This window comes from Haliotis rubra, unplaced genomic scaffold (assembly GCF_003918875.1).
Source record: "Haliotis rubra isolate DU_JTF1 unplaced genomic scaffold, ASM391887v1 Scf1, whole genome shotgun sequence".
Taxonomy (NCBI): domain Eukaryota; kingdom Metazoa; phylum Mollusca; class Gastropoda; order Lepetellida; family Haliotidae; genus Haliotis; species Haliotis rubra.
The window spans coordinates 6,564,619-6,636,707 of record NW_025764891.1 but is presented as its reverse complement, the minus strand read 5'-3'; the positions used below and the strand labels follow the sequence as shown (position 1 = coordinate 6,636,707).

The window sequence follows — 72,089 nt, the reverse complement described above, 5'->3', positions numbered from 1 at the left end:
AGATGAAAAACCTACGACTACAATATTTGAGTGGAAATTGATTTTGGACATCTTTTTTCTGTTTTATCACAACCGGCCTCTCCTGTCTTGGGGTTCCATATTTACGTGCTTAAACAAACGTCCACACACTACAAAAAGGCTGAAATTGTACAACGGTTTAATAAAAAACTCTGTTTGAAAGAGATGTCTTGTGTTTGCATATCATCGATCAAGTTTGTCATTTTCGTATTGGCATGATTGAATTTTAAGTTCAGAACGACATAACTGTTTTTCTTCGTTTCTCCTTTGATATTAACATGGTTAAAGGGAGACTAGTTTCAGGCAAATCGGTTGGCCCAGACAGATTGATGATAGTGGTGTCCCATGTTTGGTTAACGCCGCACTCAGCAATATTCCAGCTATATGGCAGGGGTCTGTGAATAATCGGACCAGACAATCCAATGATCAATATCATGAGCATCGATCTACATAACTGGGACATGATGACATGTGTTCACGGTCAGCAAGCCTGGCTACCTGATCCCATTAGCTGCCTCTTACAACAAGCATGGATTGCTGAAGGTGAAGTTAAGCAGTTGGAGTGACTGTTCTGCAGCTTGTCTCCTGAGAGTTTCTAGGACTTTGGTCCTACTCTACACTGAAACACTGACATGTGTGGTGTCACTTTAGGCAAGTCACTTTGTTTTGAGTCACCCAGCAGTGAATGGGTACCAGGTACTATGAGATGGTATCATGAGACCATTAACCTTTATGTGTGAGTGAGTGAGTTTTATGCCGCTTTAACCAATAATCCAGTAATATCACGGAAGGTGAAATGGTCTTCACACATTGTACCCATGTGGGGCGTAGGTTCAAAACTGAATGGTCTGCAGAGTGCTACTCCAGATAACACCCACATATTCCCGGTGTAGCAGGCCATTTCTTCCCCGGTCCCCAGGAAGTTTTGTCCTAGGATATTCTTACACCGGGGAAAGTTTGGGCTAGGCTAAAGTTTCCCCCCCTAGGCCAAAGTTTTCCCCCTGCTTAAACTAGGATTTTTTGCTCTGTTTTCTATGGGGGCTGTTTTTAACAGCATTGTCAAAGCAAAAGATTGTTGTCAGCTGGGGTTTTGTGGACATGATGGCATGGAGGTATATCCACAAAAATGGAACTCAAAAGAGCAAACTAATTTACAGTAACATGTCAGCAAAAGTCAGTCTGTGACCTTTGTGGACCAACTTGAAAAACATAAAGTGATAAACTTGCAGATTGTTGCTTGGTGGCATAATATACTCAACTGACTCAAGGTATTTTAAACACTGCAATGTAATAGATTAACTTGGAATGTTTTATATATTGGCTTCTACAACACATGGTTGGGGCAGTGAGGCAATGTAATAGATTAACTTGGAATGTTTTATATATTGGCTTCTACAACACATGGATGGGGCAGTGAGGCAATGTAATAGATTAACTTGGAATGTTTATTATATTGGCTTCTACAACACATGGTTGGGGCAGTGAGGAAATGTAATAGATTAACTTGGAATGTTTTATATATTGGCTTCTACAACACATGGTTGGGGCAGTGAGGCAATGTAATAGATTAACTTGGAATGTTTTATATATTGGCTTCTACAACACATGGTTGGGGCAATGTGAGGCAATGTAATAGAATAACTTGGATTGTTTATTATATTGGCTTCTACAACACATGGTTGGGGCAGTGAAGGCAATGTAATAGGCTTCTAAATGTATGTATTATAAATTGGCTTCTACAACACATGGTTGGGGCAGTGAGGCAATGTAATAGAATCAACTTGGAATGTTTTATACAACACATGGTTGGGGCAGTGAGGCAATGTAATAGATTAACTTGGAATGTTTTATATATTGGCTTCTACAACACATGGTTGGGGCAGTGAGGCAATGTAATAGATTAACTTGGAATGTTTTATATATTGGCTTCTACAACACATGGTTGGGGCAGTGAGGCAATGTATTAGATTAACTTGGAATGTTTTATATATTGGCTTCTACAACACATGGTTTGGGGCAGTGAGGCAGTGAGGCAATGTAATAGATTAACTTGGAATGTTTTATATATTGGCTTCTACAACACATGGTTGGGGCAGTGAGGCAATGTAATAGATTAACTTGGAATGTTTTATATATTGGCTTCTACAACACATGGTTGGGGCAGTGAGGCAATGTAATAGATTAACTTGGAATGTTTTATATATTGGCTTCTACAACACATGGTTGGGGCAGTGAGGCAATGTAATAGATTTACTTGGAATGTATTATATATATTGCCTTCTACAACACATGGTTGGGGCAGTGAGGTAGCCTAGTGGTTAAAGCGTTTGCTCGTCACGCCGAAGGCCGTTTCAATTCCCCATATAGGTACAATGTGTGAAGCCATTTCTGGTGACTCTCGCATAGATATTGCAGGAATACTGCATAAGCAGCATAAAACTAAACTCACTCACTGACTACAACCAAACCACATGGTCATATAATGTTCAAAACTCACACAAAACAGTCAACAGCTTTATAACATTAGACTTGATAGGGGACTGTCATTTCAAGTGGGACTGGTCTTAGGCGCAACATATTTCAATCCCCCATCTTCACCCGCCATTTGATGCCTCAAATTTTATGCTTAACCAGTTCCTGAGAACTTGTAAAAACATTATCCCTTGTCCGTCCTCAAAACATATGACCACTTGGACCAGTCCCCAAAATATTGTTCCCCATATGGTCTTGATAAATTTGGTGCCCCCAAACATTTTTTCTGGTATGTCGGTTTTTCATACCGCTTCACAATCCCTATACCATTACATCATCATCCACCCCCCTCGTTCCTAATCTCAATGACCCACCCCAATCCATGTATATTTTAATAAATGACCAGTCCCTAGGCAATACATGATGACAGACAATTGAGATGGGAATAACCTTGTACACCTAGGTAGAAAAAATACCAACTAAAAGATCAAAGAGTTCTGATAAATCCCTGAAAGAAAAACCCATCTCTTATCCTGTCAAAATATACCATACTTGTATTTGTTACTCAGCCTGTCAGTAAGCATGTCGACACTTCAAACAAGGAACAACACAAATTAAGCAAAGTTGTTCACATCTATCAGCTGGAGACAATTTCTATGATTTCCTGCAAGTGTAATTGGTTTCAATTAGCTTAATAGATATACATCTCTACCTTTACAAAGAAAAGGTAAAATATTCCATGAATAAGTTTTCAAAGACATTTTTAAACATACTGACGCTTTTGTGTCCTTATAAACTGATTAAACAAGTAAAATCTCATCTCACATCTCAAGATCAAAGCTGGTGGATAAGAAAACTGCAGCAAATATCAGTTGATCATTACAGGAAAAATCTGTAGTTTTTGTTTAACAGATCAATCAACTGACAGCAGCAAAATACTTAAACAAAAAATAGATAATTTAAATCAACCTTCCCAAACTAATTTAAATCTTGAAATCATTAAAGAAATGTTTTAAAATGTGCAAAACGGAACAAGTATTTGTGATGCAGAGTCTGAAACTAGCAGTAATTGTACCTCCTGATTGGCATCCCTACAGTTTGGCTACTTTATAATTAGATGGGTTCGTAAGCAGAGCTTCAGGTACAGATGAGTGGGAGGTAACAGAGGGTTTCCTTGAGAACTACCAATAAAAGATGCTTACTTATACCAAGAGAGAGGCCCACCTGTTTCTTTGTTAGACTATTGGTGATGAAATTACATCTTCTTTACAAACACACCATTTTGAGAAAGTGGTGCTGAAAGTTTGAGTTATTAAACAAAAACAAGTTCATGGTACAATTATCAATATCTTTTCTTCTTTTTTCTCTTTTCCCTTGTCTTTTACAGGTGGAAATGTTCTAATTTGCTTCACAATGCTATTACATCCTTTGTTGCTCTAATGTACACACAAAAGGCGATGGACAAATTCATGATTGTATAATATTTTAAATCAAGAAATGTAAAGACAAATTCCAAACCATGACATTTTCCCTTTGTGAAATGCAAAGTACTATCCTGCAAAGGGGCATCCCAACATGGCTGACTGCTAAAAATAGACATAAAAATATAGTTTGCCACCAGATTCCACCTCAGCATGATACACATATTCACAACAACATGTCTGTGTAAGGATTATGGGAACCATTGCAACATGTGACATTTGTCAATTTGGAAAGAACAAATCACTATGCTGAAGTAGAGGAACAGCTTGCTTACAAATGAAAAAAGTGAGATTAAGTTGCACTTTGGTACCTTGGTAATGTTTTTGTAACAAATCTGGGCATTAGAGGATCCTCCCTTGAGATATGTCAACATTGAAGTACCAAGCCATAACAAATAGATCCATTTTACGTCTGAATATTTATCAAGTTTCTACTGAAACCCTGTCTGATATGTCTATATCGAGAAGCTATACTACTTGTGATCTTTGCTATCCCTTCAAAGCATTCAATCATATTGTTTCAAAAGAGGATCAGAATGGTTCATCATTTTCAAAACTTGGAGGGTGGTGGGGTAGCCTAGTGGTAAAAGCGTTCGCTTGTCATGCCGAAGAGCCGGTTCGATTCTCTACTCTGTTTTAAGCCCATTTCTGGTGTGATATTGTAGGGATATTGCTAAAAGCAGTGTAAAACCACATTCACTCACTCGATAACTTTATGAAACGGATTTTAGCTATGAAACATATTTTTTAAATATCCTTGCCTCCAAAATATGAAATTACTGGCATCTAAAGCTTGTCAAACTAATCAATGATTGGAAATGCGAGCTACAGTAGAAAACCCTAGGGAATGTTTACAGCCCAAGTGATGCTCATAACAGCATCCCAAAAAAGACCCAGCTTGCATTCTTGCATGAATAAAACTGACCATTTTCTGGCTTCCACCAGTTCCTAGAGACACAAACACTGTTCTGTGAGCAACAGTCACCCTGAGACATCGTTCCAAACAAATAAAGAAGTTGCCATCCATAAATGTTTCAGGGGCGGTGGGGTAGCCTAATTGTTAAAGCGTTGGCTCGTCACGCCGAAGACCCGGGTTCGAATCCCCACGTGGGCACAATGTGTGAAGCCCATTTCTGGTGTCCCCCGCCGTGATGTTGCTGGAATATTGCTAAAAGCGGCATAAACTAAACTAAACTCAGTCAGTCAGTCAGTCAGTCATAAATGTTTCATGCCCTCATTTTCTTCCAACCACTAAATGCCTTCCTAAGGCTCTACTTCCTGTAAGACGATCATGCAAATCTTGTGTATACTGATATCTAGGAAATACCAAGATCAATAAATGCTGGAATTGGAGATTAATTAATCCTGTTTGACACCTTAATCACCTTGCAATTACTCAGTGCATAATCAGTACATCCGACCCTGATTCATATTGCCTTTCAATAATTACTAAGCTATACAGGTGATCGACCAACACATGCGTTGTTTACCTGAGTTGGGGTCATTAACAGTAAAATCTCACTTTTCCTGTCTTTCACATGACTTTTATTGATTGGAAAAGGAACTTTTATTTATGTTAATAGGATATGTCCATTAATGTAATTAAATTGAAAATCATGTATGGGATACTAAATTGATTAAACTGTTACATCTGTTAAACAGGTTCAAGGATAGTACAAGTTCTTATGATATTTTGGTACCTTAATTCATGTGTTTGATCTAAGACGAGGTCTAAAATTAAACATTAATTCAACATGAATTGATTCCTGGGTATTTTTTTTTTCAATCCATGAAAGATACTTTTAAAAAATTTAGCAGCTCATATGTTGATAAAAAAGTAGCTTTTTTGTGTTTTTTTAATGATAAATTTTCACCGAATTTTCACCGAATGAACTGGTAATGGTGAATAATCAAATTACTCACAATCACATAAACATGTGCTTCAAATATCATCAAATAATTTCCCAATTGTCAATATAAATCAACACTCATGGAAAATTTTTAATTTCAACTTTTGAATCTATCGTGCTCAATGTTACAATTCATAATTGCAACAATAGATCATCAATCATCATCATCCCCACCATCAGCAGGAACAGCAGCAGCAGCACATTAAGACAATGATCATCCTTACCATCATCATCATCATCATCATCATCATCATCATCATCATCATCCCCACCATCAGCAGGAACAACAGCAGCAGCACATTAAGACAATGATCATCCTTACCATCATCATCATCATCATCATCCCCACCATCAGCAGGAACAACAGCAGCAGCACATTAAGACAATGATCATCCTTACCATCATCATCATCATCATCATCATCATCATCATCCCCACCATCAGCAGGAACAACAGCAGCAGCACATTAAGACAATGATCATCCTTACCATCATCATCATCATCATCATCATCCCACCATCAGCAGGAACAACAGCAGCAGCACATTAAGACAATGATCATCCTTACCATCATCATCATCATCATCATCATCATCATCATCATCATCATCATCATCATCTCAATGGTCACAATAAACCTTAGTGGTGTGGCAAGGTGATATAGGATTTGGTTGCTGATTACTGCACTATTATAGCAACATGCCTGTGTGCCTGCGTGCATACGTGCGTGTTTGTCTGACTTTACTAGTCAAGACAACTGCTGGTTTTCTAGTGCTAGCCCACAGATACCATGTGGCAGTTGAACAGGGACAACCCAACTAAGACACCATATACTGCTGTTGTCTCCATGTAAGTCCTTGTATTACCCAGAAATACCAAGCACAAGGCAGGGTAACAACAAGTACCAGCTTTAAATATCATTTGGTATGAGGCGGCTGAGCACTGAACTCTGACTTTCTACTCGCCAGGCAGATGCTGTATCCACTAGACCAATGAGGTTACCATTAAACCTTGGGTATTTTATTACTAACGAAACTAAAACAACAGATAATAAATGCAACATAAAATACACCTCTGGCAGAGTTTCTTATAATTATGGAATGAGAGAAGTTTTAGCTTTTAGCAATATTTCAGCAATATCACAGCAGGGGACACCAGAAATGGGCTTCACATTGTACCCTTGTACCCTTGTGGGGAATCGAACCAGGCTCTTCAGCATGACGAGTGGTGCTTTAACCACTAGGCTACCCCACCGCCCCCTTTACTTTTATGAAGGATTTGCCATGTTTATATATATATTTTAAACACTCCCTGATTTGTCAAGTACCTCACTGTTTTTGTACAGCTGATACCCCCTTTAAGACTGTCCATGGTTTAAGTTGTGATGAATTATTACTGATCAGTCATTAAACCTTCCATGTCAGGTCCCCATCGTATGCTGTCTAAAGAGCTGAAACTGATTGGCTGACATTCACGCTGTCCAGTAACAGCTCTCTGTAGGGCAATATTGTCCCGAAGCTGTTTCAATCATAGATCAAAGAGATAAATAATCAATTGCAACACTTCCAGGTGAGAACTGATACATAGTTACAGAGTCACAACATGGATTTACCTGCAGGGACGGCCATGTTTACTTGTAGGAATGACAATCAGAGATTTCCGATCAATCATTTATAATTAGTGTTAAATCTGGACATGAGAACATGACGTATTGTATGTACACAAATAAACAATCAGCAATTGTGTGGCATTTAACATTGTTCACCTCTGGGGAAACAATAATCAGGGATTTCTGTACAGTGACCTTCTCTTGTCTTGTTTGCTTGTTCTATAACTCTGTACTCGCAACATTCCAGCAATATGGCGGCAGTTGGTAAATAATCAAAACATTCTACATTCTACCAATCGCCCTAAAAGAAATAGAATCTGCTGATGCTTTCAAAACTGCCCTCAAAACTCATCTTTTCAAACTCTCTTTTCCATAGACATTGTCTACGATCATTTCTCTTTATAGTGCCATTGAGCAATATCATAGGCGCTCTATAAATCAATTATTATTATTATTATTAATCATGTCTGGACCAGATAATAAAGTCATCAACATCATGAGCATCGAGCTACACAATTGGGATATGATGACAACCAAGTGAGCAAGTCTGACCATCCGATCCCGTTATCGCCTTCTCTTACTACATTCTGAATCTTTCAGTCAGAAAAAACTTACTATATTACAACATGGGTAAAATCAACTGAGCAACGGTGGTATATCTGACATTGCTTATGTATACTATATGTACTCACCTTTCCACCAGCACCTTGTGTCATCAGAAATGGGCTTCACATATTGTACCCATGTGGGGAACAATGTCTTCGGTGTGATAAGCGATTATTTTAACCACCAGGGGCGTAGCTTCCATTATAAAAAAAAAGCCCAGGCTTACACATGATTGTTGCCAAAAAGGTTGGGCAAGCCCTCAATAATATCTTAACACAAAGTTTTGCAACCTATCAGGCTTACACGAAATTGGCTTGCTACGCTCCTGACCACTAGGCTTAGTAACCCCACCGCCTCTTCAACAGCAATAAGAAACATCTGCTAAAACGTTAGTCCATTGTATGACTCTCATAATATCATAATAATGTGTGTGTGTCAAATAGTGATGAAACTGAGAAACTGAGAAACAAAGAAGATATATGTAGCCGTAGGCCTTGGGGAACAAGCTTTAACTTCTTATTATATCATCAATATGTATCTTCTCTGTACTGAAGAAGTCCAAGAAATTAATAATTGTTTTTCATGGCTTAAACAACTACTTGACATCCCCACCTGTAATTCAATATTGTATGTGACTCTTGCAGATCTAGGTTAGAATTGGTCGTCAGTACACCATGCTTGTCGTAAGAGACGACTAACGGGATCGGGTCATCAGAAATGGGCTTCACATATTGTATGATAATTCCTTAGACCACCGATATCATCAAGACTTAATACATGATTAGGTCATTCTATAAATATGAATTGATAGTATCATATAATATGTATGTTTTGCTAAAAACATTTCTTTTATATATCAACATATCATTCCACTTCCAAGGTATTTCAATGTAAGTATTTACAAGTTATGTATTACTGAACAATTCAATGAAACTAATCCACCAAAAATTACATACAATGTCTTCATCTTTTTAACTTTAACTTTCTTTTCATTTATAAGAAATCCCTTTCCATCCAGGAGCTGTATATGATAGATATTCACAAGGTTTTTACACTACATATCATACAACTATATATACCAGTATATGTTTCAGGATGCTCAAGGTCATGGAGTCAAGGTCATTGCCAGATAACAGTAGCTACTCCGGTTCCAACTCTGGCTACAAACAGACATGTCTCTAATTGATCATGTACTGGTTTATCAAGGTACATGGCAAATTACTGATTGTTTTATTTTCAAACAATTGTCCAGAGGTCAAGGCAGGATCAGAATCATTAACCCTGTCAGTATGAAGAAGCCCAGGCAAGTAGACCCTCTGTGATCTTCTATCATGGAGTCAGCTTTATCTAGAACTTTGGGCCTATCAAAGAATGTGAGAGGTTCTTCTGTCAAAGATGGATGAACTCTACATGGCATTTTGGGCTGCACCTCCTTCTGAAAACTTCAGACATAATTAAGACAAAGGAAGACTTCAGATGCTTCTGAGTCAAGATCTGTTGATGGATTGGTCAATTACCTCCATGTTCCTTTTCTTACAAAGTCAAAATTTCAAAAGTGATTTATAGTTATGTTCAAAAAATGTTGACTTCAAAAGCATGTTGACACTTTATGTTGAAAATTCTGAATGAGTATATGATAAATAAAATATAGTTGATAATTGTAAAATATTGTATATAAAATGGTTATGAATGTCGAAATAGGCCTCTGACACTGGAAATGAACCTGCAAAGCAATGCAATGTTGTGCCTCCCCCAGGACATCAATGACTGGATGTTCAGGCACAAACAATACTAGAAAAATGTTTTTAAGAGTATCACTGAGGCCATTATGAGCAGTCTAATAGATATATTGCAGGAGAAATGCAGAAACAATCAATATTTTATGACTTTTTCTTTCAACTGGAGGGTTCAAAAGTTGTGCCTTGTACAGCATGTGACATCATATCAGTAAATGGTTCTTGTCATGAATAGCTCGAAAATTGCTGATGTGGCATAAAGTGATATCTATTCCTTTTTAAAACTGGTCAATCATGATCGCAATAAATGTGTCAAAGGACAGGCTTTAAAAATTCATCTCAATCTGTAACATTTCACAGAGGGTCAAATGTTCCCAAGACATTTTGACATGGAGACAAAATACACTGATGTCTTACATAAAAATGTCGTAACTGATCAATACACGCTATGTTTTATTTCAAAGGATGATTAAAAACTCATCTGTTTGAAGTTTGATATAGAAACATATTGGGAGAACTCTACATAGCTACTTCTTACTGTATGTTTTTCCAACCATAAATTGCAAAATATTATTTGGAAGGCTCATACAATATTGTTGTCGTTATTTGTTGTTTTACGCCGCACTCAGCAATATTCCAGCTATATGCCTAAATAATCGAATCTGAACCAGACAATCCAGTGATCATCATAAACATCGATCTACGCAACTGTTATACGATGACATGTGTCAACTAAGTCAGCGAGCCTGATGACCTGATCCCATTAGTCGCCTCTTACAACAAGCATGGGTTACTGACGACCAATTCTAACCCAGATCTTCAAGAGTCACATACAATATTGAATTACAGGTGGGGATGTCAAGTAGTTGTTAAAGCCATGAAAAACAATTATTAATTTCTTGGACTTCTTCAATACAGAGAAGATACATATTGATGATATAATAAGAAGTTAAAGCTTGTTCCCCGAGGCCTGTAGCTTACCTGCATCAACAAACAGCTACATATATCTTCTTTCTTTCTCATTTTCACGACTATTTTATTGAGGAAGCTAAAATGCCCAAAACATAAACAGAAGTTGGAATGGCAAGAGTCTATAGGAAATGATACTCAAAGTAGAAATATAAGCAACAAGACACTTTCCATAATCGTAAGCAATCTCTGCAAACAGAGATTATTGTACAGTTGAATATCAATAAAGTATATCCACTTGTGGCATACATTACAAACACATGCAAAGACAAGACAAGTATTCACTTAAACATGGGAACGTATGGTAGTCAAATAGGGAATTATATTGGTCATCGGTTTTGTAGATCACTGATGCATCAAATTTGGAAATGTCCACAGGTATATACATTTCTTGCGCCTATTGAAAAGATTTTGTCCGTTTTATTACAAGAGTCATAAAATGCTCTTCAAATCGTCATACAGTGTAAAATGTTGGCACAAAAGTCCGAAGCTGCCAGAATTCTCCTCTTCATAAATAAAGAGGTGATTATTTGAAAGTTAAAGTCAACCCTATTGTCTCAGTCTTGCAGTTATATTCTGTCACTTTGAAACGTGTGCACTAAGATCGGAATATGAAGCAGATGAAGCAGTTTCTACGGTCTCTTTATTTCTAGTTCAGGTGAGTAAGTCATTGACAGGGAAATGTCTATCTCACCATTATTGAAATAACTGCCCTAAATCACCTCACAACCTTGACAATCTCACCAGCGTCTTTTATTATCAAGTATATCAATATTGGTCGATTGAAGCAGGAAAACTTGCTAAAGAGGTTTTTCTACTTTTTTTGTATGAGTGTTTGTATATTTATATCGAAAGATGTGAGGGTGAGAGTATATTTATGATCCAAAATCAATTTTAAATAATTTATTGTAGATAAATATATCAATTTGTTGACCTTGTTGATATCAAGACTATCTTGAAATTTGAAAGTCATATCATCTTGCCAAACAACATCAAAATGCACTTTTGTAATATGTGACCTAAACATTTGTGATTTACTATCTGATGCTAGAGTATAATATCTCTCAATAATAAGTACTTCTTGTCTACTTATGTATGTTTATAAATCAAAAATGTCAGATCATGCAAAACATCATTTGGTGTGTAAAAAATGGTAAATTAATCAAGTGCTTATTTGTTGAGAAACATAAATTGGTATATGTGGTGATGTTTAATTATGATGCCACCATGATTAGTATATTATGACATAATACAGATTAACATCTCTGTTTAATGTTTAGATAGCTCATTTTACTGGTATTGTGTTGTATTGCTGGAATAAAGAAATGCATATATGAATTTAAGTAACAGATAAAACAGAATAACTTTTTAGATTCAAACAGTTTAACCTCAAACTGAAGCCTATGTCATCTATCCAATGGATCATTAGGAAAGCAGTATCTTGTTGAAGATGGGGCTTGATTTCTCACAAGTCAAATGGGCTATGGATGTAGTGTAGGATTATAAATGACAGTCTTCATCAAATTATCTGCCTGAAAGCCCAAAATGTTTTTCATCAATATTACTCCTAATAGAACCAAACTGAAATTTGTGGAACTCTTCAAATAAATCATTTTATATTTTACAACTGGCCTATTGAATAAAATTTGTGAATAATTCACTAGACTGTCATCCTGTCTACAACATAAGACCTTGATCTAAGAGGCTGACATGTAAATCTACAACATCAGACCTAGATTTACCAGACTGTCATCCTGACTACAACATAACACCTAGATTTACCACTGTCATCCTGACTACAACATAAGACCTAGATGTTCAGACTGTCATCCTGACTACAACATCAGACCTAGATGTTCAGACTGTCATCCTGACTACAACATCAGACCTAGTTGTTCAGACTGTCATCCTGACTACAACATCAGACCTAGATGTTCAGACTGTCATCCTGACTACAACATCAGACCTAGATGTTCAGACTGTCATCCTGACTACAACATCAGACCTAGATGTCAAGACTGTCATCCTGACTACAACATCAGACCTAGATGTTCAGACTGTCATCCTGACTACAACATCAGACCTAGATGTTCAGACTGTCATCCTGACTACAACATCAGACCTAGTTGTTCAGACTGTCATCCTGACTACAACATCAGACCTAGATGTTCAGACTGTCATCCTGACTACAACATCAGACCTAGTTGTTCAGACTGTCATCCTGACTACAACATCAGACCTAGATGTTCAGACTGTCATCCTGACTACAACATCAGACCTAGATGTTCAGACTGTCATCCTGACTACAACATCAGACCTAGATGTTCAGACTGTCATCCTGACTACAACATCAGACCTAGATGTTCAGACTGTCATCCTGACTACAACATCAGACCTAGATGTTCAGACTGTCATCCTGACTACAACATCAGACCTAGATGTTCAGACTGTCATCCTGACTCAACATCAGACTAGTTGTTCAGACTGTCATCCTGACTACAACATCAGACCTAGATGTTCAGACTGTCATCCTGACTACAACATCAGACCTAGTTGTTCAGACTGTCATCCTGACTACAACATCAGACCTAGATGTCAAGACTGTCATCCTGACTACAACATCAGACCTAGATGTTCAGACTGTCATCCTGACTACAACATCAGACCTAGATGTTCAGACTGTCATCCTGACTACAACATCAGACCTAGTTGTTCAGACTGTCATCCTGACTACAACATCAGACCTAGATGTTCAGACTGTCATCCTGACTACAACATCAGACCTAGATGTTCAGACTGTCATCCTGACTACAACATCAGACCTAGATGTCAAGACTGTCATCCTGACTACAACATCAGACCTAGATGTTCAGACTGTCATCCTGACTACAACATCAGACCTAGATGTTCAGACTGTCATCCTGACTACAACATCAGACCTAGTTGTTCAGACTGTCATCCTGACTACAACATCAGACCTAGATGTTCAGACTGTCATCCTGACTACAACATCAGACCTAGATGTTCAGACTGTCATCATCCTGACTACAACATCAGACCTAGATGTTCAGACTGTCATCCTGACTACAACATCAGACCTAGATGTTCAGACTGTCATCCTGACTACAACATCAGACCTAGATGTCAAGACTGTCATCCTGACTACAACATCAGACCTAGATGTTCAGACTGTCATCCTGACTACAACATCAGACCTAGATGTCAAGACTGTCATCCTGACTACAACATAAGTCCTAAACGTGGGGACAGGAAACGTGGGGACAGGAACACCAACAGCGTAAATACATAAGATCATTTTCAAAACCTATATGACCATACTCTGAGAGATCATATAAACATTAAAACCAGATTTGCATTTACTTGATTCATATCCACAATCCACAAGTAACATCAGTGATGCACAGCATGTTTCACATGACATCTTTCTCACATGTTACATACTGCAGCAGCAACATCATCTCATGTTATATATTTAGCCTCAACAGCTTGTAGGTGATCACTGCATGTCACTTCAAGGTACTCGTTCTAACCTTAGAACTCATCTTTGTCATATAATTCGTTTTCGCACAATTTATACTAACCTGACATGTGTTCTGAAGTCACGAAACCAGTTTTTTTTATAATTTTTTATCAAAGTTTTTCTACCTTTTCTTAATGTCACCTGATGATGGCCATGAGGCCTTGCGGGTGTCACTAACTAAAGGTGCATAGTATCACCTGTATACCAAATATGAAACACTAGTGAGTTTGGAAAATACTGGTACAACCTAGGGCTAGACCTTCATCCATGCTACAACCTAAGGCTAGACCTTCATCCATGCTACAACATAAGACCAGACCTTCACACATCCTGGCTACAACCTAAGGCTAGAACTTCATCCATGCTATAACATAAGACCAGACCTTCACACATCCTGGCTACAACATAAGGCTAGAACTTCATCCATGCTACAACATAAGACCAGACCTTTATCCAGGCTACAACATAAGACCAGACCTTCATCCAGGCTACAACATGGGACCAGACCTTCATCCAGGCTACAACATAAGACCAGACCTTTATCCAGGCTACAACATAAGACCAGACCTTCATCCAGGCTACAACATAAGACCAGACCTTCTTCCAGGCTACAACATAAGACCTGACCTTCATCCAGGCTACAACATAAGACCAGACTTTTCATCCAGGCTACAACATAAGACCAGACCTTCATCCAGGCTGACAACATAAGACATTCATCCAGGCTACAACATAAGACCTTTCATCCAGGCTACAACATAAGACCAGACCTTCATCCAGGCTACAACATAAGACCAGACCTTCATCCAGGCTAAAACATAAGACCAGACCTTCATCCAGGCTACAAAAGACATACTTCTCTAAGACCAGACCTTCATCCAGGCTACAACATAAGACCAGACCTTCACACATCCTGGCTACAACCTAAGGCTAGAACTTCATCCATGCTATAACATAAGACCAGACCTTCACACATCCTGGCTACAACATAAGGCTAGAATTTCATCCATGCTACAACATAAGACCAGACCTTTATCCAGGCTACAACATAAGACCAGACCTTCATCCAGGCTACAACATGGGACCAGACCTTCATCCAGGCTACAACATGGGACCAGACCTTCATCCAGGCTACAACATAAGACCAGACCTTCATCCAGGCTACAACATAAGACCACTTCATCCAGGCTACAACATAAGACCAGACCTTCATCCAGGCTACAACATAAGACCAGACCTACATCCATGCTACAACATAAGACCAGACCTACATCCATGCTACAACATAAGACCAGACCTTTATCCATGCTACAACATAAGACCAGACCTTCATCCATGCTACAACATAAGACCAGACCTTCATCCAGGCTACAACATAAGACCAGACCTTCATCCAGGCTACAACATAAGACCAGACCTTCATCCAGGCTACAACATAAGACCAGACCTTCACCCATGCTACAACATAAGACCAGACCTTCATCCAGGCTACAACATAAGACCAGTCCTTCATATAGGCTACAACATAAGACCAGACCTTCATCCAGGCTACAACATAAGACCAAACCTTCATCCAGGCTACAACATAAGACCACTTCAGCCAGGCTACAACATAAGACCAGACCTTCATCCAGGCTACAACATAAGACCAGACCTTCATCCAGGCTACAACGTAAGACCAGACCTTCATGCAGGCTACAACATAAGACCAGACCTTCATCCAGGCTACAACATAAGACCACTTCATCCAGGCTACAACATAAGACCACTTCATCCTGGCTACAACATAAGACAGGACTTTCATCCATGTTACAACATAAGACCTGACCTTCATCCAGGCTACAACATAAGACCACTTCGTCCAGGCTACAACATAAGACCAGACCTTCATCCAGGCTACAACATAAGACCAGACCTTCATCCAGGCTACAACATAAGACCACTTCATCCAGGCTACAACATAAGACCACTTCATCCAGGCTACAACATAAGACCAGACCTTCATCCAGGCTACAACATAAGACCAGACCTTCATCCAGGCTACAACATAAGACCAGACCTTCATCCAGGCTACAACATAAGACCAAACCTTCATCCATGCTACAACATAAGACCAGACCTTCATCCAGGCTACAACATAAGACCAGACCTTCATCCATGCTACAACATAAGACCAGACCTTCATCCAGGCTACAACATAAGACCACTTCATCCAGGCTACAACATAAGACCACTTCATCCTGGCTACAACATAAGACAGGACTTTCATCCATGTTACAATATAAAATCAAGATTTACCACACTGTCTAGTACCTTAACCCTATGCCTTGTTCATATACAATCATCAATGAAATATATTTAATACCTACAGATGTAATCAAAAGCTCCTAAATACCTCATTCAGTTCATTCCTTTGATATTCCTTGGAACATTGCAAAGGAAATTACAAGGGGAGCGTCTCTAAATTAGATGAATAATGTACTAATTGCTCTGTGCTCAGATCTTTATTAAAGCTTGTCTTTGTCAGGAGTGAGTGAGTGGTGTTTTGTGTGAGCTGCATCAGTGTCTAAAACCCTGTATAGAGAAATGGTAAAGCACCATCCATTTACATCCTGACCGATGTGATCAGTGAACTTACACGGAAATAATGGGAAAATGGATGGCTTCTCTAGTTACTTACGACAAAGGCAAAATAGCCACAAATAGAGAAAAAAACATCTCTCACAAGTCTACAGGTCTCCAGATAATTAATATTTCTTCCCACACGCAAGAAAACTATCAAACTCATTGAATAAAAAGAATGATAGTATTAGAAGATAAGGATCATGTACTCATAGAATCGAATAACTTATAACCAAATGACAAACACTGGCACTGTTTCCAATCAGCCTCCATGACACCATACTTTTGTGAGAAAAATCACAAAATACAAATGAAAATACGCAAATAACCGAAATTTGTTGTTTCCTCCCTAATCAAGCACCATTCCAGGTAATAAACATCCAGTGACAGACATCATTCCATTACTGCCGCCATATAGCTGGAATATTGCTGAGTGCATTAATCATTCACATTAATCACTGGTATATGACAGGCATCAACTAAGGCATCAGAGATCAATTCCAACCTGTAATCTTCATGTGACATATGGGGGCGGTGGGGTAACCTATTGGTTTAAGCGTTCGCTCATCACACCGAAGACACGGGTTCTATTCCACAAATGAGTACAATGTGTGAGGCCCTTTCTGGTGTCCCCCGCCATGATATTGCTAGAATATTGCTAAAAGCAGTGTAAAACCAAACTCACTCACTCACTCATTTTACATATTGCAAATGTATCTCTTCCTGTCATATGTCATGCTTGCCTTCAGTCACCATCAGACAAAATTGGCACCCATGAAAAAAATGATAAGATGAACATATTACTGACAATAAAAAAGTATAATTATCTTATCTTATGACCTGACATAGTTGGAATCTCTTCCATATTCAACACCCAAGCATTTTGTAATCTTAATTTATTTGACAATTTAATAGCATAATAATCATCTCATGACCCGACAAACTTGGCACTTGCGAAAATAACAGGTGACTCGATGAGAAAGACACATCATTTGACAATTTAACAGCATAATAATCATCTCATTACTGAACAATGTCGGCAATCGTGAAAATAACAGGTAACTTGACAAGATAGACATGTTATGTGACAAGTAAACAGCATAATAACCTTATCTGTGGACCTGACAAAAGTTAAAGTTAAAACGCAGGTCACAAATCATTTGACAAGTATATATTCTGTTTACAAAAAGATGTTTCCATATTGCCTTACAGAACCTTAAATGTTGTGTTTTGCATGGTGATAGCTATTCTAATATATAATATTCCAGATAAAAAAAAGCTCTGTTAGACATGAAAGTACTATGAATAATATGAATACTATGAATAATATGAAATTGTTTATTCTACTTCATCTCTAGTGAGAACGACTAGAATGGGTTTCACATATGGGAAAAGAAGCACATGACGTGACAAGCGAACACTTTAAGCACATGGCTACACACTTAACCATCCCATACAACGCTCATAACTAGGACAAGAGTGAGTAGTAGAGTTTACGCCACTTTCAGCAATATTTGATGGTGGACACTAGAATTTTGGCTTCACACATTGTACCCATGTGGGGAAACAAACCCGGGCTTCAGCATGACGAGCAAACGCTGTAACCACAAGGCTACCTCACCACCCCTTATACAACTCTGGGCAGTGGGGTAGCCTAATGGTTAAAGCGTTGGCTCGTCAGGCCGAAGACCCGGGTTCGAATCCCCACATGGGCACAATGTGTGAAGTCCATTTCTGTGTCCCCCGCCGTGATGTTGCTGCAATATTGCTAAAAGCGGCATAAAACCAAACTCAGTCAGTCAGTTATACAACTCTCGTTAACTGCGACGTGAAACAGTAGGTACTGATGTGATCAATGTCTTATGTAAATATTTCCAAAAGATAATAAAAATCTGGGATATATGAAAATATTACAGACCTGAAGATGAATTTCCTTCAAGGTTTATCTGGCTGCTAACAGAGATAAACATTATAAAAAGTGTACCATGTTCCTTTAAGCTTATCCGCCAGTCTGTATTAAGAGTATTAAACTTTTTCTAAGATGGGCTTTTCTAAAATCTTGATGATTTAATCAATCCGAAGGCGGTTAGTGTGCACACATATATCTCATTCCACTGACTTTAATTACTGCACCGTGCTCACCCTTTACAACAGAGGCATTTAAAGAATAATTCACCAAGTTAACAGTCTTGCTTAAAAGTATCATTGAAAGCATTTTAAAATTTCAGCAAAATATTGCAGAATGTATATCTACTCCCATGTCTTTGATGATTAGATTTTAATCTATGATTCCCATCTTAACTCCTGTACACAACAGGATGAGTTTCTCAGCGACGACAAAAGTATAAAAGTCGCCACATTTAAGGTGTTTAGTTTCTAGGTCCAGAACCTTGCTCAGCGGTAAATATCTTGTTCTATCATTCTCATATTGAAGTGATGAGTGGTATCACTGTTGTTGATGTTGATCTCTTTAACTGACTAGTTAAACCTGACGCTAGAACATGATTTAGTTCCAGAAATAAGAAATTATATTTTAAAATATATGCCAACAAAATCTAACAACACCAAACAAAATTGAGCTTAGAAAATGCGTACGTCAGGCTTAGAGTGAGTGAGTATGGTTTAACACCACTTTTAGCAATATTCCAGCAATATCACAGCAGGGGACACCAGAAATGGGCTTCACACATTGTACCCATTTGGAGAATCGAACCCGGGTCTTCAGCATGGTGAGTGAATGCTTTTACCACTAGGCTACCCCAATGCCTCAGTCCTAGAGCAATCTAGACTTGTTAAATCATTCCAGCATTTCAATTTATTTTCTTGGGTCTGGGAGACAGACACACAAGCCAACATTTACTTTTACCTGAATATTAACATGTTGTAGCAGAAACTATTAATTGAGGGAAATTCAGGAAAAATAAACTACAAATAAAATGAATGTAACAAGTTGATTCAAGTTTTGGAACAGATTTGAGTTGTTTCTCTGACTTAATCCATTCAATGGCTGAAACCTATTCTCTCCATAATTTAGCACAATGACCTATGGTTGTTCCAGATGAATTTCTTTCAATGCAACTTCAGAAAGGCCAGTGAATTCCTGGCTGAGAATCCAGGGCAAGAGTGAGTGAGTGAGTTTAGATTTACGCCACACTCAGCAATATTCCAGCTATATGTCGGCGGTCTGTAAACAATCGAGTCTGGACCAGACAATCCAGTGATCAACAGCATGAGCATCGATCTGCACAATTGGGAACCAATGACATGTGTCAAACAAGTCGGCAAGCCTGACCACCAGATCCCATCCAAGGCAAGAAGAACATCACATCACATCATCATATTAGCTTCACAAAGAACAGTCAATAAATATTTGTATGTTAATAGCAATCCTAACCTCCTGGGTCTAGATTTTCGAAGCTCTCTTAGCGCTAATATAGTCATTAGTGCCATACATTAACATTAACTTACGACTATCTTATCGCTAAGAGAGCTTCGAAAATCTAGGCCCAGGCTAGTAATGAGAATACCAAGTTAGATACAATTAATGGGCATTTCACTGTAGCTTATCAAACAGTTTTCACTTGACTATGGACAACTACAAAGACAAGGTATATTTGTCTAAAACCTATTGTCTGGCATACAGCATGTACAGTGAGTGAGCAAATGGTTTTACAATCCTTTCTGCAGTATTCAATCACTATCATGGCGGGGACACCAGAAATGGGTTTCACACATTTTACTCGTGTGGGGAATGAAACCCATGTCTTTGATTTGACCAAAGAATGCTTCAACCACTGGGCTACTCCACTGTATAGCATTACAGAAGTAGTTGTGTCACATATGGTATTGCCTAGACAAAACCTTATACAATGTTGATACAAATCGAAAACTCAATTGCATTAAAAACGTAAATGAGATGGCGGTTTCTGAAACCGGAATTTTGAAACTGTGGAATATAGGGATGCCAAATAGATACATCGATGCATCGATACTTTTTCTAAGACGATACAATTATCGATACATTCAAAACTGTATCGATATTTAGTTTTGAAAGTATGTTTATGTATCAATTGTATCATGTTTTTTGATGTTATGAGAGTTATAAATGATTATTTTTCATGAACAAAGATGGGAAATTAGAACTTTGAAATCTTTGAGAATAAAAAATGTTGATCTTTTATGGACAATTATAAATATGAAATATTAATGTTCATAATGTAACTAAATTCATGCAATAATGCCGCGAAAATAGGTATCATGATATGTATCGAATCGTGACATGGGTATCGTGATACATATGGATTCATAAAGGGACGGTGGGGTAGCCTAGTGGTTCAAGCGTTCGCTTGTTGTGCCGAAGGCCCGGGTTCGATTCCCCACATGGGTACAATTTGTGAAGCCCATTTCTGATGTTCCCAGCCGATATTGCTGGAATATTGTTAAAAGCGACATAAAACCCAACTTACTCACTCACGATTCATAAAACTGATGTATCATGACATCCCTATTGGAATACCTAAACTTGCATCATTTTGAGCTCCAGCATTACAACAAGGACTGGGAGGGAGAGGAAATAGTGTGGCGCAGGGACAGTGAGAGAGCCATTGTATTCTTGTCACTGATAAATGTGTTGCTTTATTTCAACACATGCTACAAGTGCATGTACGTCCACTGCTGTCCACGGAGGTGTTGCTCATGATGGATACGGAAGCAATCATCATCCGTTTCTGTCATCACCATGGTAATTGGTCATGTAAATTCAGATTTGGTTTATCATAAATCAAACAAGGCTCCTCTACTGAGAATTTATGTTATGAATTTTTGAATCAGCCCAAGTGTTGGGGACATTTTCCTCAATCAATGAACCAAAATACAACCATTACAAAACTATACTATAAAACCCGCATAGATACAGCATCATGGTAGACTAAGATAGTTTAAAATGTCAGTCTTTCTGTGACCCTCCTAAAGTGTAACATGTTATTGTGTATTCACCTCCTAATTATAAAGAGTTTGGGGGTGGGTTGTTATGGTGCTGACCCCATCCTCCTTCAAATCATGAACAGCATGTAATTTATTAATTGAATCTCATTACTCATCCCTGATTTCCAAATACTTCTCTACTCAAATCTCTAAATTACTGAAAATAGACTATATAAAAGGACATTTTCATGTTTAACATTATTGTTTTTTAATCTTAATCTTACCTAATACAGTTTCCTTTGCATCCTCCACAGTACCATTTCTGGTGTCCCACATGTGATATTGCTGGAATATTGATAAAAAGACCGTAAAACCATACTCACTCACCCACCTCCAAAATACCCTCTAAATAGACCCCAAACACTGCAGCTGCCTTGCAGAAGGGGGCTACACTCTTTTTGCGTAACTATCTTTGTTATTGTGAAAGGCTTGACATAGTGAACATATATTTACTAAGGAAACATAAAAAAATGTCCCGGTTTTAAAAAAATTCATGTCCATTTAAAATGACCTTTATGCTGAACTTTTCAATTTGTAAGGCATACCACATTTCACACTTAACTGACTCAGTTCACCATAAAATGATGTTGCTAGTTTTACCCTTCACCTATTGAACCAGTTCTTTACCATTGACTTGCTTCTGATAGATTCTCAAGGACATCGTGACTCATCCGTCCGATACTTCAAACTGCAAGCGTCTGTCGGGAAGTGTTGCGAGACGTCTTCAAGAGCTCCAAAATACCCCGCTCTTGTCTTGATTGGTTACTATGTAAACAGATGATGAGACGGGCACGTGCACCAATATTTGCTTGGTTGTAAAAGTAGGAACATGCTTGTTTCTGGAACGGACGTTTCTTGGAAGACTGAATAATAGTATTACATTTTAATTGTTTATTTTTTCTGAAAGGAAAACGATTGAAGCGTCGCATTATGATTACTCAACAAGCCAAAATATTTCTATGAATGTTTTGAATTAATATGACCTCAATATATGTAATACGTACATCTGTCGGTACAGTTTTCTAACTACATCAGTTTAATGGTAGCGGGTCGTGCACACTCCTCTTTTTGGCTTAACTCTATTTTTTCACGTTTACCGTAGCACAGTAGTGTTTCCGTGTATTTAGTTATCTTGTGGTTAAGCGACCGCTCGTGATGACGAATTCTAAGGCACGATTCTCCATTTGCGCAGATCAGGGAGACTATATAAGGTGTTGTAGAGTATCCCTGCGCAGATCGATGCTCATGATGTCAATCACTGAAATGTCTGGGTCAGTGTTGATTATTTTCTGACCGCCGTCATACACAGGGAATATTGAACAGTGCGGCGTTAAACGTCATACGAACAAACAATCAATCTCAATTTCCACCTTTAGAACATGTCAAGTCCGTTTCTCATTTCGCGACAAACTCGTGTATAAGCCGAATAACAGGTTACGGAGAGGGACGAGTGGTTACGAATGCCGCTTCTGTCACCTGACGTGATACTGGCGGAAAAATTGCTAAAAGGGGCGTAAAAAACACACACACAATAGATGAAAGTACCACTGTGTATTAACCATTCCAATAGCAAGTTATTATTATTACACCATTGCAGTGACACTTTAAAATATATTATATTAACGCACCTGCAATTTGTAAACAACCGAAAAACTAAAACGATAAACGAAACCTAAAACGAACATAACAAGACATGAACTAGCTGTTAGTGTGCAACCTAAACCTTTCTCTATTATCGCTACTCTTGCTGTACTTTAATATCCATTTTTAACATCACACTAAAAACGCTTAATCATCGTGACATTGAAGCCATACTGGAACCTGTAACGTTCTTCCAAGAGATAGAGATTATTCATAGATGGACGGGTTATCATATCCTAATGCTTATACAATGGCTTCGATATGCACGAGCAGCTATGCGTGTGATGGTGCCATAATCACTCATAAAAAGTACTGTTAGCACCTTGCTCCAGCAATGGAAAAGAAAATTCAATTATAATATTCCAAAGAAATCGCAACATTTCACGTGGTCTTCAGAAATGTGTTCTTTTCGTAAATTCCACCTTTTTCAATGCATGTTTCGCTTTAGTTGACGCCATTTAGCCTTGCAGCCGTGTCGGGTAGCGTTGTTTGATGGATGAGAGGCATACAGTGATGTACACAAACACGAAAAAAGACCAACCTGACTGAGACGAATTATAAAACTTTGGTAGTTTTTGAAACATAACAGTAGTACTGCGAGACATTATGTTTTTACGCCCTGTCCTTGACATTAAGTTTCATGAAATTTGACGTTTTTATGCGATGTGTATTAACACTGTTGGCGTAGACAACGCTGGAGAGCTCCACGCAGAAAAGAATGGATGGGAGAATGTATATCCTCGTTTGTATATGGTTGTTCAAACTCATTGGTGGGTGGTAGAAATTACATACAGATAGTTTTGAAAAATATATGTTTGTCTTACAGAGTATTCTGTTCCTGACCCGTGAAGGTCCGGGTTGGAATTGATCTTCAGCAACCCATGCTTGCCGTAAGAGGCGGCTCACCGGATCAGGTGGTCAGGCTCACTGACTTGGTTGACACGTCATCGTATCCAAAATGCGTAGATCGATGCTCATGATGTTGATCACTGAATTGTCTGATCCAGACCCGATTATTTATACGGATACGTGTATGATGCCAACAAATCTGGTTGAATATGGTATTAATTTTAAATCACAATCGTAGCTATGGGGTGTTGGCTTGCCCAAGGGACGCAAGTCTGGCAGTGATTTCCGGAGAATATCAACGAAAATGCCAGCTGTTCTCCATGTATAGAGTAAGAATTCCTATTCAGCTGGCTGCGTCCTTTTCCCCGTTTTCGGTCATTTTGAATTTGTCTTCAATACTTAAATCTACAGATATAAGAAAAAATAAAATTGATATTTTGCACATTTGTGCCTTGTTGAATCGGCCATATTTTTTATGGTCTGGGGTCGATACAACAACTCGCAAACCCATAGAATTGTAATCCACGTAATAAAACGACTAAATGTTTTCAAAATTAAAGTAAAAAGTGCACGAACACTGTCGTTCAAATCACTGTCACAACCATGTAAAGAGAATAGACAAACAGCAAATGGGACGTCATTGGGATAAAGGACTCTAAACACAAGGAAGATGTACATGTAAAACTTGTTCTTGACGAAATGGTTGAGGCTGAAGGTCAAGGTCACACTAGAACTAAACTTAGCATCATTTGACCGCCGAGGTAATACCATGATGATGATTCAAAGGGTGTCACGTGATAGACCGCGAGCTATATGGGTTAGAACTGGCCTCCACCAGACAGTGCTGGTCGTAGAGGTGACTGGATCTTGAGGTCAGGCGCAGTGACCTGTGAGTCATCTCGAGATCGATGTTCATGATACCAGTTACTGGTTTGTCTGGAGTGAGTGAGTGAAAATCTTTAGTCCAGACAATGCCAATCTGGAGTGGTCAGGCTCGGTATTTACAGGCCACCGTCATGCTGTTGAAGGATTGCTGCATGCAGCCTTATGATACTAACAAACCACCAAGACACTGACATATTGGGAAAACGCATCGACAAATAAGCATCTATGGGGCATCAGATTAAATTGGTACTTACAATGGAAATCAGGTAATCAGAAATGCCAAGGTTCTACCATAAACACCACAACGATCGCTTTGCCAATAGAGCAACGATGTTATTATCCAAAGACGAACAGAACGAAGATAACAGTTCAAGAATATCTAATTGTTACATGACATGTTCCCAGAGCATCAAAACCAGGAATGGTTGTGAGAGCAAAGTGCCACTATGTCCCTATTGGGCTATATTTCAGAACGGCATGTCGAAGACAAGGTTTCATACGAACCATTGCATGCCACTTAGCTACGAAATGCGAGTGGTAATTTGTACATTATTGGGACATTCGCGGCATTGTTTAAACGCTTTTGTGTTCAGTAATATCAGACAATATATACAAACTGACCAACTTTTGTAAGTATACAATATATGGCCCTCAGGGATAAAGATTAATTAAATTGAAAGTCATTTGCTTCTGTATTGGGTCATCAGGACCTTGGACAAGAGGCTTTGGCGGGTTGCCCACTACCGTTGCCAGCTTGAACGCCAATTGTACTGTTACTCTTGCACAATGTGACTTTATATGCCATGATGTGACTTGATATACCAAGAGGTGAATTGATATAGCATGATGTGACTTAATATGCCGTGATTTGACTTAATATGCCACGGTGTGACTTGATATACCATGAGGTGACTCGATATATAATGAGGTGACATGATATACAATGAGGTGACTAGATATACCATGATGTGACTTGATATACCATGATGTGACTTCATATACCATGAGGTGATTTCATTTACCATGACGTGACTCGATATACCACGATGTGACTTCATATACAATGATGTGACTTCATTTACCATGACGTGACTTGATATACCATGAGATGACTTGACAAATCATGAGGTGACTTGATATACCATGAGGTAAGTCTATATACCATGAGGTGAACAGGTGAATTCGATATATCATGAACTGACTTGATATACCATGATGTGACTGTATATACAATGAAGCGACTCGATATATCATGAGGTGACTCGATATACCATGACGTGACACGATGACTTGATGTATCATGATGTAAGTTAGTGGACCATGAGTTGCACTGACATGCCACGGTCTGGCTTGATGTGGCATCATGTGACCTGGCTGATTCGTGTCATTAGTATTCAAACTGCGTACACACTTAAAATGTCAATCACTGGATTGTTTGGTTCACCAAACCGAAACATGAGTCTCATTAACCTATTCAGACAATGACCTACTTTTCAGCCGATCCGAATTTTCTCGCGTGAAAGTGAAAAGAGACACCACAAACAACTATGGTTACAATGAAATCCAATTCCTTGTTTTATAACAAAATGGTATTTACAAGTTACTTTTATTGTAAACTTTAACAACATCGTATTTCTATATTTTATGGCGAGGTGTAGGCAGCATGACCTTAACTAAGAATTCACAGACTGCCCCTGTTTCATTAGGTCGTAAAATGATTCACAAGTCATCTGGCTCATTGGTTACACCTGTTATGTGTTTTTTGCGCTTATTCAGTATAGTTTTGTAACACATAATGTGATTGATATAATATCAAGTTCGTACCAGACCGCCAAACATTTCTAGTGGCAGAGCCTCGTTTTGAGATTTCCTCGATTTCCGTCTGTCAGAGCACGCTGTACGACAGAGCACGCTGCACGATGTGTTTGTAAGGATTAGAAGGAGCGTAGTGTTGCAAAATACAAGTGCTTAGATGCATCAAATAATACTGATTAATATTTATGTATCCAGTTGAATGAATTGGTCTCAAAATTCTGAACTGGTTATTGTACTATGTTGCGCAATAGGACGAAACCCAGTCAGCAGGAAACGAGACTGTTGTGTGATCAATGTTTCGACTTGACTAGTTTAATAAAACACCACCTGAAAAACTTGAGATTGCGGTGTTAAACAACAAACATTAACTTGATATATCATGATATGACGGTATGTACCATGATATGACGTGATCACAATGACATGACGTAATATTTACTGCACCAAATTGTGTATATGACACTGTTCTTTAGCCTCAATTACACTGAAGAACATTACATGTAAACAATGTGAAGCCCATTTCTGGTGTCCCCAGCCGTGATATTGATGGAATATTGCTAAAGGCAGCGTAAAACCCAACTCACTCACTCACTCACATTTAACCAAATCTGTCGGAATCACGGAGACTGTGTTATGCCTACATTTGACACCCTCTTCGTATTATATGTATAACATTAAAATTTAGAGAAAATACAATGTGATAAACAGTAGCACTATTTCTTTAATAGTTAAAAATATGTCTAATTTTCGTCTGAAGAAATTTATCATTCACTGTCGATTGCCATTGATCGTGACGTCACATTTATGTTCGCGTGTAACCGGAATTCCCCAAGTTCTGCACGGTAATACCGCGTTCATTACAGAGTGTCGTGCTCTGCCACAGCGCCGTCGCTAGAAGCCCGCATCTCATTGCCTTGACAACAGGGTGTCAAGTGACAGGACAGGGTCGCCACATATCTGCAGTGGAAGGAGTTTAGGAAAAATGGGTTACCCTCAGCCACGAAGCTCTTATATTTACAAAATACTGCCGAGCTGTACCCTCAATCCACGAAGCTGGGGTTTCTTATCGAGTTTGGACCAACAATACTGCCGAGCTGTACGATGACTGTCAACCACGAAACCTGACCACCCAATCCCATTAGCCGCCAGTCCGAACCATATATTTAAACTTTGTAGTTTATCATTAAGGAAATAATTCGCGCCTAGTCCATCTGGAGTTGCTCACTGGCTGAATCAGAATCTGATTATTATTACCCCGGGTAAACCAAGCTGCCTGTGAGGCGCTAGAAGGTTAATAGTCACATGACTTATCTCACCGGGTACCCATTTTCTGCTGGGTCTAAAGTAATGGCGGTCTCCGTAATACAATCAAGCCTGGACCAGACAATCCTTTGATCGACATCATGCGGATCCATCGACAGAACTGGGACACGAAGATGTGTATCAACAAATCAGCGAGCCTGACCGCCTGTCTGCTTTAGTCTCCTCTGACGAGAACCATGGTTTGCTAAAGACCAGTTCTAACGTGGATCTACACGGGCTATTGATGTATGAGTGAGTGAGTGTGGTTTGACGCCGTGTTGATCAGTGTTTCCGGTTTCATGGCCTGTCAACGTAATATAGCAGCATCGTGTGCGGGTGACGTGATGTAGGTCTTAAGCGTTAATCACTTGGGGGAAACCAACGAGCACTGGCTCATCTGAGGGAGCCGCTCTAAACTGCGAGGTTTCTTTTGATATCGCGATGTTTCAGTTGTTTGTTGTGTTTTGTTGATTTGGTTTTGTTTCGGTTTGTTGTTGTTTTTTATTTGTTTTTATGTTTGCTGGGTTTTTTGGGTTTTTTTCTTTTTTCTTTTTTTTTCTTTTTGGTGTGTGTGTGTGTTGTTGTTGTTGTTGTTGTTGTTTGTTTTGGGTTTTAAATTCAAAACACTCTCATTAAACTGGTAAACATCTAAGGTTTGCATTGCTTTCATCGACATTAAATATAATGGATAGTCTAGAGAATAGTAATCTGTAATACTATGCAGTGAGGTAGGAACCCGTGAACATCCGGGTTAGAATTGGTCTTCAACAACCCATGCTTGTCGTAAGAGGCGACTAACGGCATCGGGTGGTCAGTCTCGCTGATTTGGATGACACATGTCATCGGATCCCAATTGCGTAGATCGATGCTCGTGCTTTTGATCACTGGATTGTCTGGTCCAGACTCCATTATTTACTACCACCGCCATATAGCTGGAATATTGCTGAGTGTGGGGTAAAACTAAACTCACTCACTCACCCAACATGTGGATCACTTGAAGTCTTCCCTTGCTTACAGCACTGGTTTGTCTAGTCCAGACTCTTTAATTTACAGGCCAGTATCATATATCCGGAGATTGCGGCGGTGTACGGCATTCTTACACCCAAGCGATCTAGTTCAGTAATACCTATGTGCACAGACAATACGTTTCATCACACGCGGTATTTTAACAACGGCTAGACATTAGTTGGGAATTGACACCATCCCGTTGTGTCTAACACGTCTTTAAAATGTGCTCTACTCATGCCCTTCCGTCCTTAGGTTCTAGATATTCAACAGCCTACGTATTGTCTTACAGCGCCTGATAGTGTGCCACTGTCTGTAGAATATTTTAACTACAATAGTGACAGGAATGTGTCCCCATTGACACTGCTCTCAGACAGATACAACTCGCTCTCACTACTCATATCGAACAATACACCTACTCACAGAAACAGGATGTAAAGATGAATGTTAAAAATAGTCATGTTTTATTTTTCTTTAGGGTATTATGGCTGAAACATTTCCTTGGCACTTTGATATTTTCTCCACAGCAGCAAAATATATTTGTAACTTGAGATATATTTCTCTTCTTTGTATTTTGTTTGTATGATGCTAGACCTCGAAAAGTTAACATTTATTAGGAAACGAAGCGGCGGCATTGTGTACAAACTGTGATCAAAGGTAGATAACTCTTTTAACCGTTGTAACGTATAAAACGTTCATAAAATCTGTCGAGTGGGTGAGTGAGTTTAGTTTTACGCCACACTCAGCAATATCCCAGCTATATGATTGCGGTCTGTACATAATCGAGTCTGGACCATACAATCCAGTGATCAGCAGCATGAACATCGATCTACTCAATCGGGATACGATGACATGTGTCAACCAGTCTGACCACCTGATAACGTTAGTCGCCTCTTACTACAAGCATGGGTTGCTGAAGACCAATTTTAACTCGGATCATCACGGGTTAAAATCTGTAGATCAGTTTTATAAGCACACAATCGCGTTTAGAAAGTCTACAAATGTAACATGTTTGATTACACTTTCTCAGTAAAGTATCCATGTGTACCGTATTCAAACCTGCACTCTCAAACAACTAATCGCCAGCATACAACTGGCAGTCTAGGTCAGATCAGTACCTCCTGTTCTCTGACAAGTGTAAACTGTTAATATATACTATGGGATTAAGATCCGGCTTTGGCTGGCCATGGAATAGTGTCAATAGCATTGTTCCTCAAATGATCGACTACTGCTCTGGCACGATGAGGCCTGGCGTTATCATCCATGAACAGGGGACGACTGGCAAGTGTGTGATTGTCAAAATGGGGTATTACGGCAACATCCAAGATGTCACGTTGAAAACGTTGTCCGTTTAACGTTCCCGGTACTGTGATTAGGTCCAGCTTGCAGTCGTAGGACACACAACCCCACACCATCACTGAGCCACCTCCAAAGGGGACCGTTGGTTCTATCATTTCCGGGTTATAAGCTTCATTGCGGCGGCGCCAGACACGGCTGCGGCCGTCAGTGACGTGCAAAAGGTAACGACTTTCGTCCGGCCAGTGGACTCTGCGCCAGTATCGGAGATTGTGGTTTTGCCTTTAACCTGCACCACGCCAGGCGTTCTTGCATGTGTCTTCGTCAGTGCGAGAAATGGACGTCTGACTGGTCTACGTGCATGTTATACATGGTTTATATTTTCTCGGTAGACTACAAATGTTAGTACTTCCTTGGTTGAGTCCTATCAAGGTGTTGAACCCAGGCTCTCAGTGTGAGACATGCTATAAATGCTGCTCTTACTGTTATGCTTATCAACACTGGTCACTGAACCAGTTGTAACCCCCACCCCTTCCCCAAAAAATAAATCACGGTCATGTAGAGAATATATGTTCATCGGAATATTCAAGGAAAGGTGTCTTTATACGATCTGTAACAAATAATGGAGTGCCCAATGGTCAGGGTGTGGTGGGGTAGCCTAGTGGTTAAAGCCTGAAGGCCCGGGTTTGATTCTCCACATGGGTAGAATGTGTGAGACCCATTTCTTGTGTCCCCGCCGTGATATTGCTAAAAAAGCGCTAAAAACTAAACTCACTCTCACCCAATTGTCAGACCGTGGTGGATTGAGAGACTGATCAGCTCCATATACCTCCCTTCGAAAGTAGACCGCCTCCGTGGTGTAGTGGTTAGAGCGTCCGCCCGGAAGAGCGGAAGGTCGCGGGTTCGATCCCCGACAGCGTCAGACCAAAAGACGTTAAAATATGGTACTGGTTGGTCCCTGCCTGGCGCTCGGCATTAATGGGTACAATAAGGACTGGTCAGCTCGGAGTCAGTATAATGTGTCTGAGTGGGGTATTCATGCTTCACTGCGTCATGGTATCTCAGTGGGCTAGCACTATAAAACCAGCTTCAGTCTGGGCTAGTACAAGCAGCCGCACATACATACACACGCATGCACGTCGTCATATGAGCGAAATATTCTCAAGCACGATGTTAAACCCAATTTCACCTCACCTCTTCGAAGGTGGTAAATGGTTTGGTTTGTTGTTTAACGCTGCACTCAGCATTATTCCAGCTACATGGCGGCGGTCTGTAAATAATCCAGCCTGAACCAGACAATCCAGTGATCAACAGCATGAGCATCGATCTACATTAATGGGATACCATGACATGTGTCAACCAAGCCAACGAGCCTGACCATCCGATCCCGTTAGTCGGCTCTTGAGACAAAATTGGGTTACTGAAGTTCAATTCTAACCAGGATCTTCAGGGTCGGTGGTAAATATCCGACCCATGCACTGCTTTCGGTTTGCCTTCCACACTTTACTGATTTTCTGTGATAAAACTGGTATACTGTTTGTACCGTTATACATGAAAACAACATAAACACTCGTGGACAAAAAAGTAAATTTTGTCAAGTATTGCAGAGACCACAGCCGTATATGGCCTCGGAGTATTGATACATAAAACTTGTCCCTTGATGAGTGCAGCCGGTACATAGAGAATCTCACCAAAGTGTCTTCTGATATCAATTATATCAACACGAGTTGATAAAGTTACAAATATCCGAGGCTTGCCGAGGATATTTTTACTTTATCAACGAGTGTTGATATATTTGATATCAGAAGACACGAGGGTGAGATTCTATTTATCATCCAAAATCACTCTTCATTAATTTTCAATGAAAAATGTACATCTCTGAACATGGTACTGCCATTAGACTTGCAGTGCAGCGATGTCATAGCATTGTGACGTCATCAAGTACATGACGTCATAGCATTGTCAGGGCATTGTACAAAATCTACTGTCAAAACGATATCTCCTAGGAGATATCGTTTGATCTCACACAAGCGATATCTCCTTTGGAACACAGTTTTGGATGATAAATTTTGTGAGCAGGGTTTAGTGACATTTCGTACTGTATTTCAGGTGTCACTTAAATGTTGTAAGGAACTTCAAGTGAGGAAGGCATGTGCCATATTTTAAGATATACCACCAAAGGTCTTGATGCAATTAACTTGAATCCTTGAAATCGTTGTAAATGTTAGCCTTTCCTTTGGAATAAAGGTTGATATAATAATATTTTACAGGCGCTTCATTCAATATTCAGTTAGTTCTAAAAACAAAATATACAACCAACTTCAGTAACCTATCTAACAAACTCAAATTATTTACAAATTTTGAGTTTAATATCAATTTTAGCTTACTTCCGGTAATACATTTTGCTGTGTTTTCTCAAATCTAAGCCTTTACTCAAGTTTGTTTTTCTAGAAATCGTGGCCTGAAACAGGCATTCAAGTGACTTGAGCACCAACCTACACAGGTGGGATATGATAACATGATTCAATTAAAGAAGCAAGCCTAACACCTGATTCTGTTACTCACCTCTTACAACAACTATAATTGCCTCTTACCACAAGCATGTGTTTCTGAAGACCAATTCTAAAGGGATCTTCCAGTCCAGTTAATGTGTAGTGCTCAGTTAAACCCAGTTAAAAACTGAAGTGGGACATGTTGTTGAGTCATGCAGATGTGATGTCTTGTGTTCAGTTAAACTTCGGCTATATCTTATATGTGAAACACCAATACGAGCCTTGTAACATAATACAAACAAATCATTACTGGTACTTCTTTAATGATATTTTCTTAGAATTCCTTGTTCACTGCATAAATGTTTTGTTTTGTAATAAATAACAGTATAATTTACACAAATACATGCAGAAAAACACTTTGTACACTGATGGGTATACAGAATGTACACAATATAAACTTTTGATTATCAAGTCATTGCAGTAATGTACAGACATTTACAAATACATCTCTCAAACCAATAATGACAATGTCATGGACAGAGAAGGCGATATTCTATTATCAACAGAATGAAGCAGTCTGAATTACTGGACATCATTTGCTTCACTATCAAATAATAGCTTTATACACATACTGAGACATAGAGATGTGTACTTATTGAGAATTTCCATGTGCTGCAACAAGGACTATGATAAATAAAAGAACAATCTATGTTATTGGAAATCAGATTGGAACAAATGACAAGATTCTTTGCTTTGTTGGCTGTTTGAGACTGCAGTTAATCCAGCAATACAGCAGTGGTCTGTAATTCATTGCATCTGGACCAGACAATCCAGTGATTGATGTCATGAGCATCGATCTACACAACTGGTATATGACATGCATCAACCAAGGGATGACCGGTATCATTACTTTGTACATACCTCACTCATCATAAACAATGAGTATTAGAGAGAATAGTCCAATATATTACACAGACATTATACAGTCTATTTACAGGATTTGGACATCATTGCATACCCGAACAGCGGTCTTCAATACTATGAATTCTTCCTTGAGCCACTGACAGTCTGTGGATGCTGTTTTATGCCACAGTGACATTTTAAATTACCCTTGGACCCCCAAAATAGAGCAGGTAAATGTCAGCTGACCTCAAGACCTCACATATAAGCTGATACAGCAAACATGGGAAAGGGCCTGTTCAGCCCTGAAATCTACCCCGAAACATGAACATGTATGTTTTCAGCAAGGGATATTTATAACAACTGAAAACACAGATTCCCTTAGAACTATCTCTCTGTTGTCTTCACTGTGGCATTGAGATTGAACAACATAGACTTGAGATTCAGAGACAGGAAGGCGTTATCACCGCCAGAGTTTCTCAGCATCTCCTGAACAATGCTCACAATTGTGTACACTTCAAAGAATCGTTTGTTGGATCTGAAGAACAAAAGAATTTCAAGCACACAATTATGGAAATGCTAATACTTTGATGTCAACATGAAGAGACTTTTTCTGGAAATTGTTCGGACAGCATTCAAAGCACACTGGCATTGTTGTCATCATTGTCAAAAATTGTCTCACAGCCGTTATACATTCTGGTTGGTACTCATTATTGATACAATAAAGCCATAAGAAGTAAACATCAAGAAACATCTGTGTTCATAGTGTAAGCAAGCCTGTATGGATTTAAGACTTCCTCTGGAGACTAAACAGTCATTATGTTATAGCAATTTGTCACTATTAAATTCTACACATTATTACAGTCTTGCTGTAACTATGTAATTGCATCTGTCATTCATCTAGGCAGCTGCTAGTAGATCTGTGCATTCTAATCTTAGAAGCCCATGTGTGGAAAGCAACAAGTGTTAATTTGTTTGGTGGTTTTGCCACAATGAGCAATATTCCAGCTGTAACATGGAAACCTTCTTGTAATTTTATCATATACCTATGAATAATATGGACCTTTTTGCACATACAATACTGGCTGTCGGCACATGTCCATATTGACCACCCAGACCGAAAATGCATATCAGCCCTCGGGCCGAAAATCCATATCAGCCGTATTGCCTGGCTAATAAACTGGTATGGAAAGAATACACGCATACTCTCGAAACCTCAATAGACGGAGACTAGTTTATTTTAGAGTTATGTCCCTTGATGTGGCACATGATAAAAAGGTTACATGACATGACAGTTTCCTTTTCGCCATACATATCACCCCTCGACTACCATGTCAGCCCTTTCAGTCAAACCAGTGACTGAAAGAATGAGCCATATTATCCTCGCTGTCAAGGTAACACAGTGCTCTTAGACATATGTTAATGCAAGTTCCCACAGGTTGGTGAACATCAATATATCGGATGCGTACACAATTTGCTAAAGCTGACAAACTGCACTAGTGACCTCATCATTCAACTGTCAGACAGACATCTGAGCAACTTGTTCACACTATATGCAATCTGACTCAAACTTACTTGATTTTGGACAGTTTTTGAAGAAGGATACTGAGTTTTTCCACAATCTTGTTATCCGAAACCGGTGTCCGTAGCACCATTGCTACTGTCCTGAACCAATGTTCTGTGCTGCAACTCTCCAGGAATCTCGATGTGAATGGTGAGTCTGTCGACAGTTGTAGCAGGATGTCCACTGCAGGACCCATGAACACCTACAACAGAGATCTATGTTTCTAATCCAACACACTACAGGACGATCCAAAGTGATCACTATGGTATAAAACAGCATTGACTCAGTCACAATACAAAGGTCATACACAGGAAACTAAATGAGGCTCTGTTGGTTCATAACATCAAATGTTTAACTGGATCATTAAGATTAACTGGAGGTAGAATCATGAATCCAAGCAATGAGGATATGACATGTCACAGACAACCCAATCTGTTTAGATGTACAAGTGTAGGTTCTGAGGACCAGTTCTCCCTCTATGGTCCCTACTGGGAGGTTCCTGTGACACATATTTAAATAAGTAGGTCTCGCACAAGCTAGGGGTTCTACAAGCCTACACTCCTAATACAACACCCTACAGTACACACCAACTCCCACAAGACCAACTACTGATAGTTTATTAACTTATACATGTTATGAAACTAACATATGACTGAGCTTAAGGAAGAACTTAAGCTGAACATATATATAATAGTAGAAACTCGTAAGAGTTGTAGGTATATATATATTATGATATAAATCATAGTACTGGGCTTAAGATAATATTTTAACTTAAGCAAATATATATAGATAGCATGTAGCTATTAGTACTGTTATCAGATAAGTATAAAATCAACAAGATAGACTTATCTTCTCTGTGGAACTGTCAACTGTTGAGCCGCAGGACCATGGGACCTAAATGGTGGATACCTGAGACATCCTTGGTGGTGATATCTCTCAGATAGTGGTTGGCAAACACCATATCGGATCTCCAAAAACATCCCTCAATGATGGTATTCAATGAACAATTTCTATGTAAAGCCAAAGTTGAAGCTAGTGCTCTAATTTCGTGAGGATTAGTAGCACTTGGAGGGTCCAGTCCAGCTGCCTTGTAGGCTCTTAGTATGACAGTTCTGATCCAAATAGAAATGGTAGTGCTGCGACACTTCTGTCTGTGAGGCGTAGATATAGGGATAAACAATCTTTGAATTTCCCTCTACTTTGCTTGGATCTTTGGAGATATATTTTCAGTGCACGTACAGGGCAAAGTGATAAGTCCATCGTATCCTGCGGTCCAAGTATGGATGAGAGAGAGCCGGGACATGGAACAACCTGTCTGGTTGACCTGGTAGTTGATTTTTCGCTATAAAATCCCAGCTTAAGTCCCAGATGAGCCGGCGTTATGAATATCATCAAATCGTGTTCTCTCGCAATCCAAAGCGCGAATTTCAGACATCCTGGCGCAGTGGCTAACGCTAGCAGGAATAAGGTTTGTGGGTCAATGATTCATATGACGCAGATAACAATGGCTCGTAAGCCTCACTTGTGAGGTGTTGAAGTACCACATTTAGATCCCAGGCTGGCGCTTGAAACTTCCGCTTCTGGTCTTCCAATCGAAAAGGCACGTAACAAGGAGAGTAACTCCGTGTTTTGGCCAATTTGACGCCCGCTTCTCATTGTTATGACTGAACTTATGGCTGCAAGATAAGTGGACAGTGTAGATCCTTTTAGATTCTTAGTTTGACGTAGGAAACATAAGAAATCTGCCACTTGAGGATGTGTAGCAAATCTGGCTGAAAAATCCTTTCTTAGCAGCATAATTGACAAAACTGCGCCATTTGTCATCGTGATAAGTTACGAAAGTAGAGTTAATACGTGCAAGTGCAACGCTTCGCCGCTCTGGTGGAATAACCTCTCTTATTCAAACATGCCTTGATACAATCCACACGCGGAAGTCGAATGCTTCTGGTGTTTTGTGTACTTGTTTGCGTGCGGATGTATCAGTAGATTGGAGCGTAGCGGGGAGCTGAAGTACTGGTTTTCCGATTCCTAGTATGAGGTCTGGAAACCACGTTCTCGCTGGCCAGTAAAGGCGCAGACCAAAATCAGATCGAGGCTCTTCGCTTGAGTGATTTTTAGCAAGACTTGTGGATTAACGCGAGGAGGCGGAAAGCGTGCGTCGCGCTTAGTCCCTCCCATGATATGCTTAGTGCGCCGCTGCCCAAGCTAACGGATCTGGCACTGGCGATAATGGGTTGTTGTCAGTTGATTGTTGAATCGGGTAGCAAATAGGTCTATCAGAGGAGATCCTATTTCCATGATTATCTGATTGAATATCTCTGTGTGGAGCATCCATTCTGTCGTGCGCGGGTTGGTGCGGCGAGAGAGAACGCCTGCTAACACATTCTTTGCCCTGGAATGTGGCAGGCTTTGATACGTGATGTTTAGACTGTCCACTAATTCAACAGTTTGAAACAATCAGTGAGAAGATTCAGTGATCTTGTTGACCCTTGTTTGTTCACATAAACCGCCACTGTTGAGTTGTCTGTGTGAATCATTAACTGAGCGTTCTGTAATAGGTTGCTCCAGTGACCTATGGCGTTTATGACTGCTTGCATTTCTAGCAGATTTATGTGACATAAGCTCTCTTGAATGCTCCATAGGCCTGACGCTGTCCTGCCGTAAGGTGGGCTCCCTAACCTTTTTAGTGACGCTACCCACGTAGAGATGTGTTCCGATTCGCTCTACTAAGGAGACGCCAAGCTAAACATTCAATCTCTTGGTCCACCAGAGTAGATGTGGTTTGATGTAATCTGGTAGACTGAACGGTAGAGGGTCCTCGAGATGGGCATTGATGAGGACTTGTAATGGACGTAATTGAAGCCTGCCTCTGAGTGTCAAGTCTTGAGCTGATGTGAGTAGTCCCAGTAGCCTCTGCCACTGACGTAGTGGTAACGGAGAGAGTAGGGCTTGGGGGATCAGTTGTTGTATCTTGATCCATCTGTCCTCCGGGACTACCATACGATTCTGCGCTGTAAGCGAATCGTGATACCTAGAAACTGCAGATCCCGTGCGGGCTCTAGGTCCGACTTGAGTAGATTTATTTCAACCAGCCTAACTGCGCAGGTAGCTTGATTGTAAAGTTCAGCTGTAGTCTGGAGACGCTGTGGATCTGGATCCACCTGTATACCGGGCCGCTCAGGTAAAATGCATTCCGCAGGCCTTGACGATGTAGGTATGAGACAATAGGCTTGGTTACTCTTGTGAATATCCATGGGGCCAAGTGATTCCGAAGGGAAGTACTTTCCATTGGTAGTGTATGCGCCTAGCATAAATCTCAGATATTTCCTTGAACTGGGATGAATCGGAAGTGTAGGCATGCGCCCTGCAGATCTATACTTACCATGTAATCTAGTGGACCTTAATTAGATGACGGAGTTGAGGTAAATGTATCATGCGAAACGCTGGTGGTTTGCATAGAAATTCTCTGTTGAATGTGCTCATGTTGTAATTGAGACGATACTTCTCTTTGGAATTCTTTTTCGGCACTAGGAAAACTGGGGAGTAAAAACCTGGTATGATGTTTTGCTGATCGAGAACTTCTAAGGCCTGTTTGTTTAGTAGAGACTGAACTGTTTCTCTTAACATCGGTAGTTGTGCCAGATGAACGTTGAACCCTGGTGGGTTGACTGTTAACGGTGGCTTGGCCTTGAGTTGTAGACTATATCCGTGACTAAAAGGATGTTGGATACATAATGGATCTTGAAGTATTCTCCGGTTTTCCCAGTGTAGTTGTAGACGCCCACCCACTTGAGAAGGTTGTACTGGGACGACTGGGGGTGGAAGACTCCAGTCGCTCCGAACTTGACTTTCATCGCTTAAATCCATCGGCACCCCTGGATGATCTGCCTCTAGCTGATCCTCCTCTGAACTTGTTGTACGGGCTTACCTAAAGAAATCCTTGGGATTATTAACGGCCGCTAATTTCCTTTATCCCCCGCTCTCTGTAGCCCTGAAAACTTGACTTGCCCGAGTACCTCTGTGCTGATTGTTTAAAGACGGCGCTAATGTATCCATAGATTTGATCATGAGTACTTCTCTCAGAATCTTTTGATACTTCCTTGGAGACCTTGTTAATGTTGCCACCAAACAGTAAGGGTGAAGACCATTATGGAGCTGTGTATAGGGCTCTGTGAATTGTTTATTCCAAGAGCAGGAGGCTAGTAATCCTTGCCTACGATGTCATGGTAGTAGTTTCAGTAAGTGCTGAAAGATGGTCTGTAAGGAATTGTTGATCTTTTCTCTGCATAAGTAGAGCTGAATAGATCATCCTGTCTTCCTAATCCGTGGAGTTCTTGAACTAGGTGATGAGAGTTTCGTTAACAGTCCTAGATCTGTTGAGTCCAAAGAACATCCTCCTGGAAATGGTATCTAACTGGGCCATCTTGCGATCGTCTACCCTATAACTTCTGGACTTGGAATCACTGATAAGTTTAAAGTTTTCATCAATCTCCTGAGTCTTGAAAAAGGGCTCCATATTATGTCCATAAAAACTCTTGGCATTGAAGAATGGTAAATGGGTAAGTTGAGTTTTAGCAGATTTGGAGTAGGCTGTATCCAATTTAGCAGGAACGGCTGCGATAGGATCCATAGGAGGCACGGTGATATGATCTACATCATCATCTAGCATCAGGTAAGTTTGGGCTGTATCCTCGTTCTTAGAGGGAGAGGCCAGTTGTAATTCGTTTACCATCCAATACCTTATCTCAGCCTCTGAGAAAATGATACCATCGTCCTCCTCTGACGTATGGTCGTATGTCGGAGTCCTCGATCTGTAAGAAGATCTATGTGAGGACTGAGGAGAACGGACTGACGAGTGGCTAGTGTATGTAGACCTTGGAGAAGACATCCTTCGCGGAGATTGTGGGTTTCGTGAACGGTGATGGCTTCACGGACGCTCTGGACTTCTCGAACGTTGAGGGCTACGCGATCGCCTTCTAGGCGCGTAGAACCACTTAGCCTTCGCGGCCCTACGCCGAATGTCTGGAGTCAGTGTCCCATCCTGACATATGAGCTTGCTTCGCTGATCTCTTCGTGGCATGACAGGTGCGTGCTCGGGCGAAGCCGCCCTTCTCCGCCGAAGCCTCTTGCAAAGGTGAGGCTCTGGCTCCTTCACGGGAGGCGGCCTGGGATACCTTATGCAAAGAGCTCACTCCGGCAGGGTTGCTCATGCGAGGGAGCGCGTCTATGGGCTCAGAGGCCCTACGCTGCCAAGGCGGGCTCTGAGGCCCTGTATGACTTAATATGGGGTGGGCTCTGAGGCCCGTGGCTCTGAGGCCTCTGTAAGCCGTAGAGCAGTCTTCCATCACCCTCATTATGTGGTTGATCAAGTCGCCTGAAGCGGTCTGGCGCTGATGAAGGATGTCTCTGCAGAGGTGACGGGACCCTCAGATAAAATTTCTGGAGATAAAGTCGGGCATCTCCGGCTAGGTGTTCATCTGCACTGAGGTGACAGTCGCGAGAAACGGCTGTTTCTTGTGACGAACTTCTGGAATGATAATTGGCAAATCATCATCATATAATGCTAATTCTGTAACTGGTAAGATATCAGAGGCAAAATTATTAGATTTTGTTGACTTCCCTTTAGATGAAGGTGTAGATCTTGGTGTACCAGATGATATGGATGGTTTCCTTGACTTGGACTGAGAAGACGGCAGCTCTTGAGATGCAGGTCGCTTCTTGGACATAGCGGACTGCGTCCCACGCTTATCCGCCAAGGGAAACTCAGGCATGCCACCAGCCGGTGGCGTGTCCTCAGTCAACAGTTGACATGAAACATTAATTTGCGATCTATTAGCCATGTTTGAATTCTGTTTCACGGGATTTATCTGCCTTCCGGCCTATAAACGGAACATAAATATTTGTCAAAGGCAGAGATAGGTAAATTGATACAAAAATTTACAAACGAGAATCAAAGGAACATGGAGTAATGCAACTAGGGCATTTTTAAATGTGGATCGGTATCAGAATAACGTAGTTTACATTCTGTGCAATTTTTCATTAATGTAGCCTACTGAACAAACACTGACGAACCGCGGAATAAAACAGCAGAAACACAATTAATAATCAATGTAAATTGAATAATTATACTAGTACTACCTCTATACTAACGTATAAGAGGAACCAACTAAATATAATTAAAGGATATAGTGTGTTGGGGAGACACAGAGCTTCCTCACGCCCAGCTCACTGGGCTTAAGAAGGAGAGTGAGGCACATGGGCTTGGTGGCTCCCTGCTCCCGGCGCTTCAGAAGGGAGGTAACTCCGTGGTGAGTACTAAGGAGTGATTCTTATTGAAGGGAACTTAATTGGATAGGATATGATAACTAGTTAATTTTGCTCAGCAAGAAGACAGAATCAAGAAAGATGAAAGTCGGGATAAGAAAAATGTAATTTTTAGAGTAAAAATTGATATTTTATACTTATCCTGACTCATGCTCTTTTGCTTGTCTTCTTCTTCTTGCTTGCGAACATAGTGGAACACTTTGTATCTCCCTAATTGAAGCTCCCTTCAATGTAAAAAATCACTAATTAGTACTCAGCACGAAAGTTACCTCCCTTCCACAAGCTGAACGAGGGCTACACCTCCACCCATGTGCCTCACTCTCTCCTCATATACTGAGCTCCAACATTTGAATTTACAGGGAAATCCAAAGTGTTATGTGGGAGGATGGGAGGGCTTACCTCATGAGTCAGGATAAGTATAAAATATCAATTTTACTCTAAAATATTACATTTTTTCCTTCTTATCCTGACTCATGCTCTTTTGCTTGTAGACTCCCACGGAAAGGGAGGTGGGAAATATATAATACTTTGGATTTTAATAATTAGTGATTTGAACTGTGATGATTGTAATAACCCTATGGGAACTTCATAAAGGTACTGAACTGATGAATTCCTGCTGCTAACTTATCAGATGCCATATAAAAGGTTATTACAATGTACTTATTATGATAAAGTATATATAACATTAATACAATGCTTAAGACTACTAGACTTAAGCTTGTTAATATGCTAGTATAAACTCCTTAGAGTCTGTTAGCTAAAAATACTTTAAGATATAAACATAGTACTAAGCTTAAGATATGATTAAACTTAAGCTAATTATATAATAGCAAAACTCTTTTAGAGTTTGTTAGTTAATATACTTATATGATATAGATATAATGCTGAGCTTTAGATATGAATAAGCTTTAGCTACATATATAATAGCAAAAACTCTGTAGAGTTTGTTAGCTAATATATTTTTACAATATGAGTATAGTACTGTGCTTAAGATATAATTAACTTAAGCTACATATAATAGCCAAAACTCTGTAGAGCTTTATTAGCTTATAGATTAATAATGTAAATCATAGTACTAAGCTTAAGATAAGATTAGACTTAAGCTAAATGTATATAGCAAAAAAAAACTCCTTACAGTTTATTAACTAATATACTTTTATGTTAAAACCATAGTACTGAGCTTAAGATATAATTAAACTTAAGCTATATATATATAATAGCAAAACTCAAGTGGAGTTTTGTTAGCTAATACATTTTATAATGTAACCATACTGCTTAAGATATGATGAAACTTAAGCTAATTGTATAATAGCAAAAACCCTTTAGAGTTTGTTAGCTAAAATACTATATGATATAAACCTAGTATTGAGTTTATGAAGGAAACCTTAAGCTACATATATAATAGCAAAAACCCGTGTTAGAGTTTGTTAGCTAATATGACTTATATATGATATAAACATATAGTATTGAGCTTAAGATTTGAAGGAAACTTAAGCTACATATATAATAGCAAAACTCCGTCAGAGTTTGTTAGCTAATACAAAGTTATAATGTAACCATAAAGCTTAAATTATGATGAAACTTAAGCCAAATATATAATAGCAAAAAAAACTCTTTAGAGTTTTGATAGCTAAAATACCTATATGATATAAACATAGTAATTAAGCCTTTAAGATATGAATAAGCTTTAAGTTACATATAAAAAAACTCCATTATAGTTTGTTAGCTAATACATGTTATAATATAACCATATTGCTTAAGATATGATGAGACTTCTTGCCAAATAGCAAAAACTCTTTAGAGTTTGTTAGCTAATATACTTATATGATATAAACATAGTTACTGAGCTTAAGATATGAATAAGCTTAAGCTACCTATATATAATAGCCCAAACTCTGTGCAGAGTTTGTTAGCTTATATATTTTTACAATCTGAGTATAGTACTATGCTTAAGATATAATTAAGTTAAGGTAAATATATAATAACCAACTCTGTAGAGTTGTTAACTTCATATATATTGTATGATGTAATAATCATAGAGTACTCTGTGATGATAAAAAAGAACTTAAGCAAATTATATATAGCATGTAGCTATTTAGTACTGTTATAAGATAAGTAGTAAATCTGTAAGATTGACTTATCTTCTCCGAGGAACTGTCAACTGTTAAAGCGAGGACCATGGGATCGGAATTGGTGGATACCTGAGACGTCCTCGGTGATGATATCTTTCAGATAATGGTTGGCAAACCCACCATTAATCGGATCTCAGAAAATAAACCCTCCATTATTTCAAATAACATTGTGTAGATCAATGCAGAAGTTAGCTCTAATATGATGAGTATTAAAGCTCATGGAGGGTCGGATTAGGGTCCATCCGTCTTGTATGCCGCGATAGTATGACAGTTCTGATCCAAACGGAGATATAGTACGTGAGATTTCATTCTGCGTAGAAGTTGATGATAGAGGAAATAATCTGTTGCATTATTCCCTCCTGTTTGGTTCGGTGGAGATAGATTTTACAGTGCTCTTGCTGGTCATCGTGATAGAATCATCGTATCATGAAGTCCAAGTATGTCATCCAGGCGTTCATAAACCTCACTTGTGAGGTGTTGGAGCACTATATTCAGATCCCCAAGTTGGAGGGGTGAAACTTCCGCTTTTAATTCTCCAATCAGAAAGTTTAAGTAGGTTTACTAACCATCTAGTTGTGTTAGTAGCTTGATTATGAAATTCAGCTGTAGTCTGAGACGCTGTGGATTTAGATCCACTTGTATCCCGTCGTCTAGGTTATTCACTCACGAAGTCCTTGGCGATGTAGGTGCACAACCAGGTGTGTCTGTCCTCGTTGAAGTTTATGTAAAATTGCCTGACTGCCGTGCCCTCGTCTTAACTTGACAGAGGAGGTCTCTAACCTGAAGAAAGCAGCCCAATCATGAAGGTTCAGATTAACTGGACTGTAAGGAGACTTGCTGGATTCACTGATATATAGTTGTCACTTGTAGCGTAAGTGTTGACCTGTGAATTAAGATCGACCTCTGCGTGTAGGTCGTTGTCCAACGCCGGGTCCAATCAGAACAAGGCATTTTGATTCTGTAGAATACCCAGCTGTGATGTCACCCGGTGTAGCAGGAAAAACCTTGTATAAAATCTTGCCGTCGTTGATATTAGCATAATCGTCGGTCTTCACCGTAGCTTCCCGGTTACCCGAGTGACCACGCAGTTCGAGGTTTAAAGGTAAACGAAACCTCCGGCGAAATACCTCGCTCTGAAATATTAATGCTGGGTAGGTTATTTTCCTGGCTGTCGTGGAAAGTAACTTCGGTTTTGAATATAATTCCGACTTCTTATATAAAGGTACAATAAACTTGCAAGTTGTTCGCTTGTAGACTGTATACATGAATGTATCGTCATAATTGTAGAATTAAAGCTGAACTTGTTGTACCTATTTCTTCTCAGAAACTTTGACGATTATGAGTTATACTCGCTGTAACAAGGCTGCTGTTCAATTCGATATTGAATTGTCTGCAGATCTGCGTAATGGTCACATGTAGATAATCATTATAAAGTAGTCCGGGATTAGCATATTCTAGCAATCTATACGGAAAGGTTGATTTCTGTGAAGATCTATGCAACGTCGTTGATTAATTAATATGGCGACGTTCTGTGTTGTAAATAGCCTGTGCAATTGTCTTCGCGTGAGGGCTTATAGGCGGCATATGGCATACAGTTGATAGACAACTTATGCGATGTCTTGAACGGACTGACGAAAGTAGCTATATATGACGAAAAGTGGCTAATATCTGGAGACCTTTGGAGAATTCCTCGGTGGGCGCCGGAGATTTCATGAGAAACTCTCGAAGTATCCCAATCTAGATTCCTGTGTGAGGTAGACTTGGAGCCCTTTAGCCTTCGCGACCTTCGCTGAAGGTATTGAGTCAGAGCCCACATCAGTATATATATAATATCTGGCTTGCTTGTGAAGCGACCTCTGTGTTCAACAGGAGTGAGTGAGTGAGTGTATTGTTTTGCCGCGACTCAGCAATATGTGGGGATTCGGTGGCGCTACCCCTCCGTGGCGTCCTTTGTAACTGGTGAGGCTCTAGCTCCTTGTGCCGAGGTAGCCTGGGACTTCCTTAGCGAAGTGTCTAGAAACCGATCAATATATGGCGTTAGCTTCAGACAGGGTGTGGTTCTTGCTGGTTCTGCATAAAGTAGAGGCGAGTAGATCATCCTATCATTTCAGAAGTCGTTCACGAAATCTGGTGATAAGAATCTCATTGATCGTTCTAATCTATTAATGCCAATAACATCTGGCGTTTGAACTATTATGGCTTTATGGTAGGCTGTGTCCACATACTGTGGCACCACGGCAATCGAGTCGATTGGAGGTAAGGTGATGGCGTCTGCCTCGTCTTCCTTTATCAGGTATGTCTGCGCCGAGTTGCCACTCTTGGAAGGTGAAGAGATCTAGGTTGTTTACCATCCAATATCGTATCTCAGCGTCTGAGAAAATGATGCCTCCATCATTTTCTATCCCAGCATCACTGATGAGAGGTTGATGCTCTTCTGATGGTGGACTGTGTATTTCTATCTCTATGTCGGGTGGCCTTCGGGGAGACCTGACTGTAGACTTATTAATGCAGACTTGTGTGGTGACCTGTGAGGCGATCGGCGTGGTGATGTCTGAGGAGATCGGCCGTTAGAGTAGCGGAGATCGTGTTGGTGAACTTCGTCTATGGGTTGACCTTCGAGGAGACCTGTGAGGAGAATGTTGATAGCTTCCGCGAAGCTCGTGTAGTCAGGTGTCGCCGGCGAAGGCCTTCGCGAAGGCCTTGTGAAGCTTCCTCTGCGTCGGTCCTGGGGAGCGGCGATTTGACCTTCCAGCGAAGGCTTCCGTGAGTCTGGCGGTCTGAGTCCGCATCTAGGGATGAAGCGAGGAAGGTGATGATCTATCCGCCCAGCGAAGGCCTTCGCGAAGGCTGTACATCTGGGTCGCTTACGTGGAGGTGGTCTGCGACTTCCTTGAAAGGTGGCTTCGTCGTGGCTGCTCGCTGATGGGGGTGCCTCTGGGGTGTCGTCTGCGTTGGAACCTTAGCGAAGGCTCGGGCCTTGGGCTGGCTGCTTCCCAGTCTGTGGTGGCCCTCCATCATGATCATGATTTGCCGCAACAGTTCATCTGGGATGGTCTGCGGCAATTAGTCGGTGCCCTCTCTGCGATGTTAGCGGGCGGGACCCTCAGGGAAGTCGTCTGGCGTCAGTGTAGAGACATCAGGCTGCATGGCGATCTCTGCTGATGTCACTGTAGCTGTCTCCGGTGCGCTTCTTGTGAAATGCGTCGGGGATGATGATCAGCTGATCATCGTAGAGGCCCAGTTCAGCGGCTGGAACAATCTCGGTTGAAAAGTCCTAGTAGACTTCGTTGATTTCCCCTCAGAATTCGGCGCTGCCCTGGGGTCGCGAAGTCTGCGTTGAGTGTTAGTAGCGGCCAGGACCCTCAGGAAGATCATAGAATATCAGCGTTGGTACATCAGGCTGCATGTTGATCTGCGCTGACATCACTGTTGCCGACATCGGTCATTCTTTTGATGTACATCAGGTATGATGATCGGCTGATCATCATACAGGCTAAATCTGCGGCAGGGAACAATCTCGGCTGAAAAGTTCAAGTAGACCGTTGATTTCCCCTCAGAATTGGCGTTGAGATGCAGTAGAAAAACTCTAGTCTTGACTGCGGCGATGGGATGTCTGGGGAAGCAGGGCGCTTCTTGGAAGCGGGACTCGTCCCACGCCTCTCCACCACTCTAGCGGAACACCAGGCGGGGCGGGTCGACCAACAGCAGTAGACTGGCGAGGGTTCAGGTGTATCAGTCATGGCTAGACTCTGCATCACGACCTATCTGCTGCGGCGTCTCAAGCGCCAAAGTAATTATTTATTAAAGGCAGAAATGGATAAATTAGTACCGCCAACTGCAGCGTGAATAAAATGAACATGGCAGTACAACTAGGGCATATTAAATCGCGGATCAGCAGCAGAATAAAAAGCGTAATCTGCAACAGAACAGAATTTTTATCAAGCGTAATCCACTGAAACAAACCACGGCGTCCGTGAATAAACAGTAGAAACGACTAAATATCAATATATAATTGTTGAAGGATACTAGCTAAACCTCTATAGATGTCTATCACGAGGTAACTAACTAAATATAATCAAAGGATATAGTGTGTCGAGGAGACACAGGTGCTCTCGTCCAGCTCACTGGGCGAAGAAGGAAGAGTGAGGGCACATGGGTGGAGGTGGCCCTCGTTCCAGCTTGTGGAAGGGAGGTAACTTCGTGCTGAGTACTAATTAGTGATTTTACATTGAAGGGCTTCAATTAGGGAGATACAAGTGTTCCACTATGTTAGCAAGAAAGAAGAAGACAAGCAAAAGAGCATGAGTCAGGATAAGGAAAATGCCACATATCTGTTCCACTGTGTTGCCCGTTTTGATTGTAAGCCTAAAAGTGTCTGTCTGAACATATTTTGTTGATTATTCAGTGACCATCTACTTATTTCTAAATTTAGAAAATGATTTCTGGGTTAACATTTGCGTTTCCAGTTTACCTTGTGTGAGTGTCTTCAGGATGATGACAGATGACAGGAGACGGATGTGAAGGTTGGAACTCCGGAAGAACAAACCCTCTTTCTGTTTATCTCCTCTGTCTAGGACTGAACTTGGTAATTTCTCTGACTCTGAATTCCGAGGAGCTCGAGCTCTGTACACTTCCTCACCAAGTCTACGCAAGGTTGACGATAGACTAGTTTTCTGTGCAGAAAAGCATTTATTTTGGTAAAAATAATGGTAGTCATCACTAGTTGCAATTGAAGACTATAATTCTGAACCAGTACCCAAAGCTTCCATTTTGGAACTGAATAAGCTCAAGAATTATACCTGAATTCTGGTCATGATACCATGGGGTTATTTGTGTTATTCCAAGACTTAAAGACACTGCTCCACAAGCTGGTTCTGCCTCTAAGGTTCTCCTGCAATACACACCTGTTGTCCATGGCCTTGTTCAACATTCATTAATGACCAGTAGATGAACTGCAGACATGGAAGACAGAACTTGGAGCTGGTCAGGGGCACCTCCTTCAGGATCTCCACAAGGCTGGGTAACACCTGTTTGGGAAGAAACTACAGCCCTCACAACTGACTCCCTACTCACAACAGAGAAATACAAAATGTATTAATGACAATTACAGACCATTTATATTCCTAATGCTCAAAGTACCATACATTATTCCATCCTTCAACACCCATAGGTCCTGAATTAATGCCATTACCAGGACACTAGTGTCCACAAGAGGAGATTCTTGAAGGCTGCAATCAGCGACAGTGCTGCTATATCATGGCAATGTATAATTTTGAAGCTTGGACTAGGCAAACCATTTACTAGACTGACTGACTGAGTTTGGTTTTATGCGCTTTTAGCAATATTCCAGCAACATCACGGTGGAGGACACCAGAAATGGGCTTCACACATTGTGCCCATGTGGGGACTAGAATGTGAGGCAATTTAACCACTAGGCTCCCACGCCCCCATTTACTAGAAGCATTAGCAACAATCATGACAATGGGGCACAATTACACAATCAGACGCAGACATGCAGTCAAGTTCAGTCATCTCTTCTGACAAATACTGGTTACACATGATCAATCCTTGAGGATTGAGATCCCTGCTCCTCAAAAAGATCAATGTGCTAAGACTGTCATAATGCCCTTATTTTATTAATGGCTTACTATTGTAACTAACAATGTCCAATATTACCCTGAGTATTTTGTCCTGTACATAGTCTGGAGCAGAGAACCTCTCTATAGGCTGTGTTGGCTGGTCTGTGACGGCATGACGGAGGTGGGCATCACACACCCAGTCCAACAGAGCAGACAGTATGTCATACGCCGGCGTGCCTGCCTGGAATACCAAACGATAATCTACCTTGAATGCTTACCAGTATCAGGATGAGTAACTGAGTTCCAGGGTCCTGATCCACAAAGGATTTGTAATATTACAACCTATCGTAGCACTATGAATACCTTGTGGGTTGGAGACCTAGTAATATTGATGATGCTGTCGTAATATCATTGCATGCCATGGTATCAATGAATTTTTAATTTTTAATGATGATTCTGTACTGAAACAAACTGATGAATGGATACTAAACATATCAAATATTTATTGGATCAGCATAGTTACTTATTAGCACTAAATCGACTAATTGCAGAATGACATTTGTTATTTTCACATATTCACATACAGAATAAATAAATGCTATCATTTAGTATTTGATGATATAATTAAATTTCCAATCTATGACACTTCACTAAAGCTGTATAACATGGCAAACTAGAATAAGTGCTGAAAACATGGCCTCAAGTGGGATTCTTGAATATTTGCAGCAAGTAGCTTAGTTGGTTTGTTGTTTAACACTGCACTCAGCAATATTCCAGCTATATGGTGGCGGCCAGTAAATAAGCGTGTCTGGACCAGACAATCCAGTGATCAAGAGCATGAGCATCAATCTATGTAAATTGGAAATGATGACATGTGTCAACCAATTCACCAAGCCTGACCACCCGATCCTGTTTGATGCCTCTTATGACAAACATTGGTTGCTGAAGATGAATTCTAACCTGGATATTCACAGGTAAGCATATCCATTAACACGACCAGGCCACCTGAGTTGACTGACTGACTGACTGACTGAGTTTAGTTTTACGCCGCTTTTAGCAATATTCCAGCAACATCACGGCAGGGGACACCAGAAATGGGCTTCACACATGACCCATGTGGGGATTTCTTCGGCGCGGCGAATAGCAGCTTTAACCATTAGGCTTTTCTTGGAATATTCCAGATCATCCGATCACCATCCGTGGGAGATCTGGATTAGAATTAGTCACCAGCAACCCATAATTGTCGTAAGAGGCGAAGTTAGAGATCAGAGCGACCAGGCTCGGGTTGACTTGGTTGACACATTTTCCCAATTTAACCAATGATGTTCACCACCCCCCACCTGAGTTGAACATTCCTTTTAATATGTATACAGTGATGGACAAACCTTGGATACTTTGTGTTGCTTTGGTCTGTCTTCAGGCTCCTGTTTGGCCTTGCTCTGTTTGCCAGACACTTCTGTTGACGACCCGAGCACATCTCCCTCTCTCTGTCGCTGGTCAAACTCTAGCTTCCTCTGTTAACACAGGGACATGATGGTACACTTCAAGTTGGTACACTCTGAGTCATTGATTACCTCATCAGTATCACTGCATCAGTCAATTTTACAGTGAAACCAAAATACACCACTCACTTTTCATATCATAAAAAATATATACTATATTCTGGTATACACTTTCTGCAGGCACTACAAATCTTCCGCTGTAACATACTTTTAAGATTTACGCATGTGCATGTGTCATGTGAGTGCGTTTTCTGCATAACTTGCTTAACACATTTATAGCACACTCAGCACTATTCCAGCTATATGATGTCTACAACATAATAACAGACAATCAATCCAACGACTGATATTATGATTAAGCAGCAGAATACGTTGACAAGCCATCAACCAAATCAACGAACCGATAACCCAGTACATTAGTCACCCCTGACTAGCAGGGATCATGAGAATCAGGTTTAACCAGGAAAGCCCACACGTTGAAATCCACAAGTCAAACATGTCAAGTCCTTGATATTTCTACATAACAGCATCCTCGATAATCTCCAGGGTATAAGTTACTATCACTCTCCACTATACCCTGGATGCATCCACGGCTTGGGGCGATGATTTTATTACCTCCCTTGGCTGGCTCCGCATTCTCACAGTAGCCAATCAGCTAAGCCGCCATTACAACCGAACTTGCCAGTGTCAACAAAGATTGTGGTCGCAGTTGCAAAGGTTTGTTCGCAGTGCCACTCAGATTTTGGGGGAAATAATAAAGACAAATTCACAGATCTGAAACTTTAAAAAGAATATATGAAAGAACTCCTTCTACTTCTTTCAGAGTACCTCTGCATTAATTGTGTTGCCAAGTTTAAACGGTTAGATAATTTAAGACACGAAAGTGAGTAGTTATTGGTACGCTTAACTTCCCAGCGTAGGCACCTGACTGGATAAAATGTCAGCAAAGGGAGGTAATAAAATCATCGCCCCAAGCCGTGGATGCATCCAGGGTATAGTGGAGAGTGATCGTAACATATACCCTGGAGATTATCGAGGATGACATAACAGTGACACCTAAGATATTGGCCTGTTCATTATATAACAAGTATTCATATGAAACAAATTCACAAATGTTTGTTTTAAAGTTAACAACCTGTAAGTTTGTAAGCCGAGCCTGGGAGCTTGTGACCTGTTTCTCAAGCTTTAATTTCTGTGTCTGGGTTATTTCTAGCTGAAAAATCAAAACATGCTTGTTAAATAGTGGCATTGTACAATGCTGGAAACCATCTGGATGGTTTGTTTGGTTGTATGTGGTTTAATGCCTTAAAGTGCAACATTCCAGCTATATGACATGGGTCCGTATATTATTGTGACCCTACCAGACCATCCAGAACAGCAATTCAATGACTGTTATCTTGCCTCACACATAATGTTGCTTTCTGATTGGCTGAGCGCTCTTCTATTATTTTCAATGTACCCCGCTTACAAGCGAGTAACATTTTCTATGTACCCCGCTAGGAATGCCGAACTCATTTGGTACTCCATAGTAGTAATTCTTTATCTTGGATAACATTGAATCACGTATGATGTACAGAAATTACCGATGTTTTGCGAATGCAAATCGATGGAAGGGAGATAACTCTAAATTTGTTTTTCTTGTCGTATTGTCGTGTGGCACTCCATACTATGATCCGATACCCGTGCTTCAAACAGTTCAAAATTACCATTGAGGTGTTCGGTAAGATAAATATGTTTGTTCACTGGTCCCTCGGGGCCCATGGGTTGATGTACCCTCTATGTTTCTTTATGTTACATAAACAAACATCGAGGGTACATCAGCCCATGTCCCCCCCGAGACCAGTGAACAACTTATAATATCACTGATATGCATCAACAAAGTCAGTGAGCCTGTTCCCATTAGTTACCTTATACGATATACTGGATTGCTGTGAATAGTGTGACCCTTATGTATAAGACGACCCCATCTACAAGCCTTCAAAATCAATGCTGATCTATATACCCTGTCTATACGTGACTCTGAAAGAAGTACATCATCAGAGCATGCATGATCGGTCAATTTGTAATCAAAATGTGTTTGTGTCACAATATTTTCTCACATGATGCTTGGCCGTGTAGAACTCCAGCACATGCATTTGACATTGACGTGTTAGTATGAGTTAAAGAAACACGTAAATACACAGTTCCACACCTGAAGAAAGCATAACTTATGTTTCCTGAAAACCTCAACACTGACCTTGACCTTTGAGTAATTTTGACCAAAATCGTTTGAAAGCTTGGAAAGTATGCATGAAAAGATAAATGTCTGAGGCGAAAGTGTAACGAGGTGTTGGTCTTGTGACGTGACCTTGTAACAAAGGAATCTGCCAAAGCCATTTAAAAGAAGGCCACAGAAGAATAATACTTAGCATCAATAGAAGAATCAGCAGGAGCTGTCAAAGTACAAAACAGAACACTTAAAGCAGTCCTGATGACTGATCTGCTAAATATGACACACAATTAGCAGAGCCATTTCTGTTGGGCCCTGCAACAAGCCTAGGACATAAGTGACTTGACACACAGATCGTTAGTGCCTGCATCCACTCAACCACCACACACAATGGCCCAGTCCTACACTAACCTCCTTCTTGAGAGCATCATTGGCTTGTTTTAAAGTCTCAAAGTTTTCCTTCAGTCTCTTGTTCTCTTTGAATCTCTCCTTCAAGGCTTGTTCTAACTTTGCCACCTCATCTTGATGTTGCTGAAAAGGAAATATATGTTGTATAAAGACATATACAAAGTACACATAATACTGACTGACTGAGTTTGGTTTTATGCCGCTTTTAGCAATATTCCAGCAACATCACGGCAGACATATACACCAGAAATAAAACATTGTACCCATGTATTCGAACCGGGTCTTCGGCGGACATTAACGCTTTAAGCACTAGGCTATTCATCTTTCCACACATAATAAACACATGTATATACATAAAGTTTAATATTCATCTTTCTAACTATAACAGATCATTTTCTGACATCAGGATCAGGGTAAAGCAAAAGCAACTTTTGTTTCATGAGAAAGTCTATATTTTGACAGGGAGGGAGTGAGTGAGTATGGTTTTATGCCGTTTTTTAGCAATATTCCAGCAATATCACACCAGAAAAGGGCTCCACATATTGTACCCATGTGGGGAACTGAACTCGCGTCCTCGGACGCTTTAACCATTAGGCTACCCACCGACATTTGAAAGGGATTAAAAAGATATATATATACATATGTAAATGCATTTTTTCATTGAATCAATGTTTGTATTTCTGTGTTACCTGCTGTAGAGCCTGGCACCTCTGTTTGACTTCATGGTCTGTTATTGTCTGTATGTTGGACTGGGAGATGACAATCATCCTCTCTCTCTCCTTCAGCTTGGCCTCTCGGTCATGTAATATCCGGTTCTCCGCCTAACATAAAGTCATGGGCATGTGTAACAATTCACACACCTGTATCCATTATTTATCATCGGAATATCATTTGGTCCTACTTTATTCACCATAGCCCTGAGCTACAAGAAAGAAGTCAACTGATGCTTACTTGTGGAGGTAGTGGACAAACTTAGTTCAAACATCCACTATTAATTATAGTCACTTTATCTCTGTGCTGTATAAATAGCAACACATTTAAATTTGGGTTCTAATACTGGGGTGCTTTGAGAGGTTACTTACAGAATCATAAGGCAGAGCTTGGTACTTAATACAATGTTCAGTCATATTTGTGATTCCCATATAATTCAGAGATTACAACCTCAGCTACTGTTTCAGAGGACACAGTAGGGTTAAATCAAGCAATGTTATGGCAAAAATAGAATACAATTAACTTTCTTAGAATAGTCATCACCTTTGAGAATCTCCGGCATAGATATTTGCTTAGATATTTTCATCAGGCCAAGACATCAAGGAAACAAGTGATGAGAGCTCAACACAGTCATAAAATTCACTATGTGACTCTTATTCCCTGTTTTTCAGTTATATCAGAGTACATGCAATTAGTTCCCTATTCACAAAAACATAGAGGAAACTAAACAACCTTCCATGTAGAACCAGTTTTATTAAACGAGTTAATGATTTGGCATCAAATGAGTGAAAGCGAGTTTGATACTAAATCTTTCACGAGTTCAATAAAAATGGTATTTCACAGAAGTTTAGTATTCTGTTTATCACTCTCCAACATGAATTGACAGAAACTGCCTACAGTGTGATGACCCTTAGCTTTCTGTGAGTCAAGCAAGGTCTGATACCATTGTGACAGAAGTATTAGCATTGTGACGTCATAACTGTAAACCATTATGACATCATACATCTAGTGGTATTACACTAGTGTAATACTGAAATAAAAATATTACACTGTAGTATGTTCCACAGGCCAGTAATAAAGATCAATAAAATGATGAGTGTGTTTTTACAAAACAACCTGTCAGAGACCTCTTATAACCCTTATCACTGAGTACAGGCTATTTCAAAACCATGTGAATTATAGCAGTTTAGTTTCTTCTGGAAGTTGACCAGTATTATCAGAATGAGCAAGACTAAGGTACATGGTATCTTTATTAACATGATATAACCACAATTTTGTATAAAACATAAGTATAAGCAGCATTACGAGTACCATATAGAATTACAGTATTGTTTCTTACTTTGAGTTTGTCACTGATTGCTTGGAGTTCTTGATAAATATTTCCCAGATCCTCCCTGTCCAGTACTGGTGGATCTGTGTCACAAGGGTATACTTTATTAGTGAGACAATGAGTTGGAGTCGATGCCACTTGAACAATATTTCTAGGGGCATATCAGTCATGGCTGCCTCTTGAAAATGTGAAATTTTCAATTCAAGATACAATACTCAGCTTCTTGGGTGCTTGGTCAAAGTGAATCAATGCACATCAACAAAACAAACAGTGTCACCAGTCTGTGAGCGCTTTGCTCATTCCTGGCTTCTTTTGTTTATAAATGAAATAAATACCATGTTACCATGTACATATCTAAATATTTATGTGTTTCTAAAGTTGAATATCATGGCAGGGGACACCAGAAAATGGACTGCACACACTCTACCCATGTGGGCAATCGCCCCTCGGTCTTCGGTGTGACGAGCAAATGCTTTAACCACTACGCTACACACCACTCCATCAGCAATCTTGGAACAATCTGATAATGAACATGACAAGCACAACTTAAAACACAGCAACTTAAACCACTGATTCTTACAACAGGTAACAATGCTGATAACAGTTCTAGATATCTTTCTCTTGTTACAGCATTTAACTTATTTGTTTTTTAGACATGCTTTTCCAAACCTTCGTCACTTTCTTCTCTGTCTCGGCCATGTTTGTGTCTGCCTGATTTCATTGGTCTATGAGGTGGTGGTTTCCTTCGGAATTTGGGACTCTGTCTGTTGTAATCACTGAGATACAACTCTGACAAGCTGTCAGATTCCAAATGCTGACCATGGCTGTGATGGGGAGATAACTCTATAGGTGTTACTGCAGAATCTAGAAATATATCATATACCAGCAAAATTAAATACAAATATTTTGCTTTCCTGGATATGTTGGAATCACTAATTCATACATATTTCGTAAGACTGTCATGCTAACTATGGCATGATAATAAATGGCATCATGTGTACATAACTTTTTTTATTGTTAATTGTCAAAAGAAACATGTTTGTATCAAATTAACAGGCAACTGTCTCAAACAATCTTACAATATGATATTATAGCATAGATTGTACATACCAATATCACTTTCAGCTGAAAAATCCATTTTACACTCTCATAGCCAAATGGACACACTCTGAAATAAGTTACACTTCATTTGAGCCTGGAAATAAAAGCATATTTAACATGTTAAAAGTCACATATTATTTGAATTTGAAGGTTATTCTAACAGGTCTAATAGTATGATAACATTAAAACGTTGAAACCAGGAAAGGTATTTTGATATCAACAGCGGTTTACCAACAGCAGTTTACATAGCACTTTACTGCCTCAGGCACCCCTCAGGCACCCCTTCCAATCAAGCACTACTTTATGGTCCATATGGTTAGGCTAGCTATCACTTTATTCCAATTAATTCAGTTTTGATTTCTATGGACAAAATTGCAACTGTGCATACCAGTAAAGGTAAACAATCAGGTACTGATGACTTCGTATATGAGCACTAATTATTTGTGACATGGCCTGTGGGGAGCACCTTTAGAATACAGCACCACAACTTCGTGAGGGCGATCTCTGCCGTGGGTCACGTGTCATTAAGACAAGCAACCAGTTTGTGAGAACCGTCCGGACGCTTGAACCCGCCGACCTTCGGATTGTTAGCTCTCGACAGCTAACCGACTGAGCTACGTCCACACTGTTGCACAATGTGCAAATTTATCGAGTCATTCCAGTGGCGTCAATGTAAATGAACGGAAAGAGTCGAATAGGTCACGGACAATTCTGAATGCTGCGGGTAGACTTGGTGTCATGTGATTTTTATTCTCACGGACAATTGCGAATGGATCCGATGCCATTTGGCACACTCGTCCCATTCCGTAATCTACAAATTAGCGTGTGGCGTGGAATGAGCCGATATGCCTCAAACTGAAAAAGGGTTGTTGATGTCAGGCGTCAGGCGTAGATTTCACGGTGTATGCATGAATGACGCCTTTTATATAAATCGGTGATTTTGTGACAGAAAAGTGATGTAGGGAACACTGTAATGATAATGTGGATCGCACTAAGGAGCGAGGGAGACATGAGCATGTGTAGTGACGGCCGAGGTGAGTTAGCCTTTTGAATCATTACTTTACAAAATTTATGTTGCGTGTGAAAGAGGCTTCAGTGCAAATTCCAGGCCAATTTCCATTAGCCCAAAATTTCTTCAATAACCCATTTCATAATGTACTTTCGACGTTTTTGGTTTCCGATTTTGTGTGAAAAAAAAGTATTAAAATGCAAAAAGGAAAAACAACAAATGGTACTCACGTATTACACCGGACATGTACCTACTATATTGGATTAGGTCCCTAACCCTAACCCTCAGCCCTAACCCTAACCCCTTGAAATAATCCTAATAAATAGAATGCATTGACCGAACCACGGACATGTACCTACTACATTGCATTAGGGGCCCCAACCCTAAACCCTAAACCGTAAGCCCTAACCCTTGAATTAATCCTAATAAATAGAATGCATTGACAGAACCGGCACAAACACGACTGACGTGTCTAGTGTAATGCATTATTACCGCTTCGAAAAATAAAATACTAATAAAACACTTTTCTATGTAATGGTGCAAATTACTGAATGACAAAAATATATATGTAAATTTAAAAGTTACAAAATACAAAATACACAACACATTACACCTCAGCAGCCCATAATACAAATAAATATGAGCAGATTAGTGAAAAAGAAATATATTTCAAACTGGTGCTAGCAAAATATTAGCATCCGCTGGTATACAAACTACTGGAAACTCTCAACATCGTTGGGCTTATGCAATGACATAGCTCGTAGAGGTGAAACACCAGTGAGCCCGGAGCTTATACACACTCGCTGAGCCAGACAACCCGTGTTGCCATGCAGGCGTCATAGGGCATTGTTTCGGAGATCGTGCTTTTCGAACAAAATCACATTACATTACGTAAAAGGGTATTATGACATATTTTTTAAAGTTTGTGGTGCTGTATTCTAAAGGTAGGCCGCCTGTGCTCCCATGATAAAATGTTGGCCAAATGGCTAATCTCATTGTCCTAGCTCAGTATCAAAGCTGGCAATCTCAGTTTAATGTTTCCATGCAGTGCAATTTGAAATCCAGAAATGTTGACTGTGTAAAGTAAACTTATCAGTGGTAAAGTAAAAAAAAATATATACCTTTCAATTTAGCAATATTTGGAAAATAAGAAACATTCCACTTCCCGGCCTGTAGACCCAACCCTGGGTTTGCAGCCACATGTAGATGAATTCTGATACTATGCATGCGTACATATGTTGTGTGGCTATTAATAACATTTAATGATAAGATCTCAAGTCATTCGGAACCGTAGAACTGAGGATTGAAATATAATCTTCATTGACTGGATAAGGCGTACAAGTAAAACATGCTGCAGCATGTCTGAAGTGCTTCAAGTTCAACACATTCAAATTGATGTTGTCACACAGATCAGGTTTAATATCTAAGCGCATTGATTTGATTACCTGTAGCAGAGCAATAAACCTAATTTCAATTTCTATGCTATAAACGCTTTTTTTATTTTCTCTCTTGTGTTAGGCCAGTGTAATACTGACCTAATCGTCAGATCAAACTAAATGCAATTACAAAATCACAGCGCCGATAAATGTGTTAAAATATGTAAATATCGTGTTTGAGACTGAGGCAAGTATCACATTCAATACCCGAGATATACATCTTCAACTGCAACATATCAAATACGTATTAAATCAGAAATATCGACCAATAACGTACATTTGTGAAGAATTGACAGCAACATCAGCTTGTCCAAATTCGAAACGTAAACACACCAAAAACTCCTTACAGAGCCATGTCTATTTCTGAAGTATGAAAAAGAACTAAAAATGCCTGTACAAGGAGCTTGTAGTGCGTCATCACGTGATTAAGAAACTTCCGGTTTTCGGATGCAAAACCAGAATCCCCCGGTGGATTACGATTGGATTGTGGTAGAACACATTACTTTTATTCTTTTTGAAAATGGTACAAACTTCCTGAAAACAAATGACGTAGCATTTTAATTTCTAATCACCATTTTTGTTAGAAATGGTGACATATCAGCCATCCTAAATTTGGATGCACTCGTGAACACTTGATATATATTTTTTGATTTTACGAGCGATTTATTCAGTGTGTTCTCTCGTGCTTTTCAAAGTCCAAAATGTTGTTGCTGTTGTTATGCGACATTTTACTGATCATTGGGAACTGTAAGCTCACTGAGCAAAAAACAACTGTAACAAACCTCAAAGATTCTGATGAAAAAGTCTGTTAATAAAAATATATATGGGGTTTTCTCCCTTAGACCGTTATGCTCGTGCCCATCCTGCCTGGTAAGGCTGTATTTCATAACTTGTTGGGCATTTTAAGCAGGTGTGCGTGCGTGCGTGCGTGCGTGAGTGTGTGTGATGAACAACGATGGACGTTCTTGCGACTTGAAAATTAGGGTCGAAGAACATTTTTACATCCCAAAAGATATGTATTGAACTACAACTTATGATTTCTATATCTGAACGATTCAAACAGATCTGCATCGATGGATTTGTTTTTAGTAATTATCACAAACTGAAGTTGCACGTTTGTTTAACGCTGTACTGTAATGACACATTTATGGATAACAACTTCTTTTATGAGTGTGAATGTCTTGCGAGACAACGGTACAAGAATCTGTACCGAAACGAATTTACATTTATCATTATTTACTTCCCAACTTTTAACACTGTAGTCAGCTATCATGGCGGACTGCAGTCTGGATCCAGTTTACAAGTCGACCATTGATCCTCGATTGTCCCATTCATTAACATATACTTCTCCCGAAAAAGAAACACACATACTGTTTTTTCAAGAGATTCTTCAACAAGATTTATAGGCGATTCGCTGGACTTGCGTGTTCGGAAGATGAAACAGAGAATATAAAACATTAAAACATAAAACGGAGAAGTCTTTGCGTGTGTCGGTGACGTCACCATCTCAAGCACGACAGTGTTCAAGTCTACTACTGCGATGCCCGCCATTAACCTGAATGACCGGGAGACACATTTTGGCCAAGAAGTTGAAGATGGCGCCTTGTGTAATGGCAGTCAGCTCTTTCTGATGAGATGGCCGTGAATGTTCAGATTCTGTGGCACTGGTTCATGTTGACGTCTGGGGCGGTGGGGTAGCCTAGTGGTGAACGCGTTGGCACGTAACGCCGAAGACCCGGTTCGATTCCCCACATTCGTACAATGTGTGAAGCCCATTTCTGGTGTCCCCCGCCGTGATATTGCTGCAATATTGCTAAAAGCAGCGTAAAACCATACTCACTCACTCATGTTGCCGCCTGCCCAGTTCATACCACATATGCTCAAATGGTCTGAGCCCTGATCGGTGACCTCGCAAGCAACGTTTACGTTCTGAGCTCTGAGGAAATACGTTTTGTTTGGGGATGAGCATTAATTGTCATGAAAAATGGCTACTCCAGAAAATCTGGAGCAACGTGATCACCGAAGATCTCGTCACGACAAACGCTCACCAGTTGCCAAGAACGTGAACAAGATCTGTTCTTCTACCATATGTGATGACGTCACTTCCGCCACCGCTGAATCTGTAGACTTCTTGTACGCATGCAACATCCGGAATAGGGCATATCCGCCCATCTCTCCCTAGAAGAAAGGAACGGGATTCGTAACTAAACATAAGCTTCAGCCGACGTTGCGGAAGCCGCCGATGATGTAATGGACACCACTGTGTCCGCTGAAGTCGATTACATTGAGGTACAATAACGTTAGGTCTCCTTGCTCGGATTCCTGCAGCTCGTAAATTTGTGAAGATATAGGACGTAAACCATTAATTTGTCTTGCATTGTACGTTACAGCGGGTGTCCTGTTTCAAGGATGAAAGACCAGGATGTGGCCACCTTGGGCTGCAGAGATGATGAAGATTCCCACTGATCTTGATCAGCCTATATGTTCCTGTTTTGCCCACTGTACCGACTCAAAGTAATACTTTAATCGGATTTAGTAGTTGCTCAATATTTCTTTTACCAGTCTTTCGATATATTTGAGTTAGAATGCATTTATTGTGATGACACTACAATATTGTTGAAGTAAGATATGTTCCCTCATGATTGATGTAAAATGTCAAATGATTTTCTTTGTAGCTATTTCAAAGTGCAGTTGTAAAATAGACTAACGCCCAGTCTCTGAATATATGTAATTGTGGTAGAAACAAATACGACCCTTTAAACTGAAAAGGAGTGAGTGAGTGAGTATAGTTTTACGCCGCAATCAGTAATATTCCAGCTATATGTCGGCGGTCTGTAAATAATCGAGTCTCGGCCAGACAATCCAGGGGACAACAGCATAAACATCAATCTACGCAATTGGGATACCGATGACATGTGTCAACCCAGTCAGCGAGCCTGACCACCCGATCCCGTTAGTCGCCTCCTACGACAAACATGGGTTACTGAAGATTTATTCTAACCTGGACCTTCACGGGTCAAAACTGAAAAGGAGCCCCAATGGGAAGGGAGATTCAGAACCTGAGGAGATCTAGACTTGCTTCATGTAGGGCTTTAACAGAAAGGGCTGGTCGGATGGGAAAATAATGGGGTTCATGGACTGTGAGACAGACTATTGGAAAGAAGCTGTCCTCCTTATCCCAGGACCCAGATATAAAATGCCAGGGAATATGCCGGACAATGCTGGGCATAGGCAGTATCAGGCGCACATTTTCCAACAAGGTAGTAAAAATCGCTCTTGGAGTGAGTGAGTATGGTTTTAGGCCGCTTTTAGCAATATTCCAGCAATATCACGGCGGGGGACACCAGAAATGGGCTTCACACATTGTACCCATGTGGGGAATCGAACCCGGGTCTTCGGCGTGACGAGCGAACGCTTTAACCACTAGGCTACCCCACCGACCCCGCTCTTGGAAACAAAGTCCAAGATGCTAGGTACCATTCTGTCAAGGAATCCCCACGGGTGGCTGGCAGGCTGAGAACGATGCCAGACAGACAGAGAATATACACACGAAAATATGTATCAATGTCCGGTGTGCAGATAGGCCTGTCCCACACAACGTTTAGCAAATAGATGGCGTCAATTAGGAACCAGACAGTCATTCTAGGTGAGTAATTCGAGCCATATAGCCTCTGATACAGTCGTTGTGGGAGTATTAAGTTTACGTTATCATATAAATCGGTTTCCTGTAACATATAATATGACTTATTATGGTGGAACTGGCCTGAATGACATGACACCCATAGTCTTGAAGCGTGACTTTATCAACTCTGACGTTGAAGGACGGAAGCATCTCTACACAACGGATGAAGATGGTTAAACTAATATCTAGTCTCTGAAATTAACATAATTGACAGAGAAAAACGGTTAATAAATCATAATCATAAAATATAATGAAAAGGAGTCCAGAGACCTTCATTTTCAGAACTGTGGTAATCTAGACTTGCCACATATTCTAGACTTGTTTGAGCTTTCTTGGATATATTTGTTACAGGGTCTGTATGCCAGAGTAGAAGATGGTGTACATTGTACTCTAACGTTATCCTACACAAACAGCAGTAGGAACTAATAGTGTAAGAAATATTTTAATGCACGAGTAATTCTGATTCCGGCTTCGTGTGGAATATGGCCTGCACTCGACTGTTTTAAATATAACTAAATGCACATATTATGCATTCATGATGACTACACTCGCCTATTTAAAATTCACTAAAAGGACATATTTGAGGACGAGGACTGTCTGTCAATATAGTAGTGTAGTGCCTCTGAAATGTCCAACAAAATCACCATCTTGTGTACTTATCTTCTTCCCAAAATTCTCAGCCATTTCTGTACGTATTATTTTGAATCGTGATGGATAAAAACTGTGTGATGAGTGATTTAGTTTAGCATTTAGCACTACCTGACCTTTGTTCTGCCAGGACTGTAAAGTTGGTCTCTACTTAGCGTGGAGGAGGGTGCCAACACCCTTTTATCACACCGATGTCCAGCCCTGGTAACACTTTCTTACCCAGAGTTCCAAGCAGCAGTAGCATAGTATGTAAGCCAAGTCATCACTGCGTAAGAGTGAGCCCTGCAGGTGGTATTCCGAGTGCAGCTGGACAGAACACTGGATGCTAGGGAATGTTCATCTGGTACCCGGATGTCAATATTTCAGTGCCGAAATGTTTGGGTTTTTTTTCTCTGTATCCTTTCTCCCCAAGAACTTATGAGCAGGCATGGTGTTGCATTCTTAACCAGCTGTCTACTCTTGTCTCGCGAGTTCTTAAACTGGGTGCCAGGACAAGCTAAGTGGCATGCCGGATGCCTAGCGAGTTGGCACCTTCATACAGAAAGGACCTTCAGCAAGAGTTTTTCTTTGTCCTGTTTACCATTGAATTATTACATACTAAACCAGACAGTTAAGGTTCAGTCCTATGTTTCTGCTGTGTCCAAAGTTTCTGTCGATAATCTGCTTTAGGATGCAAATTATCAAATTTTATATACTTGATAAACATGTCGAGAACTTCTTTTCATGGTTCAAGTTTGAAAGGGAGATAACTCGCTAACGAGGTTTTGAAGTGTTTGCATAAACGATTTATGAACGTGCTGTAGTATGAAGTCTACGTTACCACAAAAAGACAATAAAAATGATTTAGGTACAGTTTTTGTTGCGACCCCAGACACCCTGTATCGCATTTTGCCCGTAAAACGCCCCGGTTGAAGAATTTGTCTGCATATTGACACTTCAGCGTAGACAGCATTATTTAAAAAAATACATGTGTATGTCTAGACGAACAAACACACATGCCATCAACATATACAGGCTTCCAATGCTAAATAACACATGCAATAACCTTGGTAATTCAAGCGACAGAACACACTCGAAAAGATCTGTTCCACGAACATCGATATTCGTCTAAATATTGAATCCCAAATCTATTTCAGTTCGTTCCTAGTTTGCCGAGATGCATCAACAAAATTATGACAATTTTCATAAATTTCTCCACAAAAAATCATCCCGAGAATATAATCAATTTCGTTATGCACATCTTCCTGGGGAAGTTAGAAGCTAATGTCATCTGCGGCATTCGTGCACCCCGGTGCCTTGATATATGCACTAGTAATTTAGTTTACGAACCACGAATGAAATGTTATAATTTTGTTTGCTCAAGTCTTAAAATTGTCCTTTTTTAATCACAGATGGTTACGGTATTTGCCTCAAGATCACCAGGGTCGCTAAGGAAGAGGATCCGTGCATTAAGCTCAGTCTTGACCATTACGTAAATGGGAGATGTGCCGAGGGAACGGCGGCGAAAATATTAGATCAATCAGGGAAATCATTCTTTAGTCATGAACAATCGATCGTCGTGGAACTATTTCCATGAGAAAGTGCCTTTCACAAGACTATGGTTCTCACATAACGGGAGAAGCTCATTACTGGCTCCGCTCGACGTTTGGGATGTTCAGCGCTGTGTAGTTTTAAGAAGTCTGTTTAATTTGCATTACAATTGGAAACTTTTTTGGGGACATTTTCCACCGTCGTTTGACGGGTGTAAGAGCATTGTGAAATCCAATATATCAAGAAATCACAGAAATATATACACCCATTAGGTGTGTGCGAGTATTTGTCATTTTTAAATGACATTATCTCCTCAGAGTGAGTGAGTGTCGTTTTACGCAGCAGCCAACGACATATTACCTGTGTAATGGGGGTTATGAATACTCAAACCTTGGGCTAGCAAGCAATCGGTAGATTAGGGGATAGCCATTTGATACAATTTAATTTGTTCCTGAAAATATTGAAAATGGTCTCAGGTTCAGCCAAAATAAACAATTGTTCGGTGAAAATGCTGGAAGCCCTGGAAAGAACGTAATTAGACAATTTACTCATAGAACCCTCACCAAGGAGTGAGTGAATTGGGTTTAACGCTGCCTCGATCAGTATTCCAGTCATATACCAGCGTGTCAGCTTTAGGTTGGAGGAGGGCGGTGAGGTAGCCTAGTGGTTAAAGCGTCCGCTCTTCACGCTGCAGACCCAGGTTCAATTCCCCAATGGGTACAATGTGTGAAGCCCATTTCTGGTGTCCCCCGCCGTGATATTGCTGGAATATTGCTAAAAGCGGCGTAAAACCATACTCACTCACTCACTCACTTAGGTGGAAGGAAAATCTCGAAGTGATGTACCATACAGACGTTTACCACATAGGTGCAACCCACGAGTGTCTGCATAGTGCTGACAAACAGAAACATACACAAGGCGAACCAGGATATAGGTTTCTGGCGTGACAAAGGGGGACAACTCTGCACAGACCTCACAAAGGATACATAATTGTTAACCATTGTATCCACAGTCCACGGTCTTAAAGCATAAAGTATAGGTGAATAACAACACACTGGTGACATGGGGCTGACGTGTTTGTTTAGCATTGGCACAACGTTCTGGTGTAAATATATTCCTCAGACATTTAACCAGATAATACATTGCAAAATGTATACATATATCATCATCCTCGGACTCTGAAGCAGTCAATTATTATGTCGGGAATTTCTCGCGTTAAAGAGTGGCGTCAAAAATGTAAAACTTTTAGTGAAAATGTAAAACTTTTAGTGAACCTTTTATAAACTGTCGGGCAAAAGAAAGAGTACATTTAAATATTTGATAGAACCAACAAATAATAATGCTATCAAAACGTTACTTGGCTGAAAAAGTCGCCGAAATACTGCTGCAAACTTCAGGTAAAATATATCAGCTACAATGTATGCCACCTGTATGAAATACATCACTTCAAGAAAATAAGAATTTTTTTGTGTGTTTCTTTTTGTTTGTCAAATGTGGATACATACTTTCTTTGCCCGGTAATAAACATTGCTTTCGTGTTTATTGGCTCAGCACCTTTTATTGACTGTGAACGTCATGTTGAATAATCAAAAGACAACGTGGGATGAAAGACATTTGAACTGCATAATTTAAAAAATCCTTGACAGAGTTGGCAAATATGTACATATAAATCACAACCAGCCTTATTTCAATAATTGCGTGGGACTTAAGACAAAGATGTACATAAAAGCATGTCCAACCTGACAGAGAAATATTAGGGTAAGGGATTTATTCATACTTAGATTTTTTCTGAAGTTCTAAAAATCTGCCCTTTTCATTCATTTCAGAGATACTTGAGTATTAGACTATGTTGGAAGTTCCAAGCTTGCATTGACTGATTGATTGAGTATAGTTTTACGCCGCGTTTAGCATTATTCCAGCAATATCACGTCGGGGGATACCAGAAATGGGCTTCACATATTGTACCCATGTAGGGGTTCGAACCCGGGCCAAAGGAATGGTTGTCAGCCGATTTGTGACAAGTTCAGAAGATCAAAGTGGGTGGTCCAGTGGTTAGCTAGATTCGAATCCATACAATACGCGTCCTTAGTGTTAATCCCTGTTACTGTAATCAAAGACTTGCAAGATCCTCCAAGCTTTGCAGTCTGCATGACATAGTATACATGGACGGAACATTTACATCTTGCCCAGATCTGTGGAACCAAGTATACACTATACACGCAAGAAGTGGTTCCTGTATGTACCCACTTGTCTTCGCCCTCCTACCTGACAGACCACAACTTACACCAGACTGTTCAGCCGACTCAAAACAGAAGTCCAACAGAGGTTCCACCGTCCCCTCGCTCCTGCCACTGTCCAGACGGATTTTGAGAAGGCTGCCATTCGTGCCGTTAACAGAGTTCCCGAATGCCGACGTCAAAGGTTGTTGTTTTTTCATTATTGTCAGGCGATCTGGCGGAAGACACAGGATCTTGGATTAGCAGTAGAATATAAGGAAGATCCTGCAGTGATTGATTGAGTATGTTTTACGCCGCTTTAGCAATACTCCAGCAATATCACGGCGGGGGGACACCAGAAATGGGCTTCACGCATTGTACCCATGTGGGGAATCAAACCCGGGTCTTCCGCGTGACGAACTAACGCTTTGACCACTAGGCTACCCCACCGCCCCAGATCCTGCAGTACAACAATGGATCAGATGAGCTGCTGGAATTGCCCTCCTGCCCTTGTTTGATGTCCAGGATACCTGGTTGGATGCTATGCAGGCAACTCCACAAGTTCCGAGAGCTGAAGACCTCAACGACTATATAGTCATCAACTGGGTTGACGATGATGCTCGGTTTCCAATACCTCTGTGGAATCACCACCAGACAGCCGGCCCTCGCACTAACAACAATATTGAGGGATTTCACCATCGCTTGAACAGAACCTTACCCCACCGCCACCCGAATATCTACCGATTTGTAGAAGTGATCAAGAAGACTGAGTGTACAGACAGGACATAAATCGCACAGTTAGACTTTGGTGCCGCGCCACCCAGCAGGAAGCTGGTCATCTTCTCAAAGTTTTGGTTAAGAGGCTTGAAATATAGTAATTTTAGTACTGTACTGTTCACTTATACAAGTGCTGTATGAGTAAAGTATTTGAAATACATTGTCTTCATTATATGTTATGTTTTGTTACATAGTACTTAGAAATGAAATAAAATATACAATGGTCAAATTGGAGAAGTGCCCAAACTCCTACATTTAATAAATTGGACTGTTCCAATCAATGCCAAACACGTAATAGCCAGGATATTCGTGGTGCAGTGGACCATAAACTTTGTTGTTGTTTTGGGAGGACACCGCTGAGCTTAGTGCAGCGTGCTGTTTCGAGGACCAACTCTATGGTGACCTTGACCTTTAGCCTATAATCATCAGGCACTTCCGGTTCGAGCGGTGACTGAGTTGGGTTAAACGATGCTTTGAACAGTATTTCGGTTACATCATGGCGTGGCAGTTTCATGTTGTAGATAGAAAGTACAAAATGATGAAGGTCTGTGACGTTTTCAACTTAGATGAAACCCATGGCAACGGACATACTTTTGACAAACACATAAACATAATCAGGTTCGAACTCAAGGAACGCCGCAACGTATTGCTGCGGTTTCTAGAATTTTGCCATCCGTGCACCTCGTCGGTCGGGATAGGTAATGTAAGCAAAGTATAAATTCAAAATATAATTTCTTTGAACCAACGTATTGCTTGTGCACTTTGTTGTTAAAATATATTTGAGTGAGTGAGTGAGTGAGTGAGTTGGGTTTAACGCCGCTTTTAGCAATATTCCAGCAATATCACGGCTGAGGACACCAGAAATGTACTTCGCACATTGTACCCATGTGGGGAACAAGCCCAGGCCTTCGGCGTGACGGGGTGAACGCTTTCAACACTTGGCTACCGATGCTTTGAACAGTATTTCGGTTACATCATGGCGTGGCAGTTTCATGTTGTAGATAGAAAGTACAAAATTATGAAGGTTTGTGACGTTTACAACTTAGATGAAACCCATGGCAACGGACATACTTTTGACAAACACATAAACATAATCAGGTTCGAACTCAAGGAACGCCGCAACGTATTGCTGCAGTTTCTAGAATTTTGCCATCCGTGCACCTCGTCGGTCGGGATAGGTAATGTAAGCAAAGTATAAATTCAAAATATAATTTCTTTGAACCAATGTATTGCTTGTGCACTTTGTTGTAAAATATATTTGAGTGAGTGAGTGAGTGAGTGAGTTGGGTTTAACGCCGCTTTTAACAATATTCCAGCAATATCACGGCTGGGGACACCAGAAATGTACTTCGCACATTGTACCCATGTGGGGAAACAAGCCCAGGCCTTCGGCGTGACGGGTGAACGCTTTCAACACTTGGTTACTCCTAAAATATTATTGAAAGCACGATAAAGAATTGAAATAAGTAATGAGAAACAGCAATGCATTTCGTATGTGTCATTTACCAGTTAAGCTATTTTCCATTTCACCTATCCTTCCCTAACGACTGCACACACATTATGTAGGATAAAGTCACTGCTCAGATTCCCCAGAACAGTACCGAGAAGAACATGGCTGGCAGAACACTTTTTAAAAGAGGGAAGGAGGTGTCTGCGGTACCAATTTGTCCAAGTATGCATCATTAAGCTTCCCTATCACAGTTAAGGAACATGTTTTCATATGCTTCTGCATTATCGCACACAGATACTTTACTGTGGCTTTTCTCGAAACGTTTAAATGCGCGTGGGAAAGCACGGGTGGCCTTGTGGTATACGTACTTCCTTACAATGGGCTTGTCGTGGGTTCCAACTAACAAACGTGCCCGTATTCTGACATTTTAATTCTTGGTTAATGACTACTATAACCGTTCTTATATATATTTCATCCAAGTCGACGGTCTGCATCGTTTGTGATTTTCACCCTTAAACAAAACTTAGCGGAGTCAAAATTTGCTTATTATGGATTATAATTTCAACTGGTTTTTGGTTTTTGTTCGGCCCAATTTTTGGCTGCGCGGAGCGGAGCGACACCTATCGTAGGATTTTGCAGGGCGAAAGGTTTGGGTAAGCAGAATCCGATCATCCATGCGATTTCAGGGGGATACACAAACTGGACCCCGTTTCACAAAGCTCTCATAAGCCTAAGATCTCGTAACTTTTCTCGTAGCAATTGTACCTCATATACTGTAGCATAGACTTACGACAGTCGTAGCGCTACTATAGCCTTGTGAAACGGGGCCCTGGTCCGAAACTCAGTCGGTTGAGTCGCTGATGCTAGCTGACATTTGGTGATTAAGCGGATTAATCAAAATTGCGCCGGCTAGACGACCGAGAATTGGAGTTTTGTTTCCCTTTAAGCTGGACCGTGAAAAAACTGTTCAAAATACTGTTGGGCGCGGCATCAGACTACACGCATCTAAAAGTACGTTGTTTGTTGCCTTTAAAATTCTACTTTATGTGTGATTAATCCAGACAAACCTATTACGTTTTAAACTGAACCAGTCTCAACCATCAAACATTTGCGTCTTCAATTTGCTAACCCTGTTAAAAAGAATGACTTTTTGCAGCAAGTTAAATTGTGCGTGTCCTGCTTTCCTACATCTGTTACTCTCGACAACCCGTCTGAACACATCCAATCTCTGTTGCCTTGAGAACTTTTGGGGTGGTGTCGTCCAAATTAACATTTTGCAATGTCACATTATTTTGGGTGCGAAATTCATTGACAGGCGTCTGGGTACTTTTTTGGTTCTGCATATATAACTTAGACTTCACCTTAGCAGTTCTCTCAGAGGCCACAGTTATAGATACAGTACGCCGTTACTGGAACTACACGCGTCGCGTTAGGCTGGATACTATCGACTCGTATCTTCACTCGGAAATCATGCAAGATAGATCACGTCCTGCACTTAGGGCGATCTCTTTGACGGTGTGTGTATAGGTAATGCATATTCAAGCGCTCGAACGTCAAACTATATTGGGGTGAGGGAGTATGTTTTACGCCGCATTGTGCAGTTTTATAGCATTATCCGGCAGGCGACACCTGAAATGGGCTTTACCATAAAACCGAACCCGGGACTTCGGCGTGACTAGCAAACACCTTGACAACTTGGCTTCCCAAACGCCCCTCCCCAATCTTAACTAGAGGTCTCTATGATATGTGTAACCAATGGGTATTACGATCACTGTTTTCCACCGATTGTTGTAAAAGCTGATTAAATAAAGATTGACTTATCACGATGTATGATTTAGTGGACTGCATCACATTTCTCAACGGTGTGGGTGGTGTTTCATGCTTTCGACCATTAGTGTGCATGTCAGGTTTGTTTTTTATCACAGGGGCGGTGGGGTAGCATAGTGGCTAAAGCGCTCGCTCGTCACGCTGAAGACCCGGGTTCGATTCCCCACATGGTTGCAATGTGTAAAACCTATTCCTTGTGTCCCCCGCCGTGATATTGCGGGAATATTGCTAAAAGCGACGTGATACTATATTCAGTCAGTCGGTGATATTTATCACTGTGTTGACATAGATGGAATATGTGCATAAAACAACACACTGTTGTTCTCTTGGATAGACTGTTCTCTTGAATAGAAGGAAACACTGACCCTGAGCTGATAATTTAAATATATTTATATCTTCATATTCTTACATACTATATATATTTCAGTGAACGCACCCGTCTGTTCTACAATCTTTACATAGTTCACGAGACGAACATAGCGCCATGCAGTCTGTGAGTGAGTGTGTTTAGTTTTACACCGCT

The 72,089-nt window shown here is 40.3% G+C and overlaps 2 protein-coding genes across 2 annotated transcripts; one reads left to right on the top strand and one right to left on the bottom strand.

Annotated features, from left to right (window-relative positions):
- Positions 1-7,740: 7,740 nt before the first annotated feature.
- Positions 7,741-14,051, top strand: LOC124288888 (pheromone-regulated protein PRM7-like). Its single transcript, XM_046725508.1, has 3 exons — positions 7,741-7,753; positions 12,648-13,274; positions 13,309-14,051. The coding sequence occupies exons 1-3, from the start codon at positions 7,741-7,743 to the stop codon at positions 14,049-14,051; spliced, it is 1,383 nt and encodes a 460-aa protein (XP_046581464.1).
- Positions 14,052-33,537: 19,486 nt separating this feature from the next.
- LOC124288810 (coiled-coil domain-containing protein 138-like) lies at positions 33,538-59,800 on the bottom strand. The gene is made up of 14 exons (XM_046725389.1): positions 59,714-59,800; positions 57,001-57,085; positions 56,560-56,754; positions 55,900-55,973; positions 54,539-54,670; positions 53,853-53,972; positions 52,368-52,445; positions 51,116-51,244; positions 49,828-49,971; positions 49,056-49,178; positions 48,623-48,824; positions 41,179-41,222; positions 35,707-35,897; positions 33,538-34,669 (listed from the first exon to the last, which is right to left on the bottom strand). The coding sequence occupies exons 2-14, from the start codon at positions 57,026-57,028 to the stop codon at positions 34,519-34,521; spliced, it is 1,611 nt and encodes a 536-aa protein (XP_046581345.1). The 5' UTR covers positions 57,029-57,085; positions 59,714-59,800; the 3' UTR covers positions 33,538-34,518.
- Between the last annotated feature and the right edge of the window lie 12,289 nt (positions 59,801-72,089).

Excerpts from the sequence above, each read along its gene's own strand:
- LOC124288888 (XM_046725508.1), top strand. Across the intron at positions 13,275-13,308 it reads CCTGACTCAACATCAGACTA|ACCTAGATGTTCAGACTGTC; the intron begins GTTGTTCAGACT and ends CTACAACATCAG.
- LOC124288810 (XM_046725389.1), bottom strand. The coding sequence starts at position 57,028 with ATGGATTTTTCAGCTGAAAGTGATATTG. Across the intron at positions 54,671-55,899 it reads CAATCAGTGACAAACTCAAA|GCGGAGAACCGGATATTACA; the intron begins GTAAGAAACAAT and ends ACTTTATGTTAG. Across the intron at positions 35,898-41,178 it reads TTCTCGCGACTGTCACCTCA|GTGTTCATGGGTCCTGCAGT; the intron begins GTGCAGATGAAC and ends TCTCTGTTGTAG.